Source organism: Pleurodeles waltl, chromosome 1_2, assembly GCF_031143425.1.
Source record: "Pleurodeles waltl isolate 20211129_DDA chromosome 1_2, aPleWal1.hap1.20221129, whole genome shotgun sequence".
NCBI classification, from domain to species: Eukaryota; Metazoa; Chordata; class Amphibia; order Caudata; family Salamandridae; genus Pleurodeles; species Pleurodeles waltl.
This window is the reverse complement of record NC_090437.1, coordinates 821,998,656-822,070,744: the sequence shown is the minus strand read 5'-3', so window position 1 is coordinate 822,070,744 and position 72,089 is coordinate 821,998,656.

Here is a 72,089-nt window from a genome sequence, read left to right as displayed (position 1 = left end):
CAGTACCTGGCCACATATAGAGAGAGATGTGAGGGATGAGAGGTTAGTGATAGGCCTGGCCAACCAGACTAACTTAGTATCACTCAAGACGCACCCTGTGCCACTGACAAAGCCTTTTGTTTTGTCAGAGTCTGTGTGACCCTCTGTTGTTTATCAGGCCCCATTTTTCCTGCAAAGACTGGGACTTCTGTAAGGTCCAAGGCAGCGTGCCAGGCACAGTGCTACTGACTGTAAGGTAATTTGCTGAATGCCAGGTAGTGTCAGGCTGCCTTGCACCACCTGCCTGTGAAACCCTCTTTGTCCTGTGCTTTCCAGCAAAGTAATGTGCATCTTCCCTGTTAAATGATGTTTGGCAGGCATTACCTGACAGGCACGGTTCCACTGGTTGGGCCTTTCTGGCTGGTCAGGTGTTGACAGGCTGTGTGTTGGCGCCTGCCTATGATGTCCTTATAAGACAGCACTGCCTACTGGGCTCAGCACTTCCAGTCCAGTCTGAAGGCCTGCAATTCCCTGTCTGCTAGGCCCTTTGCTCCCTGGTAGGCATCGACAGGCTCTGTGCTGCTGTCCGCCTGTGAAGTCCAAAGAGGCCACAGTGCTTCCTGTCGATCCCTGTGCTACCTGTTGGGAGCTTTCTTTCCAGTCAGACAGTGTCAAACTCTGGGTCCTCGCCTGCCTATAAAGTCCTACAAGGCCTATGATTGCTGCTAGGTCCTTGCCTGACTGTCAAGTGGCAGTCTCTGTGCTGCTGCCCTCCTGTGAACTGCTGGGCTGTCTGACAGGGCTGACCTTAGTCCTGGTGGCGCTCTGTGTGACAATATTTGTTGGCACCCCCTCAATGACCACCTTCACCACGGATTCCCTCACTACCACCCATAACCCCTTTCTCCCAGATGGATTTCATTCGTTTTCTAGCACCACTTTAACCTGGAAACATTACTTACAACGCGGTCAATGCAATACAACGCATTGACCATGCTGCCATTACCACACATATGGGTCTAGCACACATGCCTTTACCACGCATGTGCATGGTTACAGCAGAGACAACGGTCTAGCTGTCCAGGTGGAACACGAAGGAGCAGAGAGCAAAAGAGAGAAAGGTAAGTGGGGCTGGGTTTTGGGTGGGAGTTTGGGGTAGTTTTTAGGGCAGTGCAGAGTAGGTTTTAGGGTACAGGGCAGGGGTGTCGAGTAGCTTTTATGACAGTGTGGGGTAGGTTTTAGGGTACTGACTGGGGCAGGGGGTGGGGTAGATTTTAGGACAGTGTGGGTTAGGTTTTAGAGTACAGGGCAGGGAGGTTGGGTAGTTTTGAGGACAGTGTGGGTAGGTTTTAGGGTACAGGGTGGGGGCAAGGGGTTGGCTAGTTTTTAGGACAAGGTAGGGTAGGTTTTAGGGTTCAGGGATGGGCAGAGGGGTCAGGGTAGTTTTAGGGCAGTGCAGAGTAGGTTTAGGGCAGAGGAGGGGGTGGATAGGTAGTTTTTAGGACAGGGTAGGGTAGGTTTTAGGGTTCAGTGTGGGGCATAGGGGTCAGGGTAGTTCTTAGGACAGGGTGGAGAAGATTTGAGGGTTCAGGGTGGGAGCGGGAGTCTGGGTAGTTTTTAGGTCAGGGCAGGGTTACTTTTAGGGCTCAGGGCGGGGAGGTTTAGGGCTCGGGCAGGGGATAAAAGGGGCCATTTTAAGTGCTTCAGCGGGGTGGAGTATGGTAACAGGTGTAAGGGGGCAGGGTGGGGAGCATTTAACACTCACATTCCTTTATCAAACAGGCTTTTACAATGAAATCCATCGTACAGGCATGCATGATAAAGGTATGCACTGTAAAGACGTGGTCATTGTTGAGACTGCGTTGTTAAGGCATGCATGATGTATGCATGTGTTGTTCCATCATACATCCCTCATACCAGTCTAGGGTGTCAGAGCACTTTACATCACACATACATTACAAAGAGACAATCATCATTTGTGTATAAATAGTATATAGGAAATGTTGCATATGACAAATGACTGCAAGGTGTAGGAGTCACAGGTCACCCATACTGCTGCCTCACCTGGACCTGTCCATCTCTTAGGCCCTCTTATTTTTCCTGGGACCGTGCTGTGTGCTGGTCTCTCCGCTGCCTATCCGACAGTGTTAGGTTCTGTCCCACCATGGCCTGTGAAGTCCTATAAAGCCTGTGAGTTGCCACAGTTCTGGCTTTGCATCCACAGGCCATTGGCAGGAAATGAGATTTACAAACAGCTCTTGGCCTTCACAGCGGGCTGAGAGTCACAAATGCCAGGATGGTTGAGAGAGACACGAGACGGGAATGTTGGTGGGGGAGCAGGATGTCACCTCAGGGGACAATAATTAGCACGGGGCAGGTGAGCTTGAGACCGGAGACAGAAGAGAGGAGAGAATGAGAGAGTGGAGAGGCAACAGAAACGGGGGCCCTAACAAACATTGTTGCACAGGGTACCACCATAACTCACAGTAAATCAACAATACTGTGTTTAAAAAGGGAGATGTCTGGCAACAAAGCACTGTATTTAAAAAGAAAAGGAGATACTTGGCAATACTTTGCTTAATTTCCCCAACCACCTTACCTTCTTTCAATCTTGCCACTGTCTTCAGCGTTTGGTCTAAAAGGCGGCAGGAAGGATAGGGCTCAGGAGGGACAGATTGCGGGCAGTAATCAACAAAGGACCTGCCCCTATTTGTTCTCAGAAGTGCAGACTGCAGACAGAGTGGCCTTTGTGACATCATCCTTATGCCCCGACCATCAGATTGGTCACAGGTAGCTGGAGACAGGTCATAGGTCAGGTGCAGGGCCAGTATAGGTAGCGCTTTCACGCGCTAATGGCCCTGTGAATCACAGAAAAGAAGGGGAAATTATTTTGTCCCCGTTCTCCACCACCTTTGTCCCCGACTCCAAAATCTGGGGGGAATATATCCCTGCGTCTCCCACACCTCCCATGCCTTTGTTTGTGATTACTTATGATTACCTCCGACTGGGCCCACGTTGTATTTGCTGTGTGCAGTTTCCTCTTTTGTGATGGTGGAAAATGTGTCACTGATGGATTTAGCTATTTGCTGTCTCTCTACTAGTCCATAAATTTGACAAAGCATGCAGTCACGTTGGTGAATTCTCCTCTCGTGCAGACAATTATCACATGATGGTCAGTCTGATTCCATAGTAATTAAAAATATTCTGAAGCAGGCGATTGCAATCATTTATCAGGAAATTACAGGTGCATAGTAAAATAATCATGCTTTCCTTAAGCTCTTGGCACAGTCTGCAGATTCCTGACAGCAAGGTGTCTGACCATTTTGCCAAGCGCTCATATGAAGGGACTGCAATGACTCTCAATTGTAAAAGCTTTATTTTATCATGTTTCAGCAAGGAAGTCCTGTGGCAGTAATCATTTATAGGACCTGATTGACAGCAAGCATGGCTTCTGTTTCTAGAGTTTTGCTTGTCACTTGCGAGAAAAAGGCATTGTGCTTGTTTGTTTTTTTCAAATTTGCAAGCTCCACGAAAATGTATCCCCCGTGCTAATCCCCTTTTTGGTTATTTGGGGTCATTTATATACAGGCTCCCACAACTTTTTGTCCACATAAGCTATCCACACCAATTTCCTGGAAATTCTAAAGGTACCCAAAGTTTGTGGATTCCCTAGGAGGGGACCAATAAATTAGCCAAAATAGAGCTAAATGTTTGAGGTTTTGCAACAAAAGGGAAAATTGCTGCCATTTGCAGCACTTCCCTGTAAATGGCATCATCGAAGGGTTTGCAAGACTAAAATCACCATCTTCCCTGCTTTCGGAAACAGGCACACTTGAATCAGAAAAGAAAAAAAGAAAAAACTCAGTTTTTGCATTTTAATGGGACATACCCATATTTCTTATTTTTTGTGTTTTCAACCTCCTTCCAGTTGGTAACTGAAAACGCTTTTCACTTCAAGGCCCTAAGCGCTTTCCTCCTCGTGTTTGAAACGCTTTCTCTAATCCCAGAAATGCTTTGACCTTCATGCTTTGAAGCGCTTTGCTTTCCGTGTGTGAAATGCTTTCTCTTAATGCCTGAAATGTTTTGGCCATCGTGCTTTGAAGCGCTTTGCTTTCCGTGTGTAAAACGCTTTCTCGTAATGTTTGAAATACCTTGGCCTTCGTGCTTTGAAGCGCTTTGCTTTCCGTGTGTGAAATGCTTTCTATTAATGCCTGAAATGCTTTGGCCTTCGTGCTTTGAAGCGCTTTGCTTTCCGTGTGTGAAATGCTTTCTCTTAATGCCTGAAATGCTTTGGCCTTCGTGCTCTGAAGCGCTTTGCTTTCCGTGTGTGAAACGCTTTCTCTTTATGTTTGAAATACCTTGGCCTTCATGCTTCGAAGCACTTTGATTTCTGTGTGTGAAACGCTTTCTCTTAATGCCTGAAATGTTTTGGCCTTCGTGCTTTGAAGCGCTTTGCTTTCCGTGTGTGAAACGCTTTCTCTGAATGTTTGAAATACCTTGGCCTTCGTGCTCTGAAGCGCTTTGCTTTATGTGTGTGAAACGCTTTCTCTTAATGCCTGAAGTGCTTTGGCCTTCGTGCTTTGAAGCGCTTTGCTTGTCCTGCAAAGGGCACTCCACTTGTGTGGACCGAAGGTGCCTTGCTCGTTGTGCTAAAGGGGCGCTTTACCTTTGGAAGTAACAACCACCTTCAAGATTTGGCTCATCAGGACCTTACCGCCACGAGTACAATCTACCCGTATCTGAATTCACCAGGGAACAAGGATGCTCAGGTTTGCTGCCACTCTGCCATTCAGGAATCTGCTTTTCCTCAGAGGAACCTCCACAAGGTCTGACTGCATCGAGGTCTTCAAAATAGTGAGCAATGTGCTTGGGTGTGGCTGGGCTTTATAGGGCTGTCACACCCCAAGATGGACGCTGCCTCTAGAAACATGGGAACTGTAGTCCCTTCATAGAATAGCACTGATAAGTGCATCTTGTTCATCAATGTCCTGACCCTGCAGCTACATTATCTTTACCACAGGGCAGGCAATGCTGATGACCACTTCTAGAAAAAGAGGGGATGACAAGAGGTGCGCATGAAGCGCCGCAAATACGCGCAGCGGAGTTTCGGGCGGGACCTGGACCGTGCACAGACTTATTCCTGACATTACACCCCCCTCCCAAGCGCGGTCCAGGGCCCGGCTTATCAGGGTGGAGGAGATTAAAGCGTCGCACCTAACGTGGTGCATGAGCATGTCTTGCAGGTTCCCATGAGTCATTTTTCGGTCCGTATCCCTTCCAGGACACTAGGTACCAAAGGAAAGACCCACGATATCTGGAGTCTAAGATAAATCGCACCTCATACTCCCAATGACCTTGGACTAATAGAGGATCAGGTTGAGCAGCACATGAGGGCAAGGCAGGTTTTAGAAGTAAGGTGTGGGACACCGGATGAATTTTTAAGGACTATGGCAATTTACATCTTTTCGTTAACTCTATTTTTGTTCGAGGACCTGGATGTCCTGGCAAAGGATGACTATGTAACCAATCTTCCCACTTGGTGATATGAAAATGATGACGGATAAGATCAAAGAAGCTTTTGATAGTTATTAAGCATAATACTTCTAAAAGCAATATACTAGACATGGGTTTTTGTTCAGTATGTGTGACTGAAGAATCTAGCCTAGACAATGTGTCTGCCTTGCAGTGATCTGCTCCTGGTCTGAAGGTAACTATGAAATCAAAATCTGCAAAGAATAACATCCATTTCAGTTGTCTGGTATCTAGGTGAAGTTGAGAAGGATAGCCCCAACAGCTTCATCGGATGTATCTGTTTCCACAAGGAATGTTTCCTCAATATTTGGGATGAGCTAAAATGGGAGCTGAAGTAAAGGCTTTTTTTACATCTTGCGATACCTCATCTGTGTCTTTGGACCCGTTGACAACGGCCTTTTTTGTTAACAATTTGGTAATCGGTGCTACCTTTTGAGTGCAGTGATGGACGAAGTGTTGATAAAAGTTTGTAAAGCTCAAAACACATTGAATGTCACATACCGATCTTGGTGTGGGCCACTCTGTTATAACTTGAATCTCTCTTTCAGTCATTTGCATGCCATTAGCTTTGGGTATGAAAAACAATGGAGAAGCTGCTGGTGATCTTGATAATCCAATTAGTTCTCTGGCTAAGCATTGACCGAGACACTCTCGCAGGACTTGGTTCTCCCCATCTGACAATACGCAAATTCCACCATTTGGCATATTGGCACTGGGCATCTGCAAAACTAGTGTAGTTTGTTGATCCACAAAAAATGTTGTTGCCCCTGAATCCTTTAGAACCTGCAAAGCATGACTTTTCCCCTGTACTGTTAGTTTTGTTAGAAGTCAAAAACGTTTAGTATGGTGATTTGTACAAGAACACTCTGAGGGGATCATCTTTTTTTTGGCCACAATTGTTGGATCAAATTTTCTTTCAAATTCTTCCACAAACCGATGCCGATTATACAAAAGAAGACTCTCTGATCTCACTAAAGAAACTGCCCAAGTAGCTGTGTCACCAGTCAGGTATGATATAAGGAATACAATTCTAAATTGTGGGTCTGGAAAGGTACTGGGACGGCAAGTAAAACGTTTTTTTTTTTTTTACTCAGTGAAATCACTTTGTATATGAGTAACTATCTGCACAAGAGTGTCTATGGTGGTCATCTTGATCAGCTGACGTACAGACCGAGAGGAAAGTATAAACTCATGGGCACACTATTCTGTCACAATGTCCTTTCCTCAGGATCTGCACGCCGCTGAACAAAAGGCCCACCTCTCGGCGTCACCAACTCAGACAGCTATTATAGCACAGAGTTATGATGAAGCCAGGCGAGGGGAAGGGAAGTAGGGTAGGGAACTGCAGGAAGAGAGATCTGAAAAGGAAAATGGTTAAAACAGATATGTATTACTCATTTATAACAGCATTAACATGTAATTATACTCTTAGACAAAGGCATCTCAGTGGTTGCGAGTCGAGAGCCTTAAGAACTGAGCATACCCTTCTTTGAATCATAAAGCAAGAACATTAACTCACAATTATACCTATGGACAAAGGCGTCTCAGCAATAGAAAGTTGAGACCCTCCTGGATAGGGCGTGGCCCTTCTTTGAATCATAAAGCAAAAACATGAACTCACAATTGTACCTATGGACAAAGGCGTCCCAGCAATGGCATGTTGAGACCCTTATGGATAGGGCGTGGTCCTTCTTTGAATCATAAAACAAAAACATTTACTCACAATTATATCTATGGAGAAAGATGTCCCTGCAATAGCAAGTTGCGACCCTTATGGATAGGGTGTGGCCCTTCTTTGAATCATAAAGCAAAAACATTTACTCACAATTATATCTATGGACAAAGGCGTCCCTGCATTAGCAAGTTGAGACCCTTATGGATAGGTCGTGGCCCTTCTTTGAATCATGAGGCAAGAACATGAACTCACAATATACCTATGGACAAAGGTGTCTCTGCAATAGCAAATTAAGACCCTTATGGATATGGAGTGGCCCTTCTTTGAATCATGAGACAAGAACATGAACTCACAACATATCTATGGACAAAGGCGTCTCTGCAATAGAAAGTTGAGACCCTTATGGATAGGGCGTGGCCCTTCTTTAAATAATGAGGCAAGAACATGAACTCACAATATACTTATGGACAAAGGTGTCTCTGCAATAGCAAGTTGAGACCCTTACGGATAGGGTGTGGCCCTTCTTTGAATCATGAGACAAGAACATGAACTCACAACATATCCATGGAGAAAGGTGTCTCTGCAATAGCAAGTTGAGACCCTTATGGATAAGGCGTGGCCCTTCTTTAAATCATGAGGCAAGAACATTAACTCACAATATACCTATGGACAAAGGCATCCCTGCAATAGCAAGTTGAGACCCTTATGGATAGGGTGTGGCCCTTCTCTGAATCATAGAACAAGAACAATTGGTAAAATCATGATACCTCAGGATGGCATGAGCTTTAGGCAAAACTAGGCATGGCCCTTCTCTGAATCATAGAACAAGAACAATTGGTAAAATCATGATACCTCAGGATGGCATGAGCTTTAGGCAAAACTGGGCGTGGCCCTTCTCTGAATCATAGAACAAGAACAATGATCGAGCAACAATTATACTTTTCACCCTAACAACATCAAGCCTCTGCAGTGGGATTTCAACAAGGCTTCAACATGTATTTCACATATGACACTTCCAAAAGAAATGAACTACTGCTTGCTTTCTATTTGTGAATTAAGCACCTTCATTTTGGTAACTGAAAACGAGTTTCACTTCAAGGCCTTAAGCGCTTTCCTCCTCGTGTTTGAAACGATTTCTCTAATCCCAGAAATGCTTTGACCTTCATGCTTTGAAGTACTTTGCTTTCTGTGTGTGAAACGCTTTTTCTTAATGCCCGAAATACTTTGGCCTTCGTGCTTTGAAGCGCTTTGCTTTCCGTGTGTGAAACGCTTTCTCTTAATGTCTGAAATGCTTTGACCTTCGTGCTTTGAAGCACTTTGCTTTCTGTGTGTGAAACGCTTTCTCTTAATGCCTGAAATGCTTTGGCCTTCGTGCTCTGAAGCGCTTTGCTTTCCGTGTGTGAAACGCTTTCTCTTAATGTCTAAAATACCTTGGCTTCATGCTCTGAGGCGCTTTGCTTTCCGTGTGTGAAATGCTTTCTCTTAATGCCTGACATTTTTGGCCTTCGTGCTTTGAAGTGCTTTGCTTTGCTTTCCGTCTGTGAAACGCTCTCTCTTAATGTCTGAAATGCTTTGACCTTCATGCTTTGAAGTACTTTGCTTTCTGTGTGTGAAATGCTTTTTCTTAATGCCCGAAATGCTTTGGCCTTCGTGCTTTGAAGCGCTTTGCTTTCCGTGTGTGAAACGCTTTCTCTTAATGTCTGAAATGCTTTGACCTTCGTGCTTTGAAGCACTTTGCTTTCTGTGTGTGAAACGCTTTCTCTTAATGCCTGAAATGCTTTGGCCTTCGTGCTCTGAAGCACTTTGCTTTCCGTGTGTGAAACGCTTTCTCTTAATGTCTGAAATACCTTGGCCTTCATGCTCTGAAGCGCTTTGCTTTCCGTGTGTGAAATGCTTTCTCTTAATGCCTGAAATGTTTTGGCCTTCGTGCTTTGAAGTGCTTTGCTTTGCTTTCCGTGTGTGAAACACTTTCTCTTAATGTTTGAAATACATTGGCCTTCGTGTTCTGAAGCGCTTTGCTTTCCGTGTGTGAAACGTTTTCTCTTAATGCCAGAAATGCTTTGGCCTTTGTGCTTTGAAGCGCTTTGCTTGTCCTGCCAAGGGCGCTCCACTCGTGTGGACCAAAGGCGCCTTGCTCGTTGTGCTTACCTTTGGAATAACAACCCCCTTCAAGATTTGGCTCATCAAGACCTTACCGCTACGAGTACGACCAACTCGTATCTGAATTCACCAGGGAATAAGTATGCTCAGGTGTGCTGCCACTCTGCCGTTCAGGAATCTGCTTTTCCTCAGAGGAACCTCCATGTGGGCTGACTGCATCGAGGTCTTCAAAATATTGAGCAATGTGCTTGGGTGTGGCTGGGCTTTATAGGGCTGCCACACCCCAAGATGGCAGCTGCCTCTAGAAACATGGGAATTGTAGTCCCTTTATAGAATAACACTGATAAGTGCATCTTGTCCATCAATGTCCCTACCCTGCATCTACATGAGCTTTACCACAGGGCAGGCGATGCTGATGACCAATTCTAGAACAAGAGGGGATGACAAGAGGTGCACATGAAGCGCCGCAAATATGCACAGCGGAGTTTCGGGTGGGACCTGGACCGCGCACAGCCTTATTCCTGACATACAGTGACATAAAGTAGTTACAGGAGTTCAGAAGAACTTTCCTGGAACAACCTAAAAGATTTTTACCTTTCTCTTTGAAAACAAGAGATTGTAATATAGGGGGTCATTACGACCCCAGCGGTCGGCGGTAACATGGCGGTAAGTACTGCCAACAGGCTGGCTGTACTTACCGCCATATTATGACATCAGCCAACCCGCCAATGTACCACTCCGACCGCCACGGCAGTAACAGCCACCGAGCTGGAGAAATACATCTCCAGCCGGCAGCCGGCACTGCACCGCTTGCAGGATTATGACCCCGCCTACCGCCATGGTTTTCGTGGCTTCCTTACTGCCACGAAAACCATGGTGGTAGGCACTATCTGTGTTAGGTAATTCTTTCCCTGTCACTGATAGGGTCTCCCCCCCTTCCCTCTCCAGTTACCCCCACCCTCCCTGCCTCTCCGAAGCCCGCCCCCAACCCCTACATTCAAACCCCCCTTGACACTCTCACACATACACACACCCTTTTCCCACACACATCCACGCATGCATACATCCACTCACACACAGCCGCACACACTTTCAGACATGCACGCACACACGCATTCACAACATACATGCACTCACACCTCCATACATGCACACTTGCATCCAACACGCAATACACATGCGCATCCACACACATACAAACATACACACCCACCCCCAACACACACACAACGCCCCCACCCCCTTCCCCTGTCAGAGACCTGACTTACCTGTGTGCAGGGAGTCCTCTGGCAGGAGACAGGACAGGGCGCTGCTGCCTCCAGCAGCGTCCACCAGCAGAACACTGCCAGGCAGTATTATGGGTCATAATACGGCTGGCGGAGGTCTAGTGGCGTGGCGCTGCTGGTGACAGCAGCGCCACCTTACCACCATCCGCCGGCATGGCCACAGTCGGCTTTCCGCCATCCTTCAGGCGGGAATCCAGCTGTGGTCATAATACGACAGACGGCTTGTAGCCGCAGTGACGGTCTTTTGGCGGCCCTCGAAATGGCGGTAGGTGGTTTTTACCGCCAGTATCAAAATGAGGGCCATAATGTAATGGCTTGATTCGCCATTCGGATTGATGTAGATCAAATGTTGTTGCTACCAGTGACATCACAATGATCATCTATACATGACAATCTATTAATTTTATTAATTGAAGTACTAGTAGATTTGTTGTAATGCGGTGCACTGAAACCCATATTAATGTGCATTCACTGAATGGTACTAAACTAAATTGTGGTGGTACAGCCTTTACACATCATGTTAAATCCATTAATGTATTACTATGTGAATCTTCATGATGTTAATTAATAGTGTGCATTTAAACATATAAGATTTCAAGAAAGTTATGTTCAAAATATTACATGCAACAGTTGAAGATTGCAGTTCTGCTTCATACTTAATGAATTTATCATTCTGAATGTTATATGTGCAGTATTTTGCATAAAGGAACATGCCATTTTACTTCACTTTGCTTAGCCTAAGTGAGGCCTGCGAGGCCTTGTTTCCTGATGGTGTAGAAAATGTTTAGTCATTCTTGCTAACGTGTCATTCTTTTTAGACTTTGCTTCCATGAAATGCTAGCTTGGTAATAGATGCCCTATTATTTCACACATAGTGAACCTTAGAACATAACATTCAGGAACTGTGAAATCAGACTATGTATACATTTGTTTTAACCCACATGGATGAGTTAGGATGGATGCTTTCTACACATTAGCAATTGGAATCTCCACTGATGTTGCAGTTCCATGTTGCATGACTGTTACACCTTCTGCATCACATGGAGTGACGGATGAACGAATCAACTTGCACTATGCACTTTAATATACCATTCCCCAGTTTGATTAGCAGCATTCTGCTCCGCACCCTTTTTCAGCCTATTCTTCATTCTAGACCCCTTGGACTATGAGAGGTACAGACCTCTCTACTCTTATCCCTTCTTTATAATGCTTTACTAAGACTTAGAACATTTTCCCTGACCCAAGACTCCTGATCTAGCTTTTGACATGCTGACACCGGCCCTTTTTACTTACTTCCTTGCCAACCTTGGTTAGTCACTTTCTGCTCCAGATGTCATTTTTCCAAATACTTTTTGCACTTTTCCTTTTTACTTTTTCGTTCAGTCCAGCACATGTCCACTTTTGACTTACTAAACTGTAGGGATTTTCCTTTAGAAAGCTCAGATGACTTTTAAATTGCTGTAATGCTTAAAAGAACTGAACAACACTTGTTTTCCAACCAAAAGATTATTTTGTTGCTATTTTGTATCTTCATTGTCAAATGTTTAGTCCTTTTGATGTTAGTTCGTTTGAATCTTTTCAGTCGCCTTGGTCAACCAATGGTGATTCTGTATCCTTATACCTTTGTTTTGAGAACTGTCTGTAAGACTTAGGGGGTCATTATGAACATGGAGGTAAACCCCGTTCCCTGCCGTGGCAAAACTGAACAGAATCCCGCCAATGGCGGTGAATAGAAACCCACCATATAAAGATGCCAAAATCTGAATGCGTAAAAAATTTCCCAGCCACCAGTCACCGGCAGGACCTTGTCGGCGAAAATGCAGGACATCCCACCCTACCACCGCTGAGCACACAAACTCCCCACCCTCCAAATAATGATGCACAAATCTCTGCAGCGGTCAGTGGAAGTCAAACGACCATAGGCGGTACAGACCGCCACGCCCAGCAATGGGACCCAACAGTAAGAATTGCACACATTGGCAAGTTTGAAACCCACACACCTGACACACATCCACAACACTATAAAACACACACAGACACACCCCACAATCCTTTGCATCTCCAATAGGACAAATGAGATTGAGAACTCCACAAGCAGACACTGAATGCCACAACAGACGAATCACACACCCAACCACACAAGCGCACCCTCGCCAAGATCCACACAATACACCACTCACAACACACACCATGCCCCCCCAAGCACCCAAGGTTCACAAAAAGGGAGCTAAGGACCCTGGTGGATGAGATACTGAAGGTCGAGCCACAATTATTTGGGGCACAGGTCCAGCACACACCCATTGCCAGGAAGATGGAGTTATGGCAGACCAATGTCAACAAGGTCAATGCAGTGGGACACCATCCACGCACGAGGACGACATCCGCAAGAGATGGAACGACCTGCGCGGGAAGGTTCAGTCCATGGCATCCCGGCACAACATTGCAGTCCAGAAGACTGGGGGAGGACCTCCACCAACACCACCCGACTACACTGACTGGGAGGAGAAGGTACTGGCAATCCTGCACCCTGAGGGCCTCACTGGCCTCACAGGAGGGATGGACTCCGGTAAGTCATCTATAATTACCCCATATCCATCACAACCTGTAAGGCATGCACCACCCCACCCCTCCAACATCCACCAGAGGCACTACCTCACCCAGGCCACAGTCACAGCATCCAGTCACCCTGCATGCCCACAATTCCACCAATAGGCCCACATACCTCCCCCTGTGCACAGCCACCTACCCCTGCAAGGAATCACAAAGGTACTACACCACCCACAATGCACCTCCACATCCTAAGCAAAATGCAATGGCAACCTCACAAAGGCACCCTGCATGGCCCAAAAGTGGAAAACCTACACAGAACAGCCCAGCCCTGTGCACCCTATCCGATTATGCAATTGTAACAGACATGTCAATTCCCCCCAACAGGCCCACCACCCATGCCACCCTGACGGACAGGACAAGGAGTGGCAGTGCCCCACATGGATAGAGAGGCGCTACCCAGGACACTGGAGAGGGAACCCTGGAGAGTGAGGAATACCCTGGCCCCTCCCACAGTCCTGGACTGTCACCATACAGCAGCCCCACCCAGGACACAACTGACAGCCCTACCACACACCCACCAACATCAGGCCAGGGCAACCGGCCCCACACCTGTGTATCCAGGCCACAGACTGGTGGAACACAAGGACAGAGGCCACAGTCACCACCTACCAACAGGCAGGAAGACGATTGCCCCAGTACAAGTGGTACCGCCAGACCTGTGCAGGGGACACAGGCACAGGGGGCTAGGCCCAGTAGAGAGCATCAGTGGCCCAGGGGGGAGGCCACAGGATGGATGCAGAAGCCCAGGACGTGATCTCTGAGGTCCTGGGAGCATACCACATACCCAGGAAAGATTGGCCCAGATTGTGCAGAGTCAAAGGCTGCAGAGAGCCCAACACCAAGAGACCACGGGGCAGTGGAAACAGCACAATACCAACATGGCCACCATAGCAGTTGCGCTGATGCACCTTGTCCCAACCCAGCCTGAGACCCCCACAAACCAGGAAGCCCCTACTACAGGGGAAGATGCAGACCGGCCAACAATAGCAGCAGCAGCAACTGGACTTGTGCCACAATCTGAAGACACACAGGAAACCTGCACCTCAGACCGTACAGGCCAACACTAGGCACCCAAACGGTCCCTCAGGCCCAGATATGGCACTGAAAAATCTGCCAGAACTAAGGCCCACTCTAAGAAGTGACTCTGATAAGAACTGTCCTCCAAGTGTGCCACTGAACCACCATCCACATGGTGCAATAACAACCCCAAAAACTGTAAATAACAGATGGACATAGCACCACTGCCAACAAACGCTGAGACCATGTAGCCAATATGGACAACCACCAGTAGCCCACTCCCATCACTGTAAAGAACACCATGGCATCCCTGATATCAAATAAAACACCTGTTTACCAATGTAAATGTTCCCTTTCATTATGTTGAATCAAATGGAAGTGTGCATGCAATTGTCTTTGGAATCATTTATTCATATTTTAATTGCAGGAATGGCACCCCACGGATAACATGGGGTTGTGCCAAAAGAAATGTCAAACAAGTTTTCCATAATGTCACATGTCCCATGCAAACCTGGTCACAGTGACAATGTCCCTAGACCCAACACCCCCATAGAGGATAAGGCATACTGACAGTATGCTGCACAGACAGCAACAGCATCAAATAGTACCACTTAGTTACTGGAAGTGCAGTTGGATCAGTTGGATCCTGGGGTGTACATCATCCCCCTCCTCATCATCACCATCACTCTCATCCCCTCTCTGAGGAAGATGGTCTGGATATACAGCCCCCTCATCCTCCAAGAGGGGAATAGATTTCCTCACAGCCACGTTGTGCAGCATGCAGAAGGCCACCACTATTCTACACACCTTTTCAGGCTCATAGGCCATGGATCCCCCAAAGATGTGAAGGCAGCGGAATCTATCCTTCAGGAGACCTATTGTGCGCTCTATCACCCTCCTAGTACGTCCATGGGCCACATTGTAATTCCTCTCTGCATCTGTCCTAGGATTCCTCACTGGTGTCAGGAGCCAACGCATGTTGGGGTAGCCAGAATCACCTGCAAAAGGGGGCAAAACAGGACTGTCACTGACAACCCTCAGTTGCAGACAGCCTAGCTGTCTGCTATGTGCCAAAAAGTGTCAGACACACTTACCTATGATCCATACTCTGTCTCCTTGTAAGTGTTCCATCATGTGTGGCACATTGCTGTTCCTCAGCACAAAGGAATCACGGGCTGATCCAGGGAACATGGCATTCACTTGTGAGATGTACTGGTCTGCAGTACACACCAATTAAATGTCCATGGAGTGAAAGTTCTTCCTGTTTCTGTACACCTGTTCACTTACTTCTGAGGGGTTGAGAGATATGTGGGTTCCATCGATAGCACCTATCACATGGGGAATGTTGGCAAAGGCATAGAAGTGTGACTTGATGGCAGGGACGTCAGCACTTTGGGGAAACCTCACATAGGACTACAGGTTTCCTACAAATGCATTCAGGAATCTGGACAGTATAATACTAAACATTGGCTGTGAAAAACCTGCACCCATGCCCACTGTCACTTGAAATGAGTCCGTGGCCAGGAAATGGAGTGCAGAGAGCACTTGCACTTCAGTAGGGAAGGCATGCTGATTCCGATTAGCTGGGCTCAGTGCTGGATCCAGTAATGCACAAAGTTCATGAATAGTAGCACGGTTGAGTCTGTAATTGATAATGATGTGATGCTCCACCATGGTCCCCAAATCAACAAGTGTTCTGTACACCGATGGGGCCCTCTGTTGCTACATGGGTCTGTACTTAGGAGGAGTTGAGAACACATGTGAGGAACACACATACATCTGTAAAACATGCTAAATATTCAGCAGTGCTGGCATACAAGTCGATGACATATATGCATAGTAGGATGCTAAACTGGAGTGACATGTCCTCAATGATACATCAGGACTGTTGTGGTGAGTAAATGTATATTTGTTCATGAATATGGGGGTTGGGGGCAATTGGGCCTGCATGGGACAAATGAGAAAAATAATAACTGCGTAGTAATGGCCAAAATGTCTGCCCCTGTAATCCGGAAATGTTGTAGTGGAAGTGACCTCATACCGCTAGCGGGTGTTGTAATAGTGTAAGGCGGTGTTCACCACTGTGCGACCATTCATTGGTTAACATGGTTGTCAATGGCGAATATTAGCGTTTCATGATCCCCGCCGGCAGTGACGGTGCACACCGCCGCGGAGCGTACGCCATCTCGTCACCCAAACTTCACTTGACTCACGGAATACTTGCATCCCTCTGGTCCTGAAATGGCACAAGTGGAAGGGGAAAGGGCCCCGGCCTTTACCAATGAGGAACTGGACAAGCTGATGGACGTGGTCCTACCCCTGTATGCCAAGCTCTATGGTCGACCAGAGGTACAGGTGAGTAGGTGGATTGGGGGGCATGGATGTGTGTAATGGTGGTAGATGGCTGTAAACATGTGTACATGTTTGACACTGTACAGTTGTGGGATTCATGACATGTTGCATGTGTGAGGTCCTGTTATGATGTTGTGAGTGTCCGTCACGTAGGGGACGAATAGTCTTCTGTGTGTAATGGGCATATTGTGACCTCTGTGTTACTTTTTCTGTGTGTCCCATATAGGTCAGCGCCCATCAGAAGAGGGGACTCTGGCATGCCATCGCCAGGGAGTTGCGGACCCTGGGGGTCTCCAACTGGCAGAGCACCCACTGCAGGAAGCGGTGGGAGGACCTGAATTACTGGGCGAGGAAGACCTGCGAGGCCCAGCTGAGGAAGTCCTCTCAACGAGGAAGGTATGCCCGTCGGGCACTGACCCCCCAATGCGCCGCATTCTGGCGGAGGCATATCCGGACCTGGATGGGCGCTTGAAGGCTGCACAGCAGAAACGAGGGGGTGAGTACAGAAACCATTGTATGCCTCCTTGATGGATGTGTGAGTGTGCTGTAGTATGAATGCTGTCTAGTGGCAGGGACTCTGACTGATGCCCTTTTACATAATGGCCCCCGTGGGAAGTTGGGTTGTAAGGGTCAGGTCTGTAGTACTTCAGGTTCTCTGTGATGTTGGAAATGGCGGCAGAGTAGGGTTGTGGCCACCAGTCAGGGGCATAGCCATGTATATAGCGATAGGTGCTGCATGGTGGAATATTTGCAGGGTGGGTGTATGTGTGAACCAGTTATGTACCTCCATTCAGATATTTACAAGTGTCTCTCCTGTTTTGTCTCCCCATCCCTGTTCTCTTGTGTTGTCTGTGTACATCATCATCATCTGGCGAGGGAGCTGAGGCACCGTCGAGTGGGGATGCAGCGGCCCACGGTTCCACAGAGGCAGAGTCGAGCGACGCCAAGGGGACCAGTGGGTTGGAGGGCGAGGGGTGTACCACGAGCGGGCAACTACCACTGGAGGTAGTGATGCTGATACCTCCTCCGATGGGAGCTCCCTGGTGGTGGCAGACCCTAGTGGGCCCACCCATTCTGTGTCATCTTCTGCCACCCCCATACCATCACCACCTTCCCATTTGCTCCCCACCGAGTTGCCCGTACCTGCTCACCCAGAAGGGTGGGCGTCTCCTTCGCCCCAGGCACCTCATCCCCTGCCCCAGTCAGCCCTGCTGCCCTCATGGAGGAGGCTATTGACCTCCTGAGGACCATTTCTGTAGGGAAGACAACCATCGTCAATGCCATCCAGGGGCTAGCATCAGAGGTACAGCAGACCAATGCCTACCTGGTTGGCATTCACGGTGCCGTGTCTGGCCTACAGAGATCTTTTCAGGCTCTGGCCTCCTCTTTGATGGCAGCCAGTGTCCCTGGTCATTCCGTCCCCCCTCCAACAACCTCTACCCCTTCCAGCACCCAACTCCCTTCACCCGTCCCAAGCACACATTCTGACAGCCATGCACAGACCTCAACACACAGGAAGCACACTGAAAAACACAAGCACCACAGGCATACACACACCCAAATTGAAAGGCACACACACCAACATCCACTTCCCCTAGTGTGTCCACCTCTTCCGCCTCCCTGTCTGTCACCTCTACATGCACACTCACAGGCCCTGTACCCTCATTCACTGTTTCTGACCCCATTCTGGCAGTCACCACAAAATCAGACATCCATTTATGCACCCCAGACACCACACCTGCACTCACCACAACGACTTTGGTTGACACATGCAGCACACTCACCAAACTTGCAGACACCAAGACAACATACATTTACACTGGCAGCCTGTCTTGTCCCACTCTGTCCACCCCCCTCCTCCCAAGACACTCAAACGTTCCAAAACACCCACCCAACTTACATCCACCACACCTCAGCATACTGTACAGTGACTTGCACCCACGTCACGCACACCTACACCTGTCACAACACCTCCCTCTACCGCCACTCCCACGTCTTCCTCCAGGTCCACCCCGATTGCCCCTAAAAAACTTTTCCTATCCCCTGTTGACCTATCCAAACCCCCTGGCCCACCCCGTCTCATCCCTAAATGTGCCCACCTCCGTGCCCTGTCCACTCCTCCCACGTCACAGCCCGCTCCTGTCCGACCCTCCCATTCCCGTGCTACCTCCCCTGTGAGCAAGAGACCCAATGCTGGCCCTGGTACATCTGCCGCACCCCAGTCCATGGCCGCTGAACCAGCTTCCAAGACCAGACCCAAGCCCTCTCGACCTTCCAAATGTAGAGCCAAGCCCCCCTCCCAGTAGTAAGTCCCCACCCCTACCATGGACCGCCCCTGGCACCTGACGTGCCTGGATGCACCATTGTTGCCCCTTTGAGGGGGAGTACCATTTGTACTTGTGGAGGTCAAGGTGGGGACATTTGGGCCCATCGGACTTCGGACTATGGACTGGCCTTTGGCCTCCTGTTGGGCTTCTGTTGCTCCTGGATCTTAATAAAAGTTTGTGTAGCCAGTGTTGGTTTTGGCACACTCTGGATCCTTGGTTCATCGTTTCTTTGTGGGAGGGTGTTGTGCACATGTGTGTACTTTGGGCAGGTTGTCTTGGCCTTGTGTCGGGTAAGTATCTCTTGCTCTGGGGTGTATGGCTTGTGCTGTTGAGAGGGGTTGGTTGTGGGTGGAGTGGATGGGTATGTAACTGTGCCCTTTCTTCCCTTGTTTAGTAGGTTGCGGTACTTACCGTTGTCGTCTTCATCGGCAGTCTTGGTTGTGGAGGTATATGGCAAGGAGCAGGACTGGCATGATTTGCAACTCTCTATCCATGTCTACTTCAGCGTGTTATGTGAGCCTTCGGTGAGTGTTTCCTTTTATATGGTTTGTTTCTGCCTGGCTTTGCAAGGGGGTGGTTCCCGACTCGGAACTGACAGTGGTCTAGTGCTTCATTATTTGCGGGTAGGGTCTTTCCGTCGGCATGTGGGCGGCCTCTGCCGTCGTTGTCGGCACTCCTCTGCTGGCGGTGAGTGGTTTTCAGACTGGTGTTCATGATTTAGAAGTCCAGACTGCCTGACTGTTGCTGGTAGTTACTGCCACCGCCGGCGGAGTGGTGCTTACCGCCATGTTCATTATGAGGGTCTTAGAATTTGAGCCTGTAATAAAATCCTTAACCTTATTTCAGTTTTGATTATACTGCCATTCTAAATTGATTTGTTGAGATATTTTGAAGTCTTATGCTGGGTGAAAGGATTTATTGGCCTAGTTGTACAGCACAAAACTAAGAAAATATGCTTTAATAAATCTAAGGGATTATCATGACCAACATGTTACATATGATCTATGAACAGTATAAGTCATTGGAGCAAGGGTTGGGAGATGGTATCTTTCATTGGAAACACTAAGGCATCTTGTGTTCTAGCGTGGATTTGTTTATATTCCACATTCATTAAAATGATGAAGTTAGACAAAATATTATGGTGTATTACATATGTATTCATACGTCTTCCCTTTAGCATAAATTCTCATTTGACCTGGTTGCATGTGGTGACATTTTATTGGGTTTGAGCACAATGCTGCAGAGAATCTATAAAAAATATGCCAGGCATACAACGATTTAAAACACCCTAAAACCCAACACAAATATCAACTCTAATAATTAACCATAGAAACATAATTTCCAAATTAGGAAATTAACTTTGGACACACAATGCGTCCAAAGACAGATTTCTTGAGTGTAGGTCACAGGTTTACTGGGATATGATGTTTGGTATCAAAAGGGATACATTACATATTAGACAGATGATCAGTAATCACTCCACTTGTTTTTCAAAAGCACAGATGATGGGCCAATTCTGATATTGGAAATTAGCACTTACTCTAGACAGGCTAGGGGTATCAAACTTTAATGGCCATTTTTCCTTGAATGGGAGGTCTTGGATAATAGACATGGAAACGCTGCTTGATAAACTGGTTTCAAGTACCAAATGAGAAACTGAAATGTTGGATGTTGGGCCTATCATATAATTAAAAGGCAATATTTGTATAACTATAAATACTTGAGGGATTAATCTAACTCTTCACGAATCGGAGTAGCCAGCAAAGGTGGCACATTTTAGGACATTGGCTAAAATATAACCAGAAGTATATTCCTTTTGAGATTTTTGTTGGCTTAATACAGGCTTCCCTCAAGTCATTCATGATTTGAAATGGATCAGAGTAATTACTGCAGCAGTCTCTGAATGCCTCTTTCAGGTGCTAAACTGTCTTGTACAGAAAATGTTTTCCATTCAGTCTAGGTCAGCAACACTGCTAGGACAAAAATATTTGAGTTCCTAGAGAAGCAGTGAACATTTGGGGCCTGGTTACAAGGAAAGGTGCTATTTAGTGCACCTCATAAATAAAAATACGCCCGGGTATGTCATTTATCCAGTGCAATAAATATCATTTAGTATACATTTGTGGGGCATAACATAGATTTTGGTGTTAAAAACATCACAATCTGCATGGTACAGTAAATACCACACACATTTGCTTGTTAAACCTCAGTAGGTTTGACCTTCTGATATTAACAAAGGCTTTCACACAGGTCGGAATACACTGACCCACTCGGTATCAGGCCTAATCTGGGGCATCCACAATTTCAAGACCACAGATGTCTACATTATGTAGACCATGACTCATCAAATTCAGGCACCTCAAGCATGTATTGGATTAATGACGTTGCCAAACATCATTAGGAGCTTTTACATAAAAAGGGAACAGTTTATTTGTTTGATAACACATGGAAACAGTTCCTTGCACAGTAATTATAGTGAATTGCATATTATAATGTTGGACCTGGCCTTATTTGCAGGTCATCCCCAAACGTTTTGCCACCTTCCTCCTCTTTTTTCAGACCAGTTTTTGTTGGCTTTATGACTCTGGGCACTTTACCACTGCTAACAAGTGCTAAAGTGCATAAGCTCTCTAAGTTGTATTGGTCATCGATTTATCCCTGATTGGCATATTTAATTTACTAGTAAGTCCCTAGTAAAGTGCACTAGAGGTGCCCAGAGCCTGTAAATCAAATACTACTAGTGGGCCTGCAGCACTGATTGTACCACCCACAAAAGTAGCCCTGTAAACATGGCTCAGACCTGCCATTGCAGTGTCTGTGTTTACAGTCTTAAACTACCAATTTGACCTGGCAAGTGTACCCACTTGTCAGGCCAAAACCTTCCCTTTTGTACATGTAAGGTACCCGTAAGGTAGGCCCTAGGATGCTCTGTGGACAGGTTACAGAGTATGTTAAGGGTAGGGCACAGGGACTGTCTTTAAATATCTTTTAAGAGGCAGTTTCCCATTGGGAGCAGATGGAGATTTTGAGTTTGGGGTCTCTGAGAACACAGTTTAAAAATAATTTTTTTGGTTTTTAGATTGTCAGTTTGAAAATGCCACTTTTAGAAAGTGGACATTTTCTTGCTTAAATCTTTCTGTGCCTCTGCCTACTTGTGTATTCCACGTCTGGGTCAAACTAACAGTTGGGATGTTGATAATTCCCTCTAGGCAGTGACACAAAGGGAACAGAGACTTTACTTTGAAGTTTGCCTACTTCAAAGGCAGAAAGGGGTATAAGTAGTGGACCCTAAACCCCAGAGTTTGGAACACTTTTGTATCAAGAGGAACCTCTGCCAAGGAGAAGAGCTGAGGAGCTATAGGAGGAATACTGCCTCTTTGCTGTGTGTGCTTTGCTGGGATGGACTGCAGTTGCTGCTTTCACCTTAGAGAGGGCAAAGACTGGACTTTGCTGTGTATCCTGCTTGAGAAAATTGTCCTAGCACTTGGACTGAGCTTGCCACCTGTTCTGAAGTTTTAGGGCCATCAAAGACTTCCTCTACCAGCACCTGGACTCTCTTACTGAAATTCCCACCCTGCCACATGGTGCCTAATCCAGTCCCTGGGCCCGTGAAAGGAGAAGCTGGTGAAAAACCAAGGGCACCGACTTTGGACGGCGCCCAAACTAATGCTGCTGCTGGATCCTTCAATGCCACCTGTAACTGAAGACGTTTTCCCCGCTGGAGTGTGACAACTCCGACCGACCCCATAGAGCCCATAACTCCGTAAGTCCCGAAGTGCTATGCCACCATCATCCATGTCACTTGACTCCACCGGAAGAGTAAGGAACTAACGCTTCGCACCGGCACCACCTCATCTCCACCTCTCCACAGCAACGACCCATCGCCTCTCACCAACACCTGCACTCCTCTGCTCCGCATCCCAGGAACTGACACTGCACCGGATCCACCCAAGCTTCGATACCACCAGCTTATTTCCTCATTTTCACAAGGTACTGTACCTTGGGTCTGTGCGACTCCGTTACTGGCAACAGTGGCGTCAGATTGTTGGGAACAACTCCGTGTGTTTCTAAGCTCTATATTGAAGTTTAATCTTTTAAAATTCAGAACTTTGCTTGTGTATTCCTTTGGTTGTGTTTTACTCAGATAAATATTGGCTATTTTACTAACCTGGTGTTGAGTTCATTTGTGGTGTTTTCACTGTGTTACTGTGTGTGACTATACAAGTACTTTACACATTGCCTCTGAGATAAGTCTGACTGCTTGTGCCAAGCTACCAAGGGGGTGAGCAAAGGTTATCCTAGGTTTGTCTCTCTTACCATGATTAGAGTGAGAGTCTCTGCTTGGACAGAGTGCAAGCTGACTGCCAACCAGAGACCCCAATTCTAACATATACAAACAATATACAACACTTTTTTGGGTTTGTCCTTGTCTGCCCAACTCCCATTTTCATCTATTTCTTTTCTAAGTTTTCTTGTGTATTCACCTACATTAAGGGCCTGATTACAACTTTGGAGGACGGTGTTAAACCGTCCCAAAAGTGGTGGATATACCACCTACCGTATTATGAGTTCCATAGGATATAATGGACTCGTAATACGGTAGGTGGTATATCCTCCACTTTTGGGACGGTTTAACACCGTCCTCCAAAGTTGTAATCAGGCCCTAATTGTCTACCCACTTACATGGTATTAGATGATGATAGATTCCTATATGTAAGAATTTATATGATGGGTACTTTGGGCAAGATAGGCAAGCGGCAGCACTAGTAGCGTGCTCTGGCCCAACTGCAGAAATGCTACATTCTCCTTACGCCCCGGACTCCCCACCCCGGATCATCATATAGTGAAGTGCTGGTGGAGGCGAGTGCCGCTTGAGCAGAGAGCAGCAACGGCCTACAGAGGGAAGGGGACGGCAGCTGGGAACCGCCCGACAACTCTTGAACCCTGCTGTGGGGGGAGGCTGGCTTGAGGGCTGTGCTGTAGGAAACACAGCAGCCACTCTGGCCTCTTGTGGATGTTCGGAGGCCCAGATGTCTCCGTGGGTTGGTGAGGAGGCCCGCCAGGGTCCAGGGACAGTCCCCCTGGACTGAGGGAGGGTAGTGCAGGGCTTGAAAAGGGGGTACGTCTACTGGTGAGACACGCATGCCGGCTGGTGAAGTCCAGTGGCCTGCCCTCGACTGGAGTGCCATGCAGTAGATGGTGCAGCCTACCTTTGGCTGGAGCGCCATGCGACTGGGGTGCAGCCTGTTTGAGTGGCCAACAGAAGAGCTGAGGAGCCCCAATAGTGGGGGGGAAGGTAGAGGGCATCGGGGGCTCTCCTATCCACTGCTTCCTGGGCGGCTGCCTAGGCCAAAGGTGGTGGATCAGCTGCGGGCTTGAGGGCGCCCATCCCGACATAGTTTTCTGGCACCAGGCCCAGGTGATTTGTGGCGGAAAGCGGACTGGTGGATTATGGCGGGGGTAGGACCTGCGGGGAGGGCCCTATGGGTCACCTCAGGGGCTCTGAGTGCTGGCTGGGGCTGTGGCTGGAGGGGCGTGAGACAGGGAGCCCCCCTCCCTTGGAGGTGCCGCGAGTAATTTGACCAGCCCTGAAACATGTCTGGTTAAACATTGACTGTGAGAAAGGCCGCTCCTTTCCCTTGTCTGCATCTTTGGCGCCCTGCTCTGCTGCTTGCTGCCTCCCTTCTTCGCCTCTTCTCCCCTGTGGTGGACTCTACGTGAAGGCAAAAAAATTCATCCTACTGTGATGGACTCAGAAGCACTGGTTCTGAGCTAAGCTGATGGAGAGAAGCCTGTGTTACATTGCCCGAATGGTGCCCATCCTGGGGCAGGTGGGACATGGGAGGCCCACGCTTTGAACGGAAGACACATACGGTGACTATGAAGTATTGTTGAGGTTTGGGAGCGCTCCCCCCCCAACTGGACACAGAGGAGCTTCCTCCTGTGTCACGTTCTGTCCGCCATTGTATCCAATGAGCCTCCCCACCAAGGCAGTTGGAAATAGCACCCGCTGTGCTGAATAGTCTGGACATTTGCTTTGGTGTGGGTTTACTTCTACTTGCAAAGTACACTGTTATAGCATGGGCAGAGACAGAGTGGCCAGGGGTGCACAGCAGACAAAAATGGATCGATATACAACTCAGGACACAGTTGGTGGCCAACATAATTGGGGGAACTGCACAGACCCCTTGCAGAGCCATATGGGCCTCAATAATTGGCAGCTATAGAGGCAACGGGGCAGGCAGTGCAAACAAAAACGGACATCATTACCCTGGATGTGAATCTTCTTCGGGTTGAGCTGCGTAGAGTGGCATAGGGGTCAACAGAAAAAGAAAACCAGGTGAAGGAATTTTGAGACGAGATGGCAAGACCTGGGGCAACGGTGACAGCATTTGAAACCCACTCAAAGGCAATGGAGGCCCACATTGAGGATGCAGAGGGTCAACCCTGTAGACACAATCTCAGGTTCATGGGATTCCCTGAGAGGGTGGAACGGAATAGGCCAGAGGCCTTCTGGAAGAATCGATAACATCAGCCCTCCTTATGGTGAACCTCTCCAAATGTTTTGCACTTCAACATGCCCATAGGTCCTTGGCTCTGCTGCCTTTACCAGGGGTGGCCCGCGCACTGTCATGGTGTGACTGCTCAATCATATGGACCGGGATGAGATCCTATTTGTGGTTCGTACACATGGAGATCCACAGTACGAGAACTGTAACATCCGGATGTTCCCAGACTATACCAGGGCCGTGCAGCTGCAGAGACAATCCTTTAGCAGGGTGAAGAAAAAACTTAAGGCCACGGGACTGAAATATATGCTACTGTAACCCGATAAACTAAAGATAATTAATGATGGCCACACACACTTTTTTGTCACCAGAGGATACCTGGGACTGGTTGGAGGTCTGTGAGGGTGGCTACATCCCAACATGGAGCACTATCCATTCCCGTGCCACGGGCCAACGTCTTAATCCCACCTGAACTTTGTCTCATAGACACAGCCACGGATGGAGGAAATCACCCCCCCCTTGCTGAGAGGATGGTGGTGTGTCTGGATGGCTGCCTGGATCGTGAATCGAGGAGGCTGGCGAGGGAGGAGGTAAGGGCACTGGTTGAATCCATCACCTATGCTGGGCCACTTGATGAGGTGGTGGACCGACATAGCGGTCCTTCACGTTTGCAAATGGAGGTGGAGCATCATCAACACAGATAGTAGTGAGTGACTACATGAGGGACAGCACTGGAGGAATTTACTCCTGGACAGGAGGAAACAGAGATTATTGAAGTAGATTTCTATTGAATACAATAGTGCTACTCTGACTGCAGGCTGATATAAGGAACGTTTGAGTTGGTTAACAGTTTGATTCCTTACTGGACTACACAGGGGTATAGAAAGACATGATGGCCAGCATGGATAGGGGTAGTGAGAGATCCAGGGATGTCTGGGTATGGGGCCAGAGGAATGGTGGGCTTTACCGACCCTCTCTGTCATCTTCCTTTCTGCACTTACAGTTCACAGTCCTTTCCCTCTTCTCTGCTGCAACTCTCTCTCTTCAGTCTAATTAATCCCTGTATCCTTCACTCTTCTTCGGGTGTGGGGAGTGCAGTGGGAACCCTGAGAGTGCATTAGGTCCTAAGGAAGCAGGGGTGGGCCGAACGAGTGTTAAGCCACCTTCCTCCCTTGCAGCTATACATTACAGGGGACTTAACTCTTGTTGGCCCCACTATAACTAGTTGCAGTGGAGAAGTTTAGTTTTGTTGTTTTATTAGGGTTGGCCACTACTAAGGGTTGGGCAAACACCAGTTAGGTTTAGGAATGTTTACCTGGGGGGGTTGTTATGCTGATGTTTTTGGAATAATATGTGCACAGGAGAAACAAAATTATTCTACATGGGTGGCAGTCAGGGGGATGACACAGGCATCCTATGGATGGAGGAATGAATGCTACCACTTAGATTATTGCTAATATAGTTTGAATGATTATCTGGAATGTGAAAGGCATGAATACATTTGTCAAAAGATACCAAACATACACGTACCTCAAGAGATTACCTGTCAATAAAGTGCTTCTTTAAGAAACTCATCTCACTTGAGGCTGAGGCTCAAAAACTCCAAAAAGATGGCCGGGATAACTCTACTCCTCTACCTGTTTCTCGTATGCTTAGGGAGTGTCTACATGGGTGGCCCGGGTACCTCTTTCCAACTGTGGGCACATGTGACTGATGTCGTTGGGAGATATGTGCTGCTGCATGGATTGCTGGATGTTGTGGAAAGTGGGGGGCTTTCAAGGTGGTGGCATGAGGGGTCAGCCTCAGTAAAATATATGAAATCAGAAAGAAACTGAGGGAGCTGACAGCAGCAGAGGGGTGATTTGCAGCAATGTAGAGTTAGGTTGAGGGTAATGAGAGTGGGAATTAAACACTTGTAGAACTCAACAGAAAGGTAGCAAACATCTGGGATAGGTTGGATTGCTATGCGCTGAAAGATTTTTAACAGAAATGGCATAGAGAGGGAGATAAAACAGGGCACATGTTAGCCTGGCTACTCAAAAGAGAGCGTCTGCCACCCCTTATGCTGGCCTTCAAAGACCCTAAGGGAGCCCCTGCACTGGGGCAAAGGGCTATAGCGCAACTGTTGCTCAATCATTTGGCCCAGATGTATTTTGCCCCGAGAGATGTCAATATGACAAAGATGATGAGATTCTTAGTTCAGCAGGAATTCCTGCAGCTATCAGGGAAGCAGGCGCAGACCCCACGCCGGTAGAATTATGGGAAGCCCTCTGGGATTTGGCCCGTGGCAGGTAGAATACTATCAGAAGCATGCCGCCTGCCTTCTCCCTTCCTTGCTTGAGACAATATTGGAGGCAAAAGAATCTGGTGTACTCCCTCCACATTTGAGGGAAACTATTATAATTACGCTCCCGAAGCTGGAAAAGGATCCTACTGACCCTGGGTCGTACAGGCCATTTTCAATGTTTAATGTGGATGTAAAGTTATTGGATAAGATGTTGGCCTTCTGATTGAACAGGGCCATCACACAATTAGTCCCCGCCGATCAATGCGGTTTCATCCCGGGGCGAGGCACACATATAAATTTGAGACGTCTGTTGCATGTTCTGCATGCCATGCACTCTACAGCCCTAAGGGCTGTCCTTGTAGCCTTGGATATTGAAAAGGCATTTGACACCCTCTCCAGGTCTTATTTATGAGAAGTGCACCGACAGGTGGGACTTTGTGAGGATTTTGTGGCCTGGGTGCAGCTCCCATATCACATGCTGATGGCACTGGTGTAAGTGGGATTGGAGGTTTTGGCGATCCTCCACATAGAGCGAGGTATATTACAGGGCCGCCCGCTCTCTTCCCTCCCATTTACCCTAGTCAAGAAGCCATTGGTGATGTACCTTAGGGAACAGTTGAGAGAGTGGAGGTTACTGGTGGGGGACAAGACCCACATTGTATCCATGTATGCTGATGATACATTAAGATATATGTGAGGGAACCTGAACAGTCGGTCCCATGACTACTGCGGTTAATGGAGGACTTTGGCAGGTTATCTGGGCTCCTGGAAAACCATCACAAAATAATATTATTCCCAGTGGCTGCATTGGCTGTGACCACTGCTGAGGACCTTCCGGAAGTGGGCCTTTAATGGGAATTACAGAATTTCCGCTGTCTTGGGTTGCAGATCACTCATTAACCATAATTGCAATATGAGCTTAATATGGGTAGAGTGGTAGCAGGTTTACACAAATCAGTCCTGTTTTGAGCTGCCTCTATCTGTTATGGGCAGAATAGCTCAAAGTAAGATGGTCCTACTGCACTGCTGTCTTTACATCATGTAAACAGTGTGTTGCGCTCTGCCTGCATCGGTGTTTAACCCCTTAGCAGCTGGGCCTTTCCCCACCAGTGCTGGGCCCTTTTTTTGCTATTTGGGGTAGTTTGCGCTTAGGCCTCCTTAACTTTTTGTCTACATAAGTTAACCATGCTAAATTTGTGTCCTTTTTTTTCCAACCTCCTGTTGATTCTGAAGGTACCCAGAGTTTGAGGGTTCCCCTGGAGGAAACCAAGAAATTAGCCAAAATACAGCTAAAGTTTCATTTTTTTCAGAAAAACTGGAAAAAGGGATGCAGAAGAAAGCATGTGTTTTTTCCCTTGAAAATGGCATCAACAAAGTGTTTGCTGTGCTAAAATCACCATCTTTCCAGCTTTCAGGAACAGGCAGACTTGAATTATAAAACCACATTTTTCAACACAATTTTAGCATTTTACTGGGACATTCCCATTTTAATTTTTTTTTTGTCTTTTCAGCCTCCTTACAATTAATAAGAGAAATGGGTGTGAAACCAATGCCGGATCCTGGACAGCTAAACATTTCTAAAAAGTAGACAAAATTCTAAATTCAGCAAGGGGACATTTGTGTAGATACTTCAAGGTTTTCCTAAAGGAAGTAACAGTTAAAAAAAATAATATTGAAATTGAGGTGAAATAAAGAGCCATTTCTGTCCACATTTTCTTCTATAACTTTTTCCAACTGTGGTAGATTTTTAAAAGCAATATATTGTTACATCTGCTGGACTCTTCTGTTTGCGGGGAGATATAGGGCTTGTAGGTTCATCAAAACCCTAGGTACCCAGAGCCAATAAATGAGCTTCACCTTGCAATCAGTTTTCATTGTGTATAGGGTATAGAGCAATTCATTTGGTGAAATTTAAAGAGTCAAAAATAGGTATCAAGGAAACCTTTGTAGTTCCAAAATGGGCACAAGATAAGGTGTTGGGAAGCAGTGGTTATTTGCACATCTCTGAATTCCAGGGTCCCCATACTAGCATGTGAATTACAGGGCATTTCTCAAATAGACTTCTTTTTTACACACTGTCTTACACTTGTGTGGGTAGGCCTAGTGCCTGCGACAGGAAAAGCAACATGGACACATCACATTTTTACAGAGAAATCTGACATGTTTTTTTGGGAAAGTGCCTAGCTGTGGATTTTGGCCTCTAGCTCAGCCAGCACCTGGGAAAACCTACCCAACCTGTGCATTTTTAAAAACTAGACATCTAGGGGAATCCAGGATGGGGTGACTTGTGGGTCTCTCACCACGTTCTGAGACCCAGAATCCTTTGCAAGCCTCAAAAGTTGGCCACAAAATACTTTTTCCTCACATTTCGGTGATAGAAAGTTCTGGAATCAGAGAGGAGCCACAAATGTCCTTCCACCCAGCATTCCCCCAAGCCTCCCAGTAAAAGTAGTACCTCACTTGTGTTGGTAGGCCTAGTGAAACACCCCCAAATGCAACATGGACACATCACATTTTTACATTGAAAACTGACCTGTTTTTTTAAAGTGCCTAGCTGTGGATTTTGGTCTCTAGCTCAGCCGGTACATATGAAAACCTATCAAGCCTGTTCATTTTTTAAAACGAGACACCTAGGGGAACCCAGGATGGGGTAACTTAAGGCGCTCTCACCAGGTTCTGTTACTCAGAATCCTTTTGCGAACCTCAACATTTGGCAAAAAAACACTTTTCCCTTACATTTCGGTGATAGTGTCGCGTGGGCTCTCATTATCCTAAATGAGACTACTGGATTTCTAGGCAGCAGGATCGATAACGGTGTGGGGGACTGAGTCTGACCCACTTGTAAGGAACTCTGTCACCCTAAATCCGGTTGTTGCTCCGGCTAACTAGCAGTGCCTCATTTCTCCCACGGGGAAGAAATGATTGGGCAGCCGAGCGCATGACATCTTTGGAACTTCTCAGGGAAGTCGTGGTCACTCAGATCCAAACCAACTCTCTCATTCACAATATGGTCTCATATACAAATGACAAAGACAGTATAAGTTTTATAAAATGTTTTAATAAAACGACTGTATTTTAGATATTAAGGCGTGAGCCGCAATAACCAGAACAATCCAACATAGTAGGATTGATATAGTAACCAGGAGAGTAAAACATAAGAATAACGCTATCATAATTCCTAACCGTTTCTACTCTCCCTCTGCTTGTTCTATTTAGAGCACAGCATGTGAAGCTTCTAGCTTGCCTTTCTGTATCACTAGGGAGACGGACACACTCATACCTGAGTAAAAGCCTGTGATCTGGTTCAGCATCTGCAACGAGGCAGTCAGCGTCTAGTTGTGGTTCCCTGGTCGGAATCTCCCTCTTGCATGTATTGGGACAAGGAAGTGATTTTATAACTAACATGTCATCGTGATCACAAAATGTTCCTACGCAGGAATGGCAAGTCTAGACTCCTACCACGTCTATCGGCAATGTACCAGACTGTATCCTTGACTAAAGCACAGAGTGAATATGTTATGAAGAACTCCAGTGCTGAAGTAGGCAAAACAGTGTGATATGAATAAAAAACAACACCGTAGAACTGGCTATTCTGTAAAATAACAGTACGAAGCCTAATAGAAAGCATTTAGAGTAAAGTGCACAGAGGCTCTAAGCTGTTAGCAAATGTATAAAATATATTTAGGGCAAAGTGCACAGAGGCCTAAGGCCTGAAGCTAATGCGCAAAATATACGTAAAACTGACCACACTACACCCTCCCCTTGTCGGTAGCAAGTGGTTCTAATAACATAAAAAAAAAACATGACCTAAATTTAAACCCAACATTTCGACAAGATGAGAAGACAACAAAGTCATAAATTTAGGAAACATGTGACGATAGAGCGAATTGCAATATAGTGTCAATTTAGTCGGGACTGAGAAAAAAATATCCAATTGTCAGACAGAAGCAATAGAACGTAGAAGCTCCTCCACTTCGAGATATGTCAATATCGGAAGATCCACGCCACAAAGTACCATGGAGCAGGTGTGTTCCAAAGCCCCAAAACCATTTAGGGCGGCACCCCGTGTAGTGCCAAGGAAAGAGACAAAACCATCTTCCTCCAGGAAGGGAATCTCATAATCCGCTTCACGAAGCAAACATAACCGTAGTACACAAGCCTGGGAATGAGCCCTAATCGGGAACATCAACAGATCAAGATTGACCACTGGAGAGCACTGCAGTGAGAGACAGAAAGCCAGTGCATGTTCAAACGAGCACCAAAGACATCGAAACACGGGTTGCACACAATCCAAAACCGGCCTGAATGACAAAGACCAGTCACACTCCAAATGAGCCAGGAGTGTAGCTCCAAAACGCTGCATCATGCGTTCACGACACAGCTGCGCTGACGGGAGCAGCAGTATAGGATCTCGTCGCAGCGGGACAGCCATTGCGAAAAAATAGTAACAACAGCAAAACTCCAGCCAATAAAGCCAAAGAAATTGGGAAACCCCCAAAAATGCTTCCGAAAATAGAGTGTATAGCCGAGGGTATCAAACCGAATATGGAAGAGAAGGTGTGAACGAAACCAACACCAACGGCTTTGAAAAAATGAGCAACACCAGCAGTGCTGGATGCATTAAATATACGTCCCACAAGTTCACCGAAGTGACTCGGAAAGTTAGTATTCAAAAGGGACTGTATCTCCGCCGACGACCTCGCCACTTGAAGTGCGTAGGTCTCGCTAGCAGATGTAAGGGCCACATGCTTTTGAAACAATAAAGCTTTCAGCCGACTCAACTTGTCGAAATCAACCTTGGAAGTAGCAATATGAGGCCAGATGTCCGCTACCTCCCTAAATTCAGTAGGGGGAAACAACACATTCCCGCAGCACGTAACGGCCTTGTTGACGACAACGACGTAAACTATTCCGGCACGCATGCCACAGCAGCGTTCGCTGTTAAGAACAATGTAACTGCTGTTAGAAAGCACCTGGAAAGGGTTTTTAATTACTGGGACTGGAACTCCCTTCAGATAACAAGCTAAGTTAGCAATCGAAGCGTTACACGCTCCGTGCAAGGACAGCTGTTTACAAACCATGGAATGAGTAACAGAAGCTTCGCATTCGCTACCGCTAAGAAAAACCTCCCGCAAACCATTAACACATCTGTACTGAAAAGGAAGCTCCCACACCTCGTGTATGTAACTGTCACCCAATAGTTCATATGTACCCACCGGAATGTGCTTCAAACAAGAAGTAAATTGCAGAGTGGAGATAGGCAAATTAATAACCCCATGAATCAACCACTCAGCTGACGGAATCTCAGCCACCGTGAAAGGCAGTTTCTCCAACTTTTCAATATTTAACATAACATACGTCGCTTCCTTCTTAGCCATCAATTGTTGTTGACGAGTTAAATTAAAGGAGATAAAAATCTCCCTGGCACGAATGTGCTGCCATGGAACGCGACCCGCCTTCAAAGTCTGAAGAGTCCAACCCAGCTGCATGATAGATCGTGTCTGACTCTGCCCATGATATAAAGAAGACATGTCTGATTTTATAATGTCAATAGCAGAAGAGACAATGCTGTCAATCGTGTAAACACGGTCAGAAAGGGTATGCATGCCATTATCAACAACAGACAAAGAGGGTCATTCTGACCCTGGCGGCCGGTGGCCGCCAGGGCCACCGACCACGGGAGCACCGCCAACAGGCTGGCGGTGCTCCAACGAGCATTCTGACCGCGGCGGTTCAGCCGCGGTCAGAAGCGGAAAGTCAGCGGTCTCCCGCTGACTTTCCGCTGCTCGTTTGAATCCTCCATGGCTGCGGAGCGCGCTCCGCAGCCATGAGGATTCTGACCCCCCCTACCGCCATCCTGTTCATGGCGGGAAAGCCGCCATGAACAGGATGGTGGTAGGGGGGGTCGCGGGGCCCCTGGGGGCCCCTGCCGTGCCCATGCCAATGGCATGGGCATGGCAGGGGCCCCCGTAATAGGGCCCCGCAAAGTATTTCAGTGTCTGCCTTGCAGACACTGAAATACGCGACGGGTGTCACGGCACCCGTCGCACCTTCCCACTCCACTGGCTCGATTACGAGCCGGCATCCTCGTGGGAAGGTCGTTTTCCCCTGGGCTGGCGGGCGGTTTTTCAGCAACCGCCCGCCAGCCCAGGGGAAAACTCGTAATACCCGCCGCGGTCTTTTGACCGCGGCACGGTATTTTGGAGGGCGGCATCCTGGCGGGCGGCCTCCGCCGCCCGCCAGGGTCATAATGAGGCCCAAAGTCTGCAGCAGATTTTCTTGATCAATCTGTCTTAACCGGGCTGCAGCCTCCTGCTGGGAAAGTTTCCAAAACTCATTATACACTTCGTATAAGAACCTTTTTCTCCGGGGCACCTTGGGACCTGATAAGAAATCTTGTAAATCAGTACCATTAGACAGTAACTGGAGGTGTGACTTAACTGCACCCAGCGTGGAGTACTTCAACCATTGTTGACAAAGTTTCCCCACACTGTATGTAGTTATTATATCAGCATGGTCTGGTGAAATATAACGAGGGTCTGCCCTACTAGTCCTGAACCCCCCAGAAGAGGTAGCAAAACGTTGATGACACTGATTAGTGTCTACAGGCCACAATAACCACCCGCCCGGATATAACGATGAAGCATTAAGCGTACCATTCTGGACCCAATGCGTAAACTCACTAAAAGTAGCATTCACATAGTGCTGCCAGTTATTTAATTTAGAAGGGACAGGTATACTAGGCAAAGTCAATTCTCTAATCGACGCCAAGCCCAAACAACTAGTCTGTTGTACTGTGTCATTGAGGAAAATCATTTGCACAGGGATAATGCATGCTCGAAATAATGTATCCCTGCCTTGCATCTGCCAATTTTTCGTACCCCAAACACTTTTCAAGTCAACAGTCTTCAACCAGTATTCATATCCTTCGACCGAAAGTTTAGATACAAACGAATTTGAGTATAGTAATTTAGTATCGGTCAACAAAATTAGCTTATTAGAATACGGTGCCACTTTAAAATAGTAAGACTTAGCATTCCACTGATCATGCCCAGAAAAATATGCAAATTTATCATTATACGTTTTCGAACTCCCTTGTGGAGGAGTCGAGCAATGTTCCCATTGTACATAATTAAAGATGGACTTAGGGCTACTCGCTTTGTGAATAAAGTTGTGTCCATAATGGGTGTAGCAAAACATATCACCATGATTATCTCTAAATTGGTAAGCATCTTCATCGTCATAGACAGTATAATATTGCAAATCTTTTAGCATAGAATCTACTGTCTTCACATCCCAATCATCAGAAACAATGCCTGGAATAACAATATCATTCATTGATAACTTAAGGACATTCGGTATTTGAATCAATTCAGTGGGACCATATATATCAAACATTACTTTATCCCACACAATCCCATCCGGAATTGGTATTGCAGAAATGTTCACATTGGATAAGTCTCTTCGAACCATATGAGACGAAAAATGTGGTCTCAACACAGTCTCCACGTACTCAATGTCTGATCGATCAGGAAGAAAATGACCATGTATTACTAGAAAAAAAGTAACCACAAATCCCAACCATAAAAAAAGAGTCATTACAGCCATAAAAAGCCACAAATAGTTCCAAGGAATAACAAAATATGTACGTTTAAGCCAACTGAGTAGCTTACGTGGACCTCGGATTGAAGACAGCGAAGACGAAGAGCTGGATACAGCCGCATCCGCGTCGTTGAAGCAGCCAGAGGCAGTTCTTGCAAAAGGTGCAACAGTGAACAAGGAAGCTGATGGAGGTTCTCTCCTAGGTACGCTATAAATCACATGTTCAGAAACATCAGTAGAACGTACAGCAACTTGAGCAAAAGAATCGATATCAATCGTTGACTGTGGAACAATCGCAAGATCATCTTCCACCCTCCCCAAGCTCGGAGAGGAAACAGGGTCGGTGCAAATCACCTCCAGCGGGACTTCTTCCCCAGTAGTGAGAGGGATGCCGGAACTACTGGGTGTCCCTCTTGGTCTGCTGTGCAGAATCGGCCACATGTTGTAACTTGACATTATCAATGGAAACAAAACGATTTCCTTTGGCCCCTTGCAGCGGCGGCAAAATCACAGTTCTCGTGCCGCTCACCCCCAACACCGGGACAGGTGCTCGATAAGAAGGACCAAATTCTTTCTTTACTGCGACCTTTTCACGCACTAGATCCCCAATCCTGGGTATCCAACCAGTAGGTGTTACTGGCTCATCCTTAATTCCAGAGGAGGCAGCACTCGCAGAAGAGTTATCTTCATGAAATTGTTGTATATCCTGCAAAACAGCGACACAATCATTTATGTCAAAGGGCGTATCTGCCGCCTCCACACCAGGACCATCTAGATCAGGAACATACATTCGTGTTCCGAACAGGCATTCATATGAAGTACGACCCCCCAGTGACCTTCTAGGCAAGTTATTAAGTGCTCTCTGTACTCCATACAGGTGGGCTAGCCAACTACGACCCGTACCTATAACCCTGGCTGTTAAGGATTGCTTTAAATCACGATTTAAACGCTCCATGACAGAATTTCCCTCGGGATGAAATGGAGACGAGAATTGGAGTTGGACCCCCAACGAAGCCATGGTGTCCCTGAATGCCTTAGAGGCAAAAGCAGGGCCCTGGTCCGAATGAAAAGCCGCAACTGCAAATGTATCGACAAAGATACGCAAATCTTTAATAACAGTCCGAGCGTCAGCCGAGCGCTGTGGCCAGACCCACACAAATCTGGAGCACGAATCTACAGCAACCAATATGTATTTGTATGCACTATCTGGTGTCAGCGGACCACAATGGTCCAAGTACACACACTGTAATGGTCTGTTTGAAATCAGAAGAGGCGTCTGCTGCGGGCGTCTAGCCGACGATGCTTTAATTTGTTGACAGACGTCACAACAAAGGACATACTGCTTTATCTCCTTATAGAGACCAGGCCACCAATAACGGGCCTGTAAAAGAGAAATCGTGGCAGCCACACCAGCATGCGCAGACGCCACCCCTTCATGTGCTGCAGAAATTAATCTAGGTCTCTCAATCTTATTCGGTAACTCACGTACACCAATGCCAGGAATATTAACAACAGCATTCAGTGCACCACTCAAGCAGTAACTATATTTAGAAGGAAATCCTTTAGGAAATGGCGTGCCATCAGCCGTAGCTTTTATGGCAGCCGAGATCTCTATGTCTGGTTTGGAACTCGAACGAGTCACCGCGGCTACAGTGGCGATAGCCACTGCCGACTTTGCAGCCTCATCAGCCAAAGTATTCCCAACAACGTGTATTCCAACGCGCTGGTGTCCAAGTGTATGTACAACATGGACTTTAGGAAGCGTTTCTTTCAGACCCGCAACCTTACCCCACAACAATTTATGTTTAATGGTGTTGCCTTTAGAATCTCTGAACCCATTCATTTTCCAATAGTGCAGATATTCATTGAAGGATTGCACACAGTAGTAGGAGTCACAGACCAGCAAGGTCAATATCGCCGGCTCTGCATGCTCCAACGCCAACAAAAGAGCTTTCAGCTCAGCCAGCTGCGCCTTGCAATCTCCCAAGGTTTTAGTATAAGTATGTCGGGGGCAGAAGACTTCCCCCTCCATTGTCCCGCTCACCACCGCACATGCAGCAGAATACTGTTGTTTAGTCCCAACCGCTGGTTGCGCAGAGCCATCGGTGTACATGACCACTTCATATTGGTCAATAGGCAATGTGCCAGCAGCAACTGGGTACTCTATTTCATATTGAAGAAATTCTTGAGTCTGCAGCTTAGGGTCAAATATGTAATCCACATCAGTGGCCGTCAAAGACGTAGCCCATTGTATCCACCGCGGGTGTAAAGCTTTCGAATAAGGAACACTCGCTTTTGTAACAGCCTCTAAGGCCGGAATTGGGGAAACGACAATAATGCGTTGGCCCTGGGCTAGCGGTCTTTCTTTGATCACAGCCATCTGTACTGCAGTGAGAATTTTCTCAGACTGTGCAAAACGTTGTTCTGCAGCAGAATACAAGTGGGACTTGTATGCTATCGGGACTGTCTCCCCCTCATTAAAGGTGACATACGTAAATCCAACAGCCCCAGGAGTCACCCTGACGACCAAATGAGTTTTATTGTCCCGTGTGTGTAAGTGTTTAACCGCTAAGAGATCATTCTGCAACTCTCGCAGTATGTGTGTATGCTCAATCGTCCAAAATCTACTTGAAAAATTCGGGCGAATCAGTTCATATAAAGATTTTATACGTGTAGCATAATCAGGAATGTAAGTTCTGCCAAAATTCAGAAACCCCAATAATGACTGGAGCTTCCGAACCGTATTAGGAGGCTGCAATAAAGCACATTTCTCCAAAAAATGTGGCGCCAGGCTCTTGCCCTCACTCGATAACTCATATCCCAGGAAAATAACACTGAGGAAGGCAATCTTCGATTTCTTAAAATTAAACTTATAGCCAATATCAGCAAAACCCACAACAATGCGCGATACGCATTTGAGATGTTGTAGAATCTCATCGTCCGTCAAATAAATGTCATCAACATATGATAACGCCTCAGGGTCCAACTCGTGCAGAAGTTCAGTCACACGAGCCGAAAACAGTCCTGGGCTATTCTTATACCCCTGAGGTAAACGACAAAACTTTTTCTGAGAGCCAAACGCACTGAAACTGGTATAGTCCCGGCTTTCGGGTGCTATATTCTGGCAGAAAAATCCATTCGAGATATCCAAGGTTGTTTTGTATTTTTTACGCACTATATTATTCATAAGCGCAGCGCTATGTGAATTCTGTATGGCATATGTGCGTGTATGACTATTCAAATGTCTGTAATCCACCACTATCCTATAGGAATGGTCCGGTTTAGCAACCGGAAATAAGGGATTATTCATCGGCGAGACACAAGGCTCAATCACACTTTGGTACTCCAATTGTGTAAGAATTTTCCTAACCGATGCCCTTGCTTCAAATTTAATAGGATATTGCGGCTGTGGCTGAGGTTCGCCTTTAATTGGAATTACATGATAAGGTGATTGTTTATCACACCCCACATTATTCCAATATATAGGGCGGGGGCTTGTGCTAGAGCCCATGATTTACAATAGGACTCCGCTAGTTCTCTCGGAACAAGCGGTGAAAAGGAAGGTGTAATAACCTCCTCCCCAACCAGACAGTCGCGAACAAAGTCAGGTGGCCAATCTTGTTCAGCCAACAGGACATCATATGATTTCACCATATGGTCCCAAAAGATGGCGTGTACAATGCGGTCAATGTCCCCTTCTAATCGTAGAGTCACAAGATATACTTGATCAGGATCAGAGACTCGCATATCCGCCGTCTCGACTTGTATGAAGTCATCAGTTGCTTTCGCCTCCAGATGCTCTAGAAGACTCCGGCGAACTATTGTGACCTCTGCCGCCCTGTCTAACAGCGCTAACGCCCATGTCTTGTTCGTCAAGAGAACTCTCTTCTTGAGCGGCATGTCTAACTGAGACTTCTGCCACTTTCTTCTTTTTAAATTGCTGTTTTTGTTGCAGCTGTTTCTCTTCTTGATTAATAGAAACCTCCGCTGAGCGTTGTGAATCCTGTCTCGGTTTCACGTACTCCGTCCTCCGCTCTGACCGCCCACCTCTCTCACTTCTTTTCTCCGAGGAGTCCTGAAAGGAACGAGATTGGCGCGTATCAGTATATTGATATCTATCAGGCGTCTTCAAAGTATCCCTATTCCTGAGATTATACTTATTTTGTGGGGTCTCCGGTTGCGGAGACTGCCCACCATCTTTCTTAGGTGTTTGCTGTTTCTTGTCCCAGCACTTTTTCGCACCCTCAGGTTGCTGTTGCTTAGAGTTATCCTTATTATTTTTACCCTGCAATTGTGGTTTCTGCGGTCGAGCCCCTAGGCTATCACGACCAATACTAGAATATGTTTCAGCTATTATTCTCGGAAGTTCCCGCTCCTGATTAATCTGCTAGTGCTACAGTCTCCCCCTTGAGATTACTCAAAATAATAGAAGAAACCGCATCAAAATTACCCATCAATTGCATGCCTAAATCCAAGGCAGGGGCAGCCCCATATTCATCCTGAATTTGTTTAAGCACCTCCGGCAAATTAGCCAAAGTCGGTGTACCGTGTGCTGTAGTATAGAGTGCGGCAAACACCGTGCCCCAAGTATTACAAAGATCCACCGTAGGAACCATCCCATACGGCAAACACATCGTCAAAATTCTATGCTTATCCTGAGGTCCCGTATGGGGAAATACTGCTTCCAGCGTATTAATTTTTTGCGCCAGCCAAAATGGAGTCTCCTCACGTTTAGCCGGTACTTTTCCCATAACAGAGTGTACAGTGGCCGGATTGATTCCCAGTACCACCGCATGTGGGTGTGCTGGAGCAGCAAGCGCTGCATTAGTATTTAATTTCTGCATCACAAACTGAACTAATCGTCTGTACGTTGCAGTTAATTCCATATATAAACGACGCACTTCAGCCACTGCCACATTTGCCACTCCAGGATATGGTGTTTATGTAGCCAATAAAGGCCAGGTCGGACCATCATTACTTAACGGACCTAACCTTACTGGTGTTACTGAGTGTGGGAGGGCGCCATCAAGCCAATTATGGTGTTCTTGATAAGATAAAGGTATTTCTAAGTATGCATAAGCCCTGTATTGTCCAGGGACATTCGCAACAGTATATTCGTGAAAAGTATTTGTACCCCCATCAGCTGCTGGAAATACGACCCAAGAATAAAAAAGTTCTGTTCTATAGGCTGCATGGGCGTCCACTACAAAAGTGACCGGACCCCCCTGGACCGTCAGTCCATGTGCTATCAGATGACCCGTGAGCGGAAATGGCATATTAAGCGGTATATTAACTACAACTGGATTCGCCATTAGTATAACAAAAATTAACTCTAGGACTTTCAAAGTTCAAGCTTGAACAACCAACCACTAAGTAATAGGATGTACCCAACCTGTGGTGGCGGAAACCCTCAGCTCCACGGACGTCTCCGCATACGGAACCGAGGAGTCAAAATATATACGAGACCGAGAGAGTCAGTCGGACCCAAACATTAGAGCCAGACCAAACGTTGGCGGCGCCATGTCGCGTGGGTTCTCATTATCCTAAATGAGACTACTGGATTTCTAGGCAGCAGGATCGATAACGGTGTGGGGGACTGAGTCTGACCCACTTGTAAGGAACTCTGTCACCCTAAATCCGGTTGTTGCTCCGGCTAACTAGCAGTGCCTCATTTCTCCCACGGGGAAGAAATGATTGGGCAGCCGAGCGCATGACATCTTTGGAACTTCTCAGGGAAGTCGTGGTCACTCAGATCCAAACCAACTGTCTCATTCACAATATGGTCTCATATACAAATGACAAAGACAGTATAAGTTTTATAAAATGTTTTAATAAAACAACTGTATTTTAGATATTAAGGCGTGAGCTGCAATAACCAGAACAATACAACATAGTAGGATTGATATAGTAACCAGGAGAGTAAAACATAAGAATAACACTATCATAATTCCTAACCGTTTCTACTCTCCCTCTGCTTGTTCTATTTAGAGCACAGCATGTGAAGCTTCTAGCTTGCCTTTCTGTATCACTAGGGAGACGGACACACTCATACCTGAGCAAAAGCCTGTGATCTGGTTCAGCATCTGCAACGAGGCAGTCAGCGTCTAGTTGTGGTTCCCTGGTCGGAATCTCCCTCTTGCATGTATTGGGACAAGGAAGTGATTTTATAACTAACATGTCATCGTGATCACAAAATGTTCCTACGCAGGAATGGCAAGTCTAGACTCCTACCACGTCTATCGGCAATGTACCAGACTGTATCCTTGACTAAAGCACAGAGTGAATATGTTATGAAGAACTCCAGTGCTGAAGTAGGCAAAACAGTGTGATATGAATAAAAAACAACACCGTAGAACTGGCTATTCTGTAAAATAACAGTACGAAGCCCAATAGAAAGCATTTAGAGTAAAGTGCACAGAGGCTCTAAGCTGTTAGCAAATGAATAAAATATATTTAGGGCAAAGTGCAAAGTGCACAGAGGCCTAAGGCCTGAAGCTAATGCGCAAAATATACGTAAAACTGACCACACTACAATAGAAAGTTCTAGAATCTGAGAGGGGCCACAGATGTCCTTCCACCCAGCATTCCCCCAAGTCTCCTGATAAAAATGGTACCTCACTTGTGTGGGTAGGCCTAGTGCCCATGTCAGGAATAGATCACACAATGGTCAATGTTAGTCCTTACATGACGGCAACTGTTGACTATCAGGTGATCCATTTCTGACGCAGGTACAAGATACAGGCATTCAAGGGTGGTGGCATTTCTATCAGGACAGGTGGAGAAACACTGGGTGGTAAGAATTTTGTGCATCCCAGCATATTCCTGTTGTTTGTGTGACAGAAATGCAAGACAAAATTGAGTTTTATTCAACATTTCACCTTTACAGGGATTCTGGGTAAGAAACCTTTGGGGAATCCACACAAGTCACAACTCTGTGGACCCCCCCAGGTGTATAGTTTCCTGAAATGTCTGAGTTTGGTAGGTTTCCCTATATGGCCACTGAACCTAGGACCAAAAACGCAGGTACCTGCCTTACAAAATCAGGTTGTTTTGTGATAGATAATTTTGATGTCTCCACAATACGATGTGGGTGGTGGAATTTGGGGCTGAGCTAAATTTGGGAGCTCCCAAGAGACCACTCTCTCTGTGCTTGCCACCACATGCACCTGCTCTGTGGGTTGGGCTAACCCACTGTTGTCCCGCTGCACAGACTGTGCTTGCGAAGGGACAGCATGACTGTTCTAATCACCTCCCTCAGAATCACTGGAAGAGGAGTTGTCAGAAAAATCACTCCCAGAGTGTGCACCATTGCCTAATCCTTCAGATTCTGTATCAGTATCTGCTGTTTCAGTCTCTGATCCTACGTCAGAGCTGTCATCTATAACCCGAGTTAGGGCTTGAGCATCAGTCATCCAACGAGACACCATCTCTGCTGCTGGCTAAACTGTCGCTCTAAAATATTAGCCTATGTAGACAGTCACAAACTTGCCAGGGGGTGTGTGTGATGCATGCAACAGTAAAGGTCAGTCACCTTACCTTTGCTTCGTCCCTCAATCATGAAGTTCTCTCAAGACACTAAAAATAAAATAAAAGACACTATTACTTCACCTTGTCACATACCAATCGTCACAGTCTTTAGTGCACTGGTGCCCAGTCCAAAAATCAGTATTGGTGATCCCAATCCCATGACCTCCTCCTCAGATTCCCTCACTACCACCCAGCAAAAGTGCCCTTCATCTCTCCGTAGCCCCAGCGCATATACAGTTCAGGCTTTACCAATCCACTCAGCTGTTACATAAAATACAGATTTGATTTTTGCAGTAGTCATATAAACCTTCTGCGCTACTTCATGGCATCACAACTGCCTCTAGACAAAAGTCAGATCGTTTTGTAGCAGAAACATAATCACAAGAGTTACTATACTTTTTTATTGCTGCCTAAAAGCTACAGTTGAAATGTGTCAGTTGAAGTATGTGCATTGCTTTGAAGACACAAGCTGAAACTGCAATAGAACTAGTGTGAATATATATATATCAAACCTATATATATATATATATATATATGAGATCACTTTTATAAGTGGGTGTGGTTTCCGATTGCAGCCCCCAGGCAAAACAAAAGTGATAAGTGATATATATATATATATATATATATATATATATATATATATATATATATATATTTCAAAACAAAAGTAGTCTGTAACAGGCTGACGTCAGATGTCACAAAGGGGTGGATGAGGGGGTGGAGGGAGACACGTTTCACCCGGGGGGTTTTAAATAAAAATAGAATCCTCTGGTGCGATGCACTGGGTGATATTTTAACCCCCTCCCTGGTGTCGCCCATTGGTTGTGACCCACACCAGGGAGGAAGTGCGGGCGTCGGCCAGAGTCCGACGCCCGCACCAATGGAGTTAAGTTAATAGATGAACTATTGGTGAAATTGGTCTAGGTGGGAAGACGGAGGAGAGTTTGTCTTGAATGGTACCGGGTGGTCCCGGACTCCCTGATCATCAGTTGTACTATTTCGCGGGGCAACTGCAATATGCCACTTTGTGATACAATGACAATCCCAACTGGGAGAAAGACTTACTGTCTGGGTCCATTGCAATGCTACAGCTGCTTCGACTTTTGAGAGTGGGAACAGCTGTCCCGCAGAGACACTGCTGATAGTTAAACAGGTGACCTAAGTCTGGGAGAGGATGGTTCGCATTGTCCTTCGGCTTCCCCCATATGCCAAACTCCTTCCACTCAGATGGCTGCTCCCCGTTCGCCGCCTCCAGGAGGCCATAGACTTCACTCCATGGATGACGGGAGGCTGTTGTAACGCAGACGCTTTGTACCTCAATATTGCCTTCATGTTGCAATCTGAGGTTGAACTCCATTATCAGGTATGTAGTAGACAGCAATTTCTACAGCATCGGAGCATGTCCCGCACTTTGCAAAAAATATGGACCTCATAAGCGCATGAGCGCGACAATACTCTGTATTGCAGTTGATTCTAGACCCTGGCTCATTTTGAGGAATCATCTCCCACTTAAATAAGGTCCTAAAAAATTTGAGACAAATGAGCCTCACTTGTAATTGCGCAGCCTGGGATGACATGCTAGAGACCCCCCTCAGAGACGGATAATGGCATAGAACCCTTTCACAGGTTCAAGAAGTGGGCAGTAATGCCCATTGCTAGTGCAATTTTATCTTACCTGACCCCGCAGGGCTTACATAAAGCATACCCGTCATGCCTGGCCTGTTGTGCCAGATGCAGCAAAACTCCTGCAGGTTTTGGTCATTTGGCATGGGATTGTTCACCAGTCAGACAATTTTGGGAAGAAGTACAGCTGGAAATCTTTAGGGTAACAGCATACCGGGTGGAATCCTCAGTTCGCCATTACATCCTGAGTCTACTACCTAAAAAAAAGGGGAAAAGATGAGATACAGTTTTGCGCAACTGGGACTGGTGCTCGTGCAATGGCGCATAGCTATACACTGGGCCAGTTCTGAGAGACCGAGATTGGAAAGGTTGAAAGCGGGCTGCTTGGACTGGGCGGCAGCTGAGGTGAGTAGACTGTGTATGGTGTTCAATGATGATAATGCTGAGAGGGATTTGGAGGAGTATGTTCCGGAGAAACTGGCAGGCAATGCATCAGAGACAACCCCTCTCTCCTGCAGATGATGAGGCAGGTGCCCCTGGGGCTGCACTCCCCCCGACTCTTCACACTTGAGCACAAAATTGATGACAAACTTGGCACCCACTTAGTGTATCCCACATGACTGTATACCACACCAGCTCCCCGCTTAGAGTTGATATTCAAGCTTAGTGACTGGACTCTGGTTTCGCTGTTGGAGTGTGACAGAGAATGGTTGGTAGGGCCCTGGGGGGTCCCCCCTCCTCCTCCGGATTACATACCTCATGTGTTTTGGATAATCTACTGTGCACCGTAGATTTGAGGTACCTCCAATGCATAAATGTTCTGTTTTTTTTCACTTTATGTTTAAATCTCAAAAAAACATAGTTGGAAAAAATAATTTATATGATAGAGGTTAGGTTATAACCCATAAATGTACCTACTACTGTTGCAAACTATAGTCTAGGAATGTGATATAATGCTACAAAGTGCATCTTTTATAATTTGGATTCAAGCCTGCTATGTATTGTTAGACCTGGCAGCCTTAGGTGGTCTTCCTTCAACCTTTTTGCGTTACGTCCCTCCATTTTCAGACCTTATATTTTCCTGAATGTAGGATCTGTGCACTTTAACACTTATAACCAGAGCTAAAGTGCTTGTCCTCTCTCCCCTAAATCACTGTAACATTGGCTTTAACCACAAATGGCATATTTAATTTACGTATAAGTCCTTAGTAAAGTGTACTACCTGTGCCCAGGGCCTGTAAATGAAATGCTACTTTGTGCCACCCACTGAAGTAGCCATCTAACTATCTATCAGGACTGTCATTGCAGAGCCTATGTGTCAGTTTTACCCTGCCATGTTGACCTGGCAAAATAACTCTTGCCAGGCCTAAACCTTCCCTTTTCATACATATAAGACACTCCTAAGGTAGGCCCTATGTAACCCACAGGGCAGGTTGCCATGTGTTTAAAAGGCAAGGCATGTACTTCAAAGTTTTACATGCCCTGGTAGTGAACAACTCTGAAATTAGTTCATTACTGCAAGGGGTATCTCTCCCATCCAACACTGGGATTACTTTATCACATCTTATAAGTGTAAGTCCCAATTAGGATGACATAATTTTGACAAGTTTGTTGTCTCTGAACTCACAATTAAAAATCACAACTTATGGTGAAGTCAGAATTTCAATTGCAGTTCTAAAAATGTTGGCATTTTCTTTCCTTAGCCATTTGGTGCCTACTGCCTGTCTGAACTACACATCTAGGTTGGGGTGACAGGTGGGCTTGCATTTCCTGCAGACAGACACAAACAAAGGGAGCTTAGGTGTGACTGATAAACCATCAACATCCTGATGGGCCATCCTGGGCAGGATGGATGGGAAGGGTTGACATTACACCTGAAAGGGCAGTGTCCTGTTACACACAAAGAGCTGCAAAGCCCCTGTAGTGTGTCTGGAATCAGGGAAGGAAGGGCAGGGACTCTGTGCACTTCAAGGCCCTTCTTTTGAGGTGTCCCCCACTTTGAAATATTGAACCTTGGACACCACCAACTCAGTACACTTCTGGACCTGTGGATATTCTGTCAGGAAGAAGGACTGCTGAGCTGCAACAAGGACTGCAACTCTGCTGAGCTACTGCTCTGCTGGACTTCTGCTTTGCTGAGCTGACCTGATGCCCGCTGCCCTCCTGCCTGGGGGTGAGAAGGACTGGACTTGCATCTCTCCATACCAGAACCAAAGTGACTCCAAGGTCTTGCTGGCTTGCCTCATTTTTTGTAAACAGATTTTATTGAGGTTTTCCAGATAGCAACTTCAACAACAACCAAAATTACAATGCAACTTCAACAACAACCAACATTACAATGCATCTGTCATCTACAGCTTAGAAGCCGGAGCATCTGTAGGTACGGTTAGACAGACCTCTTGCATGTTAACTTGGACAGCATGCACATAACAATTGAGTAACTTCACCCGCCCTCTGCAACCCCCCGAGTCGGTATATAGGCGATTGTAAAGGTCTTCAGGGTTCTGCGTACATATCTCTGTTCGGGATGAGTGTCCGACCCCGCTAGTGAACCCTCTTATTTTGGAGGAAATGAGTACAGGGTGAACTCCATGCCTTACCTGGATAGTACATAGTGTGAGGAAGGTCTATGTGGCAGGGGTGCTATCGCATGAAGTGTCCCCCAACTGGGGAGCTGGCTCTTTCAGGCAATCAGTAAGCAACTCCCAGGCCTGTGCTACCTCCATTTTGCAAATCCCCCTAATTGCCTCTCTTTATAGCAGAGTTCCCTCACACCCTGACCACTTCTCTAATTCTTATTATCAAGAGACAGGGCCTCTGGCGTCCTTCCTTTGCCTGGTGATATCCTGTTTAGCCAGTATTAGGCCTAGGTCTTGAAACTTACTGGTCACCTTGTTCCTGTCGGAGTGAGGGAACCAGTATAGAAGGCAGTGAGCAGTGGTGGTCGGGACTGGTTTCTCTGTGATCACCACCAGCAATCTTGTGACCCCGGCCCAATAAGGGGTTAATCCAGGGCACAATCATACCATATGGAGGAATGAGGCATTTACTGGCTTACCCCTAGGGCAAGCTGCTTCGGTTGTGCCAAAATATTTGTTGATCCTATCTGGGGAGAGGTACGCTCTATGCAATATATAAAAATGAATAAGTTTGAATTTTGCATTCCTGGAGACCCCTGTACTCTCTCAAGTATGAGCTCTCAAGCATGCTCCAGTATTGGAGGTGTCAAATCCATTTCCCAATTGATCCAGAAGCCATCAAGAGGTCTCACAGTCTTAGTCTGCAAGTAGCGGTATAAACAGGTAACCACCTTATATTACCTGCCGCCTGAAGCACATAAGTGCAACAGGGATGGCACTGGATTTCTACATTTCCCATCCTTCATTGTCGGCAAATGACAGCCAATGCCAAACCGTGGAGCAGGAAATGGCCACCCGGTATGGCAAATTTCTCCCTAAAGTCATCAAAAGGGAGCATAGTGGAATCCGAAAAAGGTATCCCACCTTATTGACTTCCGCCTCAGTACAAATGCTTAGCCCTACCCAACTATTATCATGTTTGAGCAACGGAAGAGCAGCAGGAGGCAATGCAGTGGAGTATGGCATCTTGGTGCTGGTCTTTCACATGCATCGTGCCCAGCATTTCTGCACCATTCTGTGGGCCTGCAAGGGCCTATTGGGGGTGCCAAGTGTCACCAGACTTAGTAATGAATTTGGGGAGGGGGTGAAGAAATCTATGGGTCCTTCAGGGGAGCGTCTGCTTGCTATCCACCTTGTGAGCCACTGCAGTGGGCCTGCTAAATTGTAAGACTCAATATCTGGGACTGCTAAACCGCTTTGGGGCACCAGGTTTAGGAGCGTGGAAAGCACCATCCTCCTGCCCCTGTGCCCCATATGAACGCAGTAGCAACAGTATTTTATTTGGTAAAAAAGGGCCAAGGAAGCCAGAACGGGAGAGTCCTGAATAGGTACAAGAGGCGAGGTAAGGTCACCATTTTGAAGAGGGCAATTCGGTCCGCCACTGAAAATTGAAGAGTTTGTCAAAAGGCAATGTGTGACTTCAAGTTACAAATCGCCACTCCATTATTCCCTTCCTATGAATCGGTATGCAAATGGTAGATTTTAAATCCAAAGTAATGGAGGCAGCTGGGCTCCAGCACCAAATCTGGTGGAGGGTCCCTTAGATTGGCAGCCCTGCTGATGGGGAAAAGGTTTGTCTTTGACCAATTTATTTGCAGCCCGAGACAGTTCCAAGGCACTTAAGGATTGTTCTAGTTCTCGCATATCTGTCTCAGTATCCTTGAAGAACATCAGGAGATCATCCACATATAAAGCGATTCTCTGTGTAGAATCCCCAGTCTGAATGCCCTCATAGTGTAACCCAGAACAAGCTAATGATGCCAAGGGCTCCATTACAATGGCAAATAGTAGGGGTGACAACAGGCAGCCCTGCCTCTTGCCCCTCCTTACACTTAAAGCTATCCAAGATATGTTGACCTGTTCACACATGAGCCATAGGGCTGGTATACAAGAGGTTCATCCAGGCCGCAAAGTCCGGTCCCAGTTCCATAAGTTCCATGACATGGTATAAGTAGTCCCATTGAAGTCTATCAAACATCTTCTTGATGTCAACTGTCAGAATGGTAGTGTTGTCTTTATCGTAGGTGTCATCCTCCAAGATAGCCACAGGTCGCCTTATGTTGAAGGCAGTGTTGCGCTTGGGGATGAAACCCGTCTGATCCGGATGGATCAGCTCAACTATATGTGGGAGCAGTCGAGAGGCCAAGATCTTTTAAATTGAGCATTGAAAGCAGCCTAAATGCACTGATTCAGTGGCTGACTTCTCGAGTTTCAGCAAAGGGGCTCTCAGTGCCTCCCTACTGGACAGTGGTAAGCAGCAATCGCCTTTTGCTCTATTGTGTAGCTTCACTAGCTAGGGGGCCAACTCCACTGCATATGTGCTGTAACCAGAGATTTTACCTCTGGCCATTCCCATTATCGCCCCAAGAACTTCCGGCAAAGGTTGTAAGTAACCTCATGAGCTAGGCGTGGGAACACAGGCATCCGGAGGAGCCGGGAGCTTCCCTGACCCATCAGAGGGCAGCCTACTGTAGCAGAAGACTTGATAGAATGAGGAGAAATATTCATTGATTGCATCTTGGGCCACAAGAGACTCCCCCGCAAGGGTGATCAGCTCCACAAAACACAGATCCTGAGACGCTTGGAAAGCAATTGGATTAATAAACTCAGGGCAGTGGAGGAGGGATTAAACATAGAAAAGATCTTCATGTGTTCCTTTGATCAATGGTAAAAGTCTCTGATTTTTTTTCATTTCTTTGTGCTTAGCCATAGGAACAATTTCTGTCTAGTACGACCTTTCTTGTATCAAACAAACCAATAAGGAAACAAAGGGAATGATTCCCGTATGCTAGCTTTGCTTGTACTTTGCATATTATGTTTTTTTTAACATATGTGTTAATTTAATGCTTTGTTCTTTCTCTGGAATTAATTTGTTACATGCAATATACTCCATATTTCCCAACACAAGTTACTAGTTATTGTGCTTCTCGTAATTAATCCACTACAACATGGCACCCATTACCTTTTCCTCACTACTCACTGGCTAGTCCACTTTCTATTACTCTTATTGCACATAAGTAACACACTCACTCATGAATGTACCAGATACTACCGCCTTACTTTACACGGAACAAGACCCTGTCGATCAGGTGAGCGTGCTGACTTTATAGACGGAGGTAACATGTTCTCCACTTTTTCTCTGTTTGGCACTTTGTGACCTTGATCAACGCTTTGCCATACTCAATTGTTGCAATTTTCCAGGGGAAGTGATTAACAGCAGAGAATGCTCATTCACAAGAAGACGTATATTTTAACTCGGCAATAATGCCCTTACGGTACAGATGAACACTCAATGATAATCCACTGAACTCTTGTTCTTACTGATGATACAGCATATATTATGGCCCGTCAGATATGTTATTCTTAACAATTCTTACCTACACTCACTACTTTCTGTGATGGTTTATTTACCTGATGATGATATGCTCCACATTACTATTATATTGTCTTGATATATATATACTGTTTTGACCACTCACTTACTCATTCAAGTATCTTTCAGGCTTATCATGGCCATTCCTTACAAACTTATGTATTGAAAGACAACAGAAAATTCTGTCTGATTTAGAAAACACAGAATGTTCAAGACTTCATAGTTCTTTCTTTTTATTCCAACTGGGTAATATGTATCTCCCTACACTTTTGGATACTATCTTCTAGACATTTTTGGGTACGTTCTTCTTTTTTTATTTCCGATGATCTAGTGTGTTTCTGTGGTATTATGGTGGCACTGTAATCTCAACACGGGTTATACTATATGCACATTCAATGATCCAATCACACCGGGCATGTGCTCTGCATGCATACTATCTGTGGTTTCCACCCTGCACCTAAGCTGTCCACTATCCTTCATATCCCACAGGGATATCGGCCAGTTTATTAGACGGCATGGTCACATAAGAGATTTTCTTTCATCACCCATCACTTGGCAATAAACAATGAAAATTCCCTATTACCGTTTGTTACGTTCTTATTGTATCCTTTTCTTTGCCTTTTTGATCTGCAGTCTTGAGAAAGTCTAAATGACGAAACACGTGTCAGCTGTATGCTGCATTTACTGTTTCTTGAGAAGAATAAATCTCAATTGACTATTGAAACGCATCCTGGACTTTGAAATTTACTCTATAACTTGGATGAACATTGTGGACCACCCCGGTGTGCCCTGGTATCTTTTGACAAATTTCAATCCTGATTGGCCTTCCAGTCATCATATTCGACACCCATGGTGGTTGGGTGTTTAACCAGGCTGGCACCCACCTTATTAATATTATTTCATCTCTATAGGACAAGGAATTCCCCCAGAGAATTATACATACATATTGGATTGAATGTGCAAACTCTATAGCATAAACCACCAGTTTTGTTGTATTGTGTGTGATCAGCTCCACTATCGGTGAAACCCTTCGGGAGTGGTAAGCAAGCCATGCTAACAAGCGACCTGCTCGGTCCCGCTCCGCAAAGGTCCTTTCAATGTACACCTTATAGACAATGGAACAAAGGCACAAAGGCACTCAGTGTGCTCTCAGAGTTTGAGGCAGGTCAAGACGACTCAGTCGCTCCACCTCTGCAGTCCAGAGTGAGGTTTCTGTGACTGTTTTTTCTCATAAAAGGGTAGATGGATTCCGAAATGTAATGTCCTCGAAAAACCACTTTGAATGCTTACCATTCAATCTGTTTGGCCGATGTCGTCCCCTCCTTATCAGCAAAGTAATCCACTATCTTTTCCCCTGTGGCATCCATGAATGGGGTTCTTCTAAGGCTTTGGGTTTCAGTTTCCAGGTAGGGATCCTAGCTAGAGACTTAGACCATTTTACCCAGAGCAAGACAGGATTGGGATCTACTATTGTACGGGATAGGTATTCAACTCCCACTATGTGCGATTGAACATTTAGGGAACAGAGGAAGGACTCAAATTACACATGTAACTCGTGTAGCAAAAACAAAAAAGAATAATTCCTTTCTTGAGGGTGGTGGTATTGCCAGATATCCGGGAGGCCCCAGTTCTCCCACCAGCCTCGGAACGCTTGTGCCGACCAATGGGTCGGGGAATCCGGTAGCGGAAGATGGGAGCGATCCAAGTCACGGTCCGCCACACAGTTAAAGTTCCCCCCAACTATTACTGTGCCTTCTAGTATAGTAGATAATTGGGGCACCATTCGGTCAAAGAAAGCCGGTTGGATGACATTTGGGTCATAAACATTTACCAGTGTGATGTTTTGCCCATTCAGCTCTCCCGTAGCGTAGCGCCCACATATCTGCCCTCAGGATCTGTCACAGATGTTATTAGTTGAAAGGGGATAGCAGCCCTGATCCATATCAAGGTCCCCTTAGCATATGCTGAGAATGTAGTGTAAAAGGCATGCCTCCTCTATCGGTGTTGCAGCGTGGCACCCCCTTTGCCCGTCAGATGTGTTTCCAGTAAAAGGGAAATATTACCTCCCCTCCACTGTAAGTACGAGAACAACTTGCACCTCTTATTCATGGTGTGGATACGCCGGACATTCCATGAGCCTAATTTGTAAGTATGCCCTTGGGTCATGGTGGGACAGTGGGGTGTTCAGTTAGTTTCTCGCCCACCAAAAATAAGCAGGGGGAATTACAATTCTTTCTGGTATGCACTGTGTTGGTGATATCAATTATCAACCAACTCAGGGGGGTCCTCAAAACCCCAATCCTCAAACAGTAGCAACAAATCCCAACCCCCACACCCAAGAACAGGGAGAAACACCCCACCCATCCAAACTACAAACCAACTTAGTATTAGAGAGCTTTCTGGGAGATGACAATCAGCAGTGCCCGGCTCCAGACGTTCCAGGAACCCAACCAACAAACAGTAAACCATTACATGCCACAACCTTGCGCATTTCATCCCTGGGGAAAGGATCACCCAAATTGGTAATATTAAACAAGCCAAAATAAAATAAAGAACTCCGCTCATTCCAGTTTAATCAAGACTTCATACAAGAGTAGTGCATCAAATCAGTTCATCAGCAGATCTGGGGGTTACCACTGGTAGGAGCACACTAGAATGGTCTGAGGTGAGCGATTCTCTTTCAGAGCCAGATCTCTCCTCACTCATCCATTGGGAGGGAGACTGCAGGCCAGACGTTGAGCCACTCAATTAGGCAACCACCTCAACCACCCTCTGGTGCTCTCGCTCTGCTTCCACCCCCGTAGGAGGTCTGGTTGAGGACAGGGATCTCCATCTGCAGGATTGCAGGTGGCGTCTTCTCTTCTGCACCCTGGGCACCCTGCTCTGACCAGGGAGAGGTTGACGCTACATCCTTGAACAAGTCTCCTGAGATGAGGAGAAAAGCTGCACCCCCTCCGGCATTACTACTCTGAGCCTGGCAGGGAACTGCATGGAGTTTACCACTCCCAATTCCTGCAGCTTCCTCTTCACCTCTGTGAATGCAGCTTGCTATCTTTTTACCTCATGGGAGAAGTCAGGGAAATCAGCACTTTATGATTCTCCATCATCAGAGTCTCCTTCCTGCCTGTTGCAGAATGAAGTCATGTTCCTGGAAGTGTAGTAAGCAAGCCACGTCTGGCCTCATGGGAGTGCCAGGGTAAAACAGTCGAGCCGGGACCCTCTGTGTTCTCACCAGAGCAAAAAAAGGGGATAATCTCTCCAGTGCAATCTTGTGTTGGTCAATAACGCACCATGTCAGGGCCTTCCACCTGCTCGGGCAGTCCCACCACTTTAATATTGTTGTCGCACATTCTATTTTCAGTGTATTTTGCCCTGTTCTTAAGCGCCTTCAAGCAGGATTCAATGGCACTCATTTGATTGCTAGTCACTGCTACCACAAGGGTCATCTCAGAAAGCTCCCTCTCAGCCTCAGTACGCCTCTCTGCCAGCCTCCGGTAGTCATCATGCAGGAGGTCCAAATCAGTGCTCAGTGTCTCAATTTTGATTTACAGGGCCTCTTGTGATGCAGTGATGGCCTTTAACACATCCTGAAGCATGGTGGGGGGCATAGGCCCAACACAGAATATCTTAATATGTTCTGAGCAGGCAGGGACAGTGTTGGGTCACAAGGGCCCCGCCAATTCAGCATCTCACTTTTTCTAACTCTTACCCATGATGCACAGCTGTGGGGCAAAACACCAGACCACGGCCAGAGGGACAGCCACTACAGCAAGTCAGATCTGACTTGTCAAACCTTGGTCTCCAGGCAGGCCAATGGGCTTTTCAGAATGGCTTGCTTTCCCAACTATGACGTAGGTTGAGGGGGTTCTACTCAGACACCCACATCCGGGCCAGCAGGAATACACATTGTAAAGGTCCAGTTCCTATGGCTCCCAGTAGTGTTACAGCCCGATGGCTTCAACGAAGTCCTCCTCGGGGCTTTCCCCAATGGTGAGTGAGTGAGTCCACCAGGAGTCTCCTCTCCCTAAAAGCAGTTCTAAGGGGCCCTCCACCCATCGCTGCCCCCACTCTTACCCTGCAGGAGCTCTGTGCCTAGTTCCTACCTCTCATCACAGAGGAGGTGGTGGTAGGGAGCCACTAGCAGTATCTACATGCTTCTCAGGGGCTCACTACCCCTCGCAAGATCTTTACATGTAAGATGCCACTTAAGCGCAGTCTTATTTCTCCCCCTGCCTCCTCACTTTAGGAGCCACTGTCCTCCCCTCCTCCTCATTGGGCCCCCCTCGAGGGTGTGATCCAGAGGATGAACATAGTTTAACCTTTAGTGTGCAACTGACTTACCCTGACTATGATTGTGTTTTCTGATTGGACAGAGTGCGTTCCCCTGCCAACCAGAATGCATATTTCTAGCATCTATCATCTGATCACTTAGGTGGAACTTGTGTGTAACTTTCATTAGAAAACAAAAATATAAAGTAAAAATAAAATCCTGTCAGGTCTACAGGCACTTCTTCCACACAGCAATACCAGTTTTGATCAAATTCTAACATTCAGACAGGGGCATGGATGGGTGTATTGGGCAGCCTAAAACTAGACAGTGTTGAACCTGCTATGTTGCCTTTAAGATGTGGTGTAAACAGACTACAGGAAGCATATTAAACTTAAAATTGACTTACCATGAAAAGGGAACAACTATTTGGGATTGCATTCAACAGGTTACTAAATGCTAGCTATTTATACAGTATTCCTTCTACTAAACTACCACATGTATTGCAAAATACACAAATCCATGGGGAGCAAAGGGTTCTTAAAAGGTTTATTTTGCCAAGTAAAAATCAACTCAACACTGCAACACAGGCTGCAGTGGCAGTCCTAAGCCATGCTTTATGAGGCTACTGTAGTGGGTGGCACAAAGCGTGCTGCAGGCCCATTGGCGCCCTTTAAATTACAGACCCTGGGCACATGTCACTAAATGTACTAGGGACTTAAGAGTAAATTAAATGTACCAATCATGTAGATGCTCATAGTACCATGTTTTAGAGACAGAGCACTTTAGCACTGGTTAGCTGCGGTAAAGTGGACAGAGTCATTCATGCCAAAAAAGAGGCTCAGCAAAGGAAGGGCATGACGGCAAAAAGTTTGAGGCGACCCTGCAGAGAGGAAAGGTCCAACACTGCACATGCTGTCTTCACCAGACAATCCTCAAATGTTTAAGTCTGGCACTCTTAACTGAATAGAAAACAAAGTGTGCGAAAGCATCTGAAAAAGGTATTCCATGAAAGGACCACCTTTCTTTTTTCTCTTAAAGTAACAACATAGGCAAGTTATTCTTGAGCTTGCATATTAGAAGGGATCAATTATCCATCAAACAATTGGAAATTGAAGAACCAGGGGAAATTCTCCACTATGGATCTCTGTTAGCATGTTATCCTCTTGGCAACGAAGATAAAGGTCACTTTGAGCATGTCTGGAGTACAGATATGTAGCATGTGGCTTGAGAAGTCCTTTCAAGGGTGTGACTCTTTCCAGAATCTATTCTGCTTGATTTTCAAGAACCAATAATGCTACAGACTTACTCCTTCAGGAGTATTTTGGTGGTCTGATGGACATCAAAGCAGCTGTATGTTACTGTCACTGTAGATGTGTGTGTGTTTTTTTGGAACATTTACATTCGCAACCGACTGCTTAACTTTTACATATTGTTCAATGTCATCTATGTAATTTTTTATCATTGTTTTACTAATATGTTTCTGCTGTGTTTTTAAAGTTACTGGTCTTTTTTAAAGTTGCATTTATTGCTGCAAATTAATATTGTTTTACATCCAGCTACATCTTGTTTTTAAGCATGGTATATAATGTACACATTAGTGTTGTCGTTTCGTATTAACTATCATTCTGCCTGAAACAAGTTTTATGAGTAGGAGAATAGCAAAAAGCAATCAGGATAGAATGCGAAATGTGGGCACAGAACTGTTGCTAATGGGATAGATGATAGGTTGTACCCTTCAGGACACAACACTGACTTCTTATTTTGCTTCAAAATTAAAATGACCAGGGACCCGATTAATTTGTTTTTCTTGTGTTGCCATCTCATTGCACAAGACAATGCAAGAAAATGCAAGGGCTTAAGTGATATTCACTAAGCCATGCAAAGCCATCTTTGTGGCTCCAGAGTAACACAAGGCAGCGCAAATAGCTGCCTTGCATTACTTTGTGCAGGGACGGCATTCCATGGGTGAAGTGCGGACGTTCTCATTGATCCACCTATGTATTTTGGCGTATTCCCAAGTTTACTAAGGGTAGTAAGCCTGGGACTGCATTAAAATGCTATGCCACTCTACTTTCCGCCATCCTGACTTGATATTTCCTCTTTCTGCATGTGCTGCATTCCACAGCACACAACAAAGAGGAAAATGCCTCTGAGGATTGTTTTTGTGGAGGGAGGTGTCCCTTCTTGCACAAAACAATTTTCCCAGTAACGCAGGCTTCTATGCACCAAGGCGCAAGGGTGTCTGCATCAGCACTAGGCTGCACACAATGCAACAGTATAGTGATTAGGAATGCTCCATATTTTAGTAATTTAGTGCTTTAGTGCTCTCTTCTTTTGACGTAGCGCCGCAAGTTGTCCTGCTGCGTTGCATCAACTCTTAGTCAAATATGCCTACAGGTTGGTATTCAGGTTGAGTTTGGCCACAAATGTGAATGATGAAAAAATCTTCACATAATTGCTGCACAAGGGGAAAAATAAATCCCAATTTGTTTTTCTCAAACAAACGAGATACAAACATCACGTGTGTAGTCTTCCTGCATAATATAGCAGAGTAATTTGTGTTCAGGTGAGAAATCTTATAAGACAACCTTTCAACACATAACTCTTAACTATAAATTGCAGCAGTGAAACATTTGAGCTTGAAACTCCTCTAGTTAGGCTCAAATACTGAATTGTTTTGGCAATGTTGGTCCTGTGTGTTTCATACTCAGTCCAAATAATGAATCAGTCATTCCATTAATCAATCCTATAGCAGTAACGTGGTTATAATGAAAAAGTACAATTAATCAATTCATGGTATAGGCGCACTTACCATGTTACTGCTACTCCTGGGTCTCAATTAACTACAGTAAATTACATGAAGATCAATAAGAAGCCTGAGATCTCAGTTAATGACTGTTACACTTTTCCTGAATGGAGCCAATGAATTTACATGTGAAATATGCATTGTCAGAAAACGACGAGAATACTCACATTGTTGGTTTAGGAACAGAAGCATAAAGGCAAACTGTGGAAAAGAATTTCAACCTCTTATTAATCATGTCCTATTGTGCACTTGCACCGACATACATTTTAATCCTTTGTTCTTACTTTTACATTCATCTTCCTGTCACAATCCGTTGTTTAATCCTATACATTGAAGTTACTGATTTATTTTCTGCAGTATTTCATGCCAAAGACCTGCGATCCAGGGAATGAACTGAGCATTGTAAAATGAAAGACTACGTGAGAATAGCAACTTTTGTAAGCAAATACTGTAATTTTTTCTTATATAAATATATATTTATATATATATATGCATATATATATATATGTATATATATATGTATTTCGTTTTGAGGTTCTAAAAGTGATTACTATGTTGCATAACATATTTATAATTTGTTTGCTATACATTTCCTACTCCAGAAACGTATAAACACGTGAAAAATTGATAAAACACTTAGGCCCTCATTCCGACCCTTGCGGTTTCAAACCGCCAGGGTGGAGGGCAGAGGAAGCACCGCCAACAGGCTGGCGGTGTTTCCCGGGCCATTCTGACCGCGCAGGTAAAGCCGCGGTCAGAAAAGGGGAACCAGCGGTTTCCCGCCGGTTTCCCGCCGGTTTCCCGCCGGTTTTCCCCTGGCCCAGGGAATCCTCCATGGCGGCGCTGCTTGCAGCGCCGCCATGGGGATTTCGACCCCCTTCCCGCCAGCCTGTTCCTGCCGGTTTACACCGCCAGGAAGAGGCTGTCGGGAACAGGTGTTGTGGGGCCCCTGGGGGCCCCTGCACTGCCCATGCCACTGGCATGGGCAGTGCAGGGGCCCCCTAACAGGGCCCCACAAAGATTTTCAGTGTCTGCTTTGCAGACACTGAAAATCGCGACGGGTGCCACTGCACCCGTCGCACCCCTGCAAATCCGCCGGCTCCATTCGGAGCCGGCTTCCTCTTTGCAGGGGCTTTCCCGCTGGGCCGGCGGGCGATCTTTTGGAGAACGCCCGCCGGCCCAGCGGGAAAGTTGTAATGACCCCCGCGGTCATTTGACCGCGGTGCGGTCTTTTGGAGGTTTCCGCCCGGCGGGCGCCGCCCGCCGCCCGCCGAGGTCGGAATGACCCCCTTAATGTTATTGCTGATAGGTTTCGATTTATAACAATATCCACAATTATCCCATTTCCTTCAGTTCATTTGGTGGACAGAATTAGATAAGGGATTCAAGAATAAAATAAATATTAGGATACTTGCACAATAAAACGAAAGGGAAACATAAATAACTTCAGGCTGTCTTAATTATGACAGCTACATCGAGAGACTGATGAGTCGAAAATTATAAAATGTCAAAATGAAACATAAACAGCTGCAAATGACAACAAATATGCTAATATTATAATGCTACTGTTTTCAGGGCACTTCGTACCAAATATTCAGTTTATCTGCATGGCATTCAAAACTATTTCAGACATCAAAGTATTTTAACTATCAGAATATCATGTATATCATTTTTTGCCAACAAAAATAAAAGTGCATAAATGCCAATAAGATTATAAAAATGAGCTACCTTTAAATATATATCAAAACGTACGAAAACAAAAACACCATATTAAGGGGAGCCTTTACCATGCTGTATCTTGCATTTGGGATTAATTAAAGTCCTTTGAAGTAAAGGTTAAGTTGTCATTGATCTTTTCGCTAATGTCATAGTTCTTTCAACATACTGATCACTTATAACAGGCACGAGTTAATGCAACTTTCTAAATTTATCAGTCCATGTAATTTGTCATCCACTAAGTTTCAGGTAGTCTCTGACATTTTGAAACTTCTGCAGACATCATGCTTGTCACATACAGTATGAACACAATGCGTCTTACTTGGACACTAAAGCAACAGCTCCATTCTGTTGGGTTAAATCTTATGATCTCAAGAAAAGGGAGATGGCCTAACTTGAAAGAAAGTAAAATAAGTTTGTCGTTCATGCGTTGTTTATCCTCCTTATAACTGTGGTCCCGTGCCAAATTAAAGTGAGATATATAATTATTGTAAAAATACAAAGAACTCGGGGTGTTTTAGACCACTTAATCTATATCTAATAGTTATAGAAATGTTCATGTATTTCTTAAATTGCCATTTTTGTAATTTCCCAAAGGTACACAAATAGGCTTTGAATCCATGGCAGGGAACATGTCGTACTCATTCATAAGTGCTACTTTAAAGGTTATGACCTTACCCAGATTTTCATATCCTGTTTGGTTCTTATTGAGTGAATCAGTTTTCAAAGACAAAATACTTTTTTTTCATGGAGACTTTTAATAACATTCAGAATACAGCTTTGTTGTGTTCACCAAAGTGGAGCACCATATGATAGTCATAATAAAACTGTAACAGTGTAGTGTAGTGTAGCATTATTATTTACTAATGTAAGCACAAAAAAGCTTTCAAGTCTTATGACAAGGGAGAAGGTTACTTCAGTAGAACTCACAGGGCCTAGATCCTGGAATAAAAAACACTACCTCTCCTTGGCCAACCATTTTTGGAATTTATTCTCTGCACTACGATGTTCCTTTCTTGGTGGATAGAAGGGGTGGTGTAGGTTGGGAATTTAACGAATGGATGGCTGATGTGATTGTTTTTGGAGGAAGGTTTAATTGTAAAATATATTTTTAAATAATAGCTGGTGTCCCTCCAGGTCCTGTGGGACCCATCTGGAAGGTAGGTAGAGACAGGTAAAAATCGAATAAATTAATTAAATAGCTAGTGTCGCTCCAGAGACCATGGGTTTTTTGTGAGGAGCAAGTAAAAATTAATTAGGTAGCATCAGGTCTCCCTCCAGGGCCCATAGGCCCCTATGGAAGGCAGGTAAACATAGACTACATTAATTAATTGCTGGTGACATTTCATGAACAAAAATGACATGGACTTCTCCTGATACCAATACTGTTAGAAATGCATTAAACTGATGAATGATAAGAAACACCCACTGGATCAACACTCACCATAGGGCATGGGGCAGCAAGGAAGGAGGCTGGAAGAACAAAGACTCCCTCCCAAACCCCCACAAGAACATAGTTGCTGGTTCCTGGCTGAAGTACCTTATCCCCATCATCAAAAACCCACAGGATTGCAGGGAAAGGGTTTCTCAGCCCAATTATGCACCCAAAATATATCTGCGTTAAAGGAACTGCTGCTCGCGTTCAGAACTACAGATTCGCACTCAAAATGTCACCCGGGTAGTCAGGTCCAATAAAACATTATTCTGAAACGTATGTTGACCGCCTGCGTTAAAGAACAGCACCTCACGTTGGCCAATCACATTGTTTCCATACTTCTCACATTAGGATTTTCGTAAAGCAAAATGTTTCTTATGTGACCTGGCTTAATGGCATACGCTCGGACATTTATATGTAAATTTACATACATGAAATTTACATATTAATGGGAACTACGCTGTCATAATAACATTTTCACCCTGTCCTGCTACTTTGCTTTGTTTGTGATTACTCCTAACCACATTAACAGTGACCTAAGATGCCATGAATCCCAATTATACAAAGAGAATGGACCCTCACCCCAAGTCTTGATGGTAAAAAAATCTGATCCCCTATAATTAGGATATAGTGGCCCCCCAGGACTCGGGGCCTAGGTAGACAGCCCTTTTAGATAGCCACTCTCCTGATGATTAGCTATGACTTGCGGCAAAAGATATACGACATCTCGAAACCACTGAGGGAGCTGTACTTATCTATTCCCAGCATGGTGGAAGTCGCCTGGCATCAAATAATGTAATTAAGAGCAATTGTTATATTCATTAGCCTACACCACTGTCTCAACAAAATTCATTGCACATGCTTCAGGCTATGCATTCACTAATCCAGCATGAAGCAGGGCCATCCTCCTCGTTAAGATTCTGCCTCTGTGGGACAGAGAAACACAAACTCAGCCCTTACAAGAGCTACAAGTTGAAAGAAGTAAAAATGCTGTTGCCACGATCTCCCCTGCATATGCTCATACTCTGAATCTCATGCCTCATCTCACTGTAGAAAAGCATTTCAAGGAAAGACTCTATATCCCTCAGTTAACTGAGTAAAAATTAAAATTGCTGATAAGCTGACACACAATCAAGATACAAATACTGTCTGAAGCAAAACAAACTTCATAGGTACGAGAATCCTCAACACCTCTGATTTATTTAGGTGAAACAATGCATTTGTATGCAATTTCACATAGCGAAACTTGACCATGCACCATTTTCACCACTGCAAAGGAATGATTGGCACCTCATTTAAATTCATGGTAGACAAGCATTAACAGTGCAAAGGGTCTTGCATTGCTTGAGTTAGAGCTATTAGCGTTATAAACTAGAGGACGTGTGACAATGCATATGTGCAGCTGGCGTCGCTGCGAATCTCAAGGGGAGGGCACACGGGGTGTGGATGGGGAAATTTACTAAAACATTTTTATTAAACGAGCGCAATCGTGTTGTGTAAAACCCAGTGACATCACGTTGTGTATGAAAATAAAATGAAAAAGTAGTCCAGAAATCATGCTGAAAACATGGAGCCTCGTATGTTTTCAGTAGTTGCCCGGTGCGCTTGAGGAGTGCTAAACACTGGAAAAGGCATGACGTATGCATGCCTTTCACAAATGAAATCAACTAATTTTTAAAAGCAAGCCCACGAACCAATGAAAGTGATGGGTGTGATATGGGTGTGGTTAAAAGCCCACACAGAGATTACAACAGGGACTAGAGTGCTTGTGCGCTTGACCCTAAAAAATGTCCCTGTCAAACAAGGTGCAATAAAAAGCACGGTGTAATGTGAACCGTCTCACAATATTTTTTCACACTGTATTGTGCTTCTTTATCAACCACAAGCCGATTCGGGTTTCTAGCGTACTCTAGTGGAAGACAGTATCTATAAATCCTTCACAGGCTTCAGAGGGATGGAACTTGGCCTAATTTGTTATGTGAACACACCCATGAAAGTCTATGTTGGCAATAGGATGATCCTGGCCAAGTCTCCTTTACATGAGTGGCAGTTGAAAAATGCCACCAAATAAGTGCAAGTGATACACTTTTAAAGACACATTTAACATCCATGCCACTCCCAGTAGCATATTTTACTTCACTTCCTGCTGTCAAGTTTGAGTGCTGCTTGAGATTGACAATGAATGAACTTCCAAGATATTTTATGGTTCTCAAAGTGGGTATTATGTTTCAGACAGGAAATGGACTGAGTCGGTTAATTTGTCATGTGTTCTTTCATGTTAAAAATCATTACCTCTCCTTCTTTGTCCCCGGCCCAGTGTTTATTTAATGAGTGAATGTGCCAATTTTCTACAAAAATGCACCACCTCCTAAAGCTGTTTTCGAAGTTTATCATGAGTATAGAAAAACAGCAGTGCAGAACGCGAGGGGAGGGCCGGGGGGGCAAACTAGATGAGGTAAAAAAAACTTACCTTGCCACCGTCCCTACCGCCTCCTGCCACCTCGCTCTCCTCTTCTTCTGATGTCCCACCAGCACAGGATCCACAGCAATCCTGGTGCTGCTTCCAAGCAAAACCCTGCATGAAAGCAGTGCCAGGATTGGTCTGTACGGCAGTGACTGCTGCTCAGATACAGCCCTGTGGTCTGTGCTGGAGAAACTGCACACAGCCGGGCTGGACAAACCTAAGTGCGCATGTGTATTTGGCCGGCCTCAGACGGCCGGCCAAACACACTTGCACACTTAGGTGCGCTCTCCCCTGATCCTACCTCCCGTGGCCCAGCCCCACCCCTCCCTGTACTGCTCACTGGGCCAGAAGAAGACAAATAAAATGATCCATTGTTTTATTTGTCTGCTTCTGGCACAGCCAGTGGGGCAACCTTCCTTCGAGACACCCCTGTGGGAAATTACAAATAAAACCTTCCCCCCTAAAAGCACTTGCTATTCCTTTTGGTGCCCAAGTTCTCTCGTATGGATGCTAGGAGTCTGCTGGGGCATTTCCTTTGACTCCAAGGGTGGTATGGCCCCTTGGATTGGGTTCCTGGCATAAGAAAAAAAACTCTTGCTTTCCGTTTGCTCCTTGCCTACCTCCTTCAGTGCATACTGCGTTTACTGGCTGCATTTAGAGCTGAGTTTAGGTACGCATTAACTTTGTGTCTCCTGTCTATATTTCTTGAGGCTGTGCAGTTGCTGTGGGCTGTTTATTGATTGGAACTGTGTGGCTGCTAGGAGTGCCATAACTGTTCTAGATACTTTTACTGCGGTGACATTCTCGTTTCCTATTTATTGAGACTGAATGGCTGCATTGTCACCACCTTCTTATTTCCCTTTCTTTTTACTTAGCATGGCTTATACAGCTCCTTTCCTGTTATGTCCTCTTTTGAAGTAATAAAACATGATGCAACCAGTGGTGTAACAAAACTTAAAGGACCCCACTGCGAAGTACATGAAGGGCCCTCCCTGTGAGCTCACTCAGAAGCTCTCAGCCAGAGTACTGTGCTGGGGGGCACTGGAGCTCGCCCCCCCCCCCACTGCAGGTGCTGTGGGGCTTTTGTTATGCCACATCTTCTCTCAAAGGCTGTGGAGGTTCTTAGAGGCCCTCTCTAATCTCTTCTTTATCACATTTGGGCTGCCCGTTGACTTACCTTTTTTGAGTTTTTGGCTAGTCCAGCCAATTTAATAGAATTCCTTTAAGGGTCTTGGTTACTTAAAGGGACCAGAGTGCACCTCACTGGTATACACTTGCTTTATGCACAAAGAAAAAGGAGTCTCTTTTCTTTTAATGTATAACCTTCACCTACTCAAGTTGTGGCACGCTTTATCATCAGGTTCATCCTGGTTCCTAAAAGCCAGGATGGGCTTAACCGTATTACAGGGAACACTTTAAATTTTGTGGTTACTGGGGAGCTAAGTGTAAGAAAACTGTCTCATCCACACCCAGGTATCTTTTCATTAGTGGGGTAGATGGGCGCAGTATAAAATCAGTATAGAGGGACAATGGAGGAGGAAATGGTCCTATGACCCTCGTTGTGTCAACATGTTTCTGCCCTACTCTATGTCCAAAAATGGTCCAGGACATTCATCAGGATGGGTTCCATATGCTGTAACTACCCCAGCGACAACCTTCGAATCTCTTTTCACTGCAGCATGCATTTCGAATTAGCATCTGAGGGTCTGAGGGGAGTATTGTACTTGCCTGATCAATGAATGGTACCTGAATGACTGATAAGTGGTACCTTTAAATGGAGACACATAGCTACACATGTTATGAAGGAGCATAAGTGGGGATATGTGGTGTAAATGTGAAAAAACACCAATGCATGTTTCACTTAATTTTCTTAATTCTTGAAATCACCCAGATCACTCATTTATGTGCGGGCTGTGCTCTGTGAAATTTAGTGCAATAAGATGAGGCCTGTGAAAGAACACACATTCATTCTGTGATGGTCATGTTCCAAGTTGTCACTACAAACCATGCGGTTTGAAAAACAATCAAAGTGAGCTGTGATAGCGCAGCTGACATTATTGACATGCACCCATCAGAAGTAGTCATTGTAACTTACCTGTACAGGTATATGTCAGATCTTGTGGGGTGTGGAGGGAGGTTTGGCCCTGTAGTCAGATATTCTTGCTCATACGATATTGATAAATGGAGGACATTTACAACCAACCAACCAACAAACAATCACGACACATTAGTTAAAAAATGAGGCAATTGCTCAAAAACACGTTTTTGTGGACTCAAAAATCCACAACATGGCATTCGCTGCTTGGACCTACTGTCCCTTTACTCACATCTTCAACGATCCCAAAACCACCCATATACCTGCTTAGTTCCATTCTTGCCCGGCTTTCTATGCAAAGAAAGGGGCTATGAGATGAGTATTTAACTCACCGCGCTGATCCTAGCTGTAACAGGTTATGGTCACGTTGTGTGATGCGTCAGGCATCGTGTGTTAGATGCGACCGGAGGCTGATAGGGAATGGAGTTCCTTCCCCATTTGTGTAAAAACACATTTGGAAACAAGGAATTGAAACAACTAGTGTCATTGCTGTGTGCAAATGGTGATTACTGGGCAGCGTTCTTTGTGAAAATTGACAAAGGTACTCACCATGCTGTTAAGGGGATTTCACTAAAAATAAAGGGAATGCCCCTATGATTAAAAAGCCACTTCAAAGCACAGTGGTATGTGCTTTACCCATTACCATTAATCCCTTAGTTCATTTCAGGCTGATGACATCCAGTGGATCAAACCTAACTCGCGATGGCTGATGGTTTTCATTCCCTACATACACAAGGGACCCTGACACAAACTGAGGGATAAATGGCGATGTGTCCCAGTACTTAATGCCTGAATGTGCCCATTCACTACAATAACTCACCCCTCCTAATGCTGTTTTCCATGTTTATCTGATGGGAAATTACCCATAAAACCCTTCCCACCCTGAAGCACTTTCTGGTCTTTACCAAGCCCCTAGTTAGAAGTAATGAAGATTACCTGAAAGTAATCCAAGCTTAAAACAGGTGAGTGCCACAAATGTCCAGGCATGCACAATATCTTGTCTTATACTCCACCCCCACCTACACCCTACTTCCACCACCCCCTTGGCTGACACTACAACATAACACATGTGTAAATTCAATTTGATTGTTCACTGACATGATTTAACAGCAAACAGAATTAAGTGCTTTGTGTTGTGGCTGTCCTCAAAATGCCATAGAAACTAAGACACCCAAAGAAAAACAGATCAGGCAAAATTCTGCCTTGACCCTGTTTAAATAACAACTGCAATTGCATCTCTTCTGTTATATTATGAGTCAGATACAAATAGAGCTGTGTTGTATTTCTTTGGTATACTGCCTAGTCCACTTACAGATTCTTCTCTGATGGAATATATGGACAGAGGGAAGATCCTCCTCACTGAAGTTTCTCCTCACTGAAAAAACAATCTAAGGCCCTGACTGTGGAAACTTTGCAATTGGGGGAATAGATATTACCACTATCAATATTCCTCCCAATGGAACTTTATCCAACAGCATCTCCAACTGGGTTTCAGAAGGTCGGGGAAGGCCATGCTGTTTCACTCAGCTTATGGTTTTGCTAAGCATGTACTAACCTTCCTTACCTACACCCTGCCTCCCTGTTCCTTGCCTTTATATCTCTAAATCCAGTTTATGGATAGATGTGTATGCAACAATGCGACATAACTAAATTATCAAAATAAATATTGTAATGAATGAATTATGACATTAAGAGCATGTACTCTTTGCACATTTAAAAATAAGATTCATACAAAGCAGTATGGGTCTACCACTGGGAGGAACATCCTACATATGTAACATCCTAATATCAAGAACATGCAAATGGATTGTTCTAGGAAATCACTTAAGTAACCACTGTTTTGTATTGGAAAATACTAGGCTCGTGGCCAGCAAGGGACAAATAGCACCGTTAGTACACTGTTTAAAGCAATATGCCATAACAGGGAGAACTATGTCAGATTGGGTCAAGTATCAGTGAAGATATTATCAGAGAGGAAAGCCAAGTGAGTGAGTGACAGGCTACCCTGCTATTGCTCAGCAATAGCAGAGTCTGAACTTGCTGAAAATCTTTGCAGCCATCATTTTGTGCCCTGGATCAGGGCAGGGACTGTGGAAGCGAGACATGCAAGCGTCCCATATTCCTATACCATGGAGCACCATGTCAAAAAGAGTCAAAGAGCACTGTCATGAAATACATACTATGGGGCAAAGGGAGAATTCCATCCTACCCTTCCCTAGGAACATGGGTTCAATGTCACTTGTACACTGTCCACCTTGACCACAGAAACAGAGAAGGGTTAACTATACTTTGGACCAAGGAAGTAGCCAGAAAATGAAAATAGCCTCCACTTTTAACTAAAGTGCTTCTGCCACCAAGCAAGTGAAGCAAGTAAGCCAAACTCCCCCTAGGACAGTTTCTTTGTCTCTTCCATCTATGCATCTATAAGTTCATTATCTCAGTCTTTCACCCACCTGCTGATATCCACTATTTCACCTTTATTTTCTGCCATACATCATTCTTCCATACATCATATAATCTTCCTTCCATCCATCCAATCAATCAATGCAATCTGCCATGCATTTGCTCTGCCATCCAGCCATCCCTCTACTCTGTCATCAGTCAATCCATGCACTCTGCCATCCATCTACTTTGCCATCCATTAATCCACCTCACGATCCATCCATCCATCCACTCAGCAATACATCCATCTAGACACTCTGCCATCCATCCATCCCTACACTAAGCAATCCACCCATCCATCAATGTATTCTGCCATTCATCTATCCATCTACCTTTCGAATTTGCCATCCACCCTCTCTGCCGTCCATCCATCCACTCTGCCATCCACCCATCCACTCTGCCATCCAATCATATATTCACTCTGTCATCCATCCACTATGGCACTTTGCCATTCATCTATCCACTTGTACTCACAGGTATAAGACAGGTACTCATCAGGAAAGATAAAAGAAAAATGTATTTTAATGTGAGACACGGACTGCTGACCTGAAAGACCAAGTCCAAAGAGTCTGAATTGTGGAACTCCAATACAATCTTTTAAGCATGAAAACCACAAAAGAGTAAAGATACATCATCTAATCAGAACAACAGAAAGGTAATTTCTTCATCGAGTACATGGTGTGATGTTGATCAGGAGATACATGGTGTTAGACTCATATTAGGCATTTAACCAATCACAGTAAAAAAACATTTCATGATGGCGGCGAGATACAAGATGACCACAAGTGTGACCTTCACATTACTCAGATTGTTGGCACTTTCCAAGACGTCACCAAACCACTTTCTTCATAGCCTCTCCTCAGACCTATGTGGACATCCAGATGTCTACTGCTGGGTGAAAGAAGCAATGCTTGTTGCATGAGGTGTCTCTTTTAAGCAAGTCTTGCTTTACAAACTATCTGTCAGGGTAAATTACTTTGGTAAAGGTCATCCAACCTTTTGTTTACATTTTTCAGGCCTGTTCATCATTGAGTATCACAGGAAGAGCTCAGGCCTGGGGAACACAAAATGGATTCTTTAGCCAGTTTCTACGCACTCTGCCATCCATCCATTCATCCACTCTGCCATCCATCAATCTACTCTACGCTCCATCTATCATCCATCCATCTATCCACTCAGCCATTCATCAACCACTCTGCATCCATTCATCCAGCCACTCACTCTGCTTTCTATCCATCCATTCTGCCATCCATCCATTCTGCAATCCATCAATGTACTCTGCCATCCCTTCACTCATGTTTTGATTCACTTTGCCACCCTTCAATGCACTCTGCCATCCATTCACGCATCTTTTCCCCCACTCCTCAATTCCTTTACTCTGCCATCCCTTCACTTGTCTGTCCGCCTTTCCGTCCATTGCCTTACTCTGCTATTCTTTCATCAGTAAATCCACTCTCCATTCCTTTACTCTGCCATTGTTCTACCTGATATCCACCTATCTATTCATCATTTTACTCTGCCATCCTTTCACCTGTTCATCCACCTGTCCATTCACTCATTCATCCATCCATTTACTCTGCCACCCTTTCACGTATCTCTCCACCTATGCATTCACTCACTCATCCATCTACCCATTCCTTTCCTGTGCCATCATTTCACATGTCCATCCACCTATAATTCATTCATCCTTTCACCCACTCATTCATCCACTACTCATTCATACACCCACACATTCAACAATACTTTCTTCTTTTCACCGTCCTTCCAATGCGCTGTCTTTTTTCCCTGTTCTGTTTCAGCAGCTGCCGCTTTTTCTTGCTCCTGCTGGCTCTTCTACTGATGCTGTATTCCACCGTTAATGAGGAGTTTTTATATGCAGAGCTCCAGACAGAAGAGGCCCACCCCAGTGTAGCTGCTCTGGACTCTTATTTGAAAAATATTAACACATAGATAAGACATGGGACCTATATAACTCGAGACCACCTGGAAACACTGGTAGATTCTTGCTCCTGGCATGAACGTCCACAGTGGAACTGGTGAGTCACCATCCAGATCTGCCTTAGATGTTTGGAAACAGGATGTGACTGTTCATGCAGGCAGCGTATCCAGGGTAACTCAGCCTTATGCTTTTGTAAACTTTTGCATGCTAAATGTCGTCTTATATATTAACAATGTTTCTAATTATTTCCAGAATTTGCTAGAGTGAGCTCAGTAGTCCATATCTCTCTCAGCGTGTATTTAATATAGTGTACAAGAGCCCAGTAACGATGGCTTAAGCAACCAACTCTGTGCATGGGCTGAAAACACACTAACAGCTGCACCTAACCACATACGTAAATGAGACAGGTCTCACACAAATGCATACCTTTTTGCACACTTTATGCAAACATTGCAAGCCACTGTTAGATTTGCAGATCGGTAACTGATAACTATCATTGCATGGGTACCTCATGTTGGAAGAATAATACGAGCCTTAGTCACAAAAATACATTTAAATGTGTAGATTTGCTGACATATAGGTGTAAAATCTCCATTCTTTCCTAATATCACTTTCGAGTGGAAATTTACATCTAGGTGTAGACTTAAGTGTCTTCATCTCCTAAATGATGAAGCTGGGACACCAATGTTTGGACTTACAAGTGAAAAGTTACTAGCAGTAACTTCCCGACGGCTTAAGATCTCCACCATTAGGACTGAAAACCTCCTACAGGAAAATATAGGGGAAATTACTGAAGTTTATCATGGTTTGAAAATGAAACTTACAGCGGCAGTTATACTGCATCTGGTATAAAATTGTCTATTATGGTGTAATATGTAAACTGTATCTATCAGATATGGGTCAGTAAACACTGGCTATGCACCTGCCTGTACTCCCCTGAGAGCGTGTACAGTCTTCAACTAGCGGTTTAGACATTATGCTTTGCCTTGACTTCACAGATATCCTGATAATGATTGAAAAGCATAGGGGCAATGCAACTATGCAAACAGAACAATCGCATAAGCAGCAGGTATTGTTCTTTGGGCTATGTTTTAGAAGGTAGCCTCACTTTAGCAAGGGACCGGATGCTCACAAGTGGACACGGGGCACTCTCAAGGACACCCTGGTCTTTCAAGTGACCCTAATGGCTAATCTCTAAAGTCACTTTCCAGGGGAAGCTGGTTGTCGTTTAACCTTAGAATTGTTCTTAGTGAAAATACCATAGTTCGTTGCTTGGTTGCTGGGTGATAGTAAGCATGGACAGGGTATTGTTCACGTTAGAATGGGGCTTTGCATGATGCCAATGAGGCCTGCACTCTGCATGTGCCTTCTCCACGTATGCAGACGGTGGACATGTGGAGGATCTTTGCGTCCCTTTTAGGAAATGCAAACCTACATTCTGTGCCTAAATGAATGCTATTGAAGATTTGAGCTCATTTAGCAGAAAAGCTGCCCTTGGCATTGAGCACGTTTGTAGCCTAATCAATTTTGTTAGGGCACAAATAAATATTAATGCCAATTAGAAAGCTGAATGAAAAATTACTTGCATTAATAAAATGAGTGAATGAGCTGCCGCCCAAACTAGCAAAGCCAGGCTAATACTGCTGTTTAATGCAACGGGTAATTGCCTTCAGTCTACTGAGTGTCTTTGGAATAAATGCTGAGTTTTGGATGGGTCAATTCATTTATCATTCATGCTGTGTCCCTCAATTTGTTTTACTGCAGCACATCTAACCCTGGCCATTGATTTAGCAATGTTCAGCCCACACAAAGACAGAAGGACGGAAATTAGATTGATAAAATGTAAACTGTCTAATGTGCTGAATACAAATACGGAATGAAGCATAACAAGTACAGAGCAAGCGGGAGAATTCGTTATATTATTTGTACAGTACTTTAAGCTGGGGTTGAGTGAAAGTAATACATTGTTTACATCAGAGCTAAAAAATAAGACACGTAGTAGCAGAAATACGCCCAAATAACGGAAAGTAGCAAATAAATAGTTAAAACAAGGAAAACAACATGGCCAGAGTAGTGACAATAGGAGATGAAATTTACTAGGCAAGTTGCAATCCTTACCCAATTCAATAAGCACTCTTAAAGTTAAAAGATGTGTTGTGTGCACCTACTGTCTCCCGTTTAAAAAAAGTCCAACTAGCATGCAACTAACATAAAGGCATCAGCTTTAAAGACTAGCAGTTATACAAAACCTGTCTACTAAGAGGTACGGCAAGATGTGTGTCATCACAAGGTAACATGCAGGAGGGGCTACTAGGTTATGTGCACCAGGCGGCCACAGGGTGATGCACATGCGCTGTGCTTGCACAGGATGGTGTGCAACAGAGGTCACAAGACAATGTCACGATGAGTCACAGGTTGGAGCCCTGGTTGATGGTTACCAGGGAAGCACAAGGTGTTGCATCTCAGGATTACGTTTGGTAATGT